This window comes from Anguilla rostrata, chromosome 4 (genome assembly GCF_018555375.3).
Source record: "Anguilla rostrata isolate EN2019 chromosome 4, ASM1855537v3, whole genome shotgun sequence".
Lineage (NCBI taxonomy): Eukaryota > Metazoa > Chordata > Actinopteri > Anguilliformes > Anguillidae > Anguilla > Anguilla rostrata.
This window is the reverse complement of record NC_057936.1, coordinates 42,800,875-42,856,569: the sequence shown is the minus strand read 5'-3', so window position 1 is coordinate 42,856,569 and position 55,695 is coordinate 42,800,875. Positions and strand designations below refer to the sequence as shown.

At 44.5% G+C, this 55,695-nt stretch overlaps 1 protein-coding gene across 1 annotated transcript; it reads left to right on the top strand.

Annotated features, from left to right (window-relative positions):
- Nucleotides 1-27,084: 27,084 nt before the first annotated feature.
- hhla2b.1 (HERV-H LTR-associating 2b, tandem duplicate 1) lies at nt 27,085-44,212 on the top strand. The gene is made up of 8 exons (XM_064334110.1): nt 27,085-27,205; nt 28,469-28,569; nt 33,497-33,805; nt 33,932-34,225; nt 34,840-35,160; nt 40,585-40,692; nt 40,897-40,959; nt 43,558-44,212. The coding sequence occupies exons 2-8, from the start codon at nt 28,485-28,487 to the stop codon at nt 43,626-43,628; spliced, it is 1,251 nt and encodes a 416-aa protein (XP_064190180.1). The 5' UTR covers nt 27,085-27,205; nt 28,469-28,484; the 3' UTR covers nt 43,629-44,212.
- The last annotated feature ends 11,483 nt before the right edge of the window (nt 44,213-55,695 follow it).

Here is a 55,695-nt window from a genome sequence, read left to right as displayed (position 1 = left end):
AACCCTGGCACAGAGAACTGCTGGAACATCTGCTGTCTGAACCAGGATGCTTCTCAGCAGTCTGTCCTTCTTCTGACAGAAGCTGTGGTGAGAATTTATCTGTAGAAAGGCTGGGCCAACACACGTGAGGTCTGCGTATAACACACAGGCACAAACATGCACACGTAGACAAATGCACGCACACACACATGCACTGCAAACTCACGTGTACAGACACATGTGCAAACACAAACAAATGCGCATCAGCATGCTAGTATGCCACAGAATCCATAAGAGAGAGTCCACAAATATTTTAGCCGACAGCGCTGGGGACCCACAGAGTCAGCGGCGGCTCACAGCTCCAAAACTCCACCACCCCCCCCAGACACAGCAACATTTCACAATGCTGCGTTCAACAACCCAGACCAGAAATACTTTTATGAGCCATGGAAATCCATCTATATTATAATCCCAACCATTCAGCTACCCCTCCCTGCACACAGCCCACTTTGGCCCTGGCCTCTGTTCCCTGGTCCTCATAAAGCTGTTGACTTCCTCAGTGGTAACACTGGCAAATGTAAGTGTTACTCCAGCCAATCCAGGTTGCACATCTGGGAGAGGAATCATGTTTCATCTAAACCTCAGAGGCACCCAGACATCCGTGTGTGGTAAACTTATAATAAGGAATGATTCAGACAACGGGCATTCACTCAGTCAGGGAAAGTTATCCAGTCAGCCACACGTTCACTTAGTCAGGGAAAGCAGGAAATAGCTGGGTGTTTAACCAATTCAGTCAGATAGGCAGTCAGAAATTCAGGGAATTAGAGAATGATAGTTTGATTAATCACCATTAATTATATTAATAAAGAATTCAAAAATTAAATATTTTACTATTTACAATTTTAATAATATTTTCTAACAATTTATTTTTCTAAAAATGCATTGTTTCAGGAAAATCTGCATTTAGGAAGTACATTTTAATGGTGAATTGTGGCTTTATAATTTGAATGTAGAAACATACAAGCCATTTAACACTTTATTTCCTTAACATCTCAAATGTAAAAGCTGAAGGACAATGCACAAATGACTCAAAGGTCAACGTCAGAAATGGTTCTTTATTTAAACATGTAGCATGCATTTGAGCTAAATTATAATATGAACTGAGTGCACAGAAATTCTGTAGAAAAACAGAATTGTAAGCGTAACCTACAGCAGCTGCTGTGTAGCAGAAACAAATCATTTATGGTGATTCACAAATTGGCTCTGCTCACATTAAGTAAAACTTGAATTGTGAAATACACAATATTGAATGTAACAGACAAATTATTTATTTGTTGGGATTTCCCATATGTTCTTTGCTTATTTTTCATCTTCAGGTGCAGCCACTGAATTGCCTAGTTTAATATTGAACTGTCCACAAACATAACCTTTCTGCTTTAGCGGTATAAATGCATTGTTGTCACTCATTTTGTCTGTATCTGTCCCTCCTCGGGAAAGCCTGGAAACAGGAAAGACAGAAAGTGTATTGAAGGACCTTTGCAATGACATCACCAAAAGGACATAAACCCTAGACAGACAGACACTCAGTCAGTCTGTTAGGGAATCAGTAAGTCACAAATCAGCCAGTCTGTCAATCAGTTAGTCAGGGACTTATTTGGTGAGCAAATACAGGATCTCTGCTTACATAAACATTAAGTGACTCTGTTTAAAGGAATCCTCAAACAGCGCACTTTAATCTCAGTACAAGCAGGACATCTGCCATCTTTTAGTCATTTTATTACATTTAATCGGGCAAGAGGGTACAACTCTTTGTTTACACGGGTTCACCAAACACAAAATCAGTATCATCAAACCAGCATGGCAAACACCAAACTGTACCATTCTATCATCCAGCGCAGCGCCATTCAGTATTCACAGAGTGCCTATGATATGGATGTGGGATAACCACATTCACAGTCTCAGTGGTGCTTCTGCAGGCCAGAGATAATTGAGTTTAATATGTACAGAGACAATCACCTGGTGAGAGAAGTAAAATCAATCCTGAAATTGTCGCTGCTATGCCCCCCCATCCCCTTACACCCCCACCCCCCCACTCCCCACACATACACATAATTCAGACCCATGGGCTTGCGCTCATAATCTGTGGGATTACAGCCCCGTCCAGGCCAGAGAGGAAGGGTGATTTATTTGGCACATGCACACTTGCTCCAGAACATGTTTCTCTGTTCTCCCTTCCGCAAAAGTATCTTGGAGGGTGTGTGTGTGTCTGGGTGTGTAGGTATGTTTGGGGGAAACAGCCAGCCAGGGTGGGGATTTGTTGGTGATATTGGACTGAGGAACTGGTGCAAGAACAACAAAATAGAAAAAGCTATTCATGCTCTTTCCCTTTTAGTATTGCTCAATTAAACATTCTGTCAATAAATAAATAAATAAAAACTCAAACCTGAATTTTGGCCCTAATTGACTGCATTGGATATTTATGCCAGCAGTTCATGCTCTGCCAATCAATGCTCATCCAGCTGAATGGAAGAAAATCCCTGCAGCAATGCTTCAACAGTATAATGCCTTTGCTTGTTCTAGCAGCAAAGGGTGGACCAACTCCATATAACTGCCCATAATTTTGGATGAGATGTTGGATGTCAGGTGTCCACATACTCCTGGCCATGTAGTGTAGGCAGTGATGGTGGTAATTACACATTTATATACAATTTACAATATTGTCATTTAACAGATGCCTTTAGGTAAAGTGACTCGGAAATGTTAATTTCATTTGGTCTACAAACAGAAAAAGAACTAGTTACAAAATTATAATTATATGAGTGCCAACATCAAGGTTCTCAAGATACAGGTAGAGGAGGGTTATTTGTTATTTGGGTGGTTCATTTTATTTATTAAATAGAAACAATGGGCCTCATTCATGAAACATGTGTACGATCACATTTGTAAACTGCGTGTAAGAATGTTTCCAAGAACATTTCAGCATTCATCATTTTTTTATTATCTGTATGTGTTTCCTTATGCAAATCTCATGAACAGAATTGCGCATAAAATTTACACAGTCAGCATTCATCATCTCATACACCTGCAATATGCACAAAAACGTACAGATGTCATGAATCTCATTTTTGTAGGAACATTTTTAAGAACGAAAGTAAGAATAATTTAAGAAATGTTTTGTGAATTGAGTAGTCTGATGAGATGAGTTTTTACATGTGTGCAGTTGGCAGCCAGTGAACCTGCTTTCCTGATTGACTGGGGAAGGTCATTCCGAGATTGGGGGATGGGGCAGAGAAGAGTCAGGGCCCTGAGGAATGGTTTCTGGGTGCTGGAAGAGTTAGGACACCCAGGTGATGAGAGGCAGAAGTGAGAAGGCTGGTTGGAGTATGGTGTAACCACTGTCTGATGATAGGTAGAGGCAGTACCATTCACAGCTTGGTATGCCAGGGCGAGAGATTCGGACTGAATGCAGGCAGCTACCAGGAGGCGATGAAGGGTATTAAAAAGTACCATGGCATGCATGCATTTAGGCAGGCTAAAGACTAGGTAGGCAACAGAATTCCAACATATGATTGTCAGGTTTCTGTTCCTGTTTTCTGTTTTTTCCTTTCTGGGCCGCCAGATGGCGGTAGTTCTGTTCCTTTCACTACTTAATTGTTTTATTGGTTTCAATTATTCTATTATTGTTTTTCAGTTGTGTCTAGTTATCCCTTCCCTCTGTGGTCTGATTGTGCATTGTGCCCTCCTGTGTCTCGTTAGTGTTCTGCCTATTTAAGTTCTTTGCTTCCCTGACTCGGGTGCTGGTTCCTTGCGTTTCCATATGTGTTGCTGCGTGTGTTTATGACTCTGTGTATCCGTGTATATTCCGTCACTGTGTTTCTGCCCACGCCTTCCTGCCTGTTTGTCCTGCCTGCCCTTTTGGCTTTCCTGGTTTCTGCCCTGCCTAAGTTTTGTTTTCCACATATTCCACATATCCCTGCGTGGCCTTGCTTTGGGTTTTTGCTTTTTGTTACCTTTGATTAAAGTCTTTCTTTGGATTCACCCCTTTGAAGTTTTGAGTTTTTTCCTCACTCTGCATTTGGGTCCTGGTCCCATGTTCCCTGACAATGATCCTATATAGCTATTTCCAAGCATGAAACTACTGTCAACCTTGCCCACATTAAGTCCTGATGGCCTGACAGGGCAAGTACTTCAGAATTATGCTCTCCTGCTGGACAAGAGCACTGTACCCAGCTCACGGAAATTTCAAACATAGTGCATTTTAATCTGATGGTGTGGACCTCTATTCGATGCGAATGCATGGAAAGGGCTTTAATAAACACTTAACATCCTCCGTATTTAGTGATCTTGACCCCTTCCAATTTGCATGTAAAAAATCTAGAGCTGAGCTGCCAAACTCTGTTCCATCCTGTAGGTTTTCACTCTAACCCTAACAAAGCACACCACATTCAACACCTTGATATCTCATTGAGCTACTAATTAGTAGAATCAGGTGTGCTAAATTAGCGTTGAAATAAAAACCTACAGGGCAGTAGGGGAACAGGGTTGAGCAGCCCTGATCTAGAGGTAGTGGCTTTATTTAATTCAGCATCCAAACATTTCCAGCTGACTACGCACTATTTTCAGATTTTTGCTTATTCATTTAGTTCAGCTTTTAAAACAATGAAGCACATATCCTAATTATAGCCCGTCCGATGCCAGATTTTTGGGTCCGATGCCGATCCCGATTTTGGAGAGTCCTAGCTCACCGATTACCGATATTTTGACCGATATTTTGTCAAAAAGCAACATTTTCAAATCAATTTGAAAAACCTATATTTTATTAAAGTTTCTATATTTAAGAACATTTAACTTATAAGCAAACAAATAAAAATAAACACACAAAGAACTTTTTAGATAAAAAAATGTAAAAGATGATATTAAATTAAATATATATATTAACACCATCTTTAAGTGTGTGAAATCAAAATAACTCCACACCTTGCTTTTACTCCTTTCTTTTCCAGCCACCTATAAAAAATTAATTTAAAAAAATCCGTTTTCCAGTTTCAAACATGTATTTTTATGAATATTATTTTTGTTGTTGTTGTTATTAATTTGTTATCATCATCTATTCTCAGTAAATTAATTATATTTTCTTATTTTATTCCTACTACATGATCTCAAAGAGTAAGACATTATCTAGCGGAGCTAATGAGTGAATCAAGTGTAACGTTAGATGAAATTAAATTGACTGGATGAAATACGTGAAAAAAACTACAATGCGCTTTCGTGCAGGTTACCCGCGCTAACTGTTGGTTGATTCACTTCTCCAACAGCAATCCTTCTCTCATGTTATCACGACAAATCTAGATAACATGGCTTAAAATGATCCACGTTATTAGTGTTTTATCGGCGTTTTTAATGTCTGGTTAGCTTGCTACCATGACGCGTGACTAGATGACACACTCGCTTGCAATAACGTGTTGTCTATTGACACAGCATCATATAGTAGCTAATATCATTATCTCAGATAAAAAAACAAATGTGTGATGCATTCAATCACCATTTTATTGTGGCTGGTTATTTATTTGAGAATACAGCGATGTCCTCTGGAAATATAGATCCTACGCTGCTTATGTGCTCCCTGTCACTTCATAAAGGCTTGCTAGCCAGCTAGCTTGCTAAAGTGAACCAAATATGTTAGCTAGCTCGCTTGCTTGATAATGAGGATTGATAAACATAGTGGTCGTATAAACGCATTTAATTAAAAACTTTCACTAAATATACATACCTTTATTGCGGCAATCGAATATGTGCAGACAAGTCTTGCAGTGGAGAATATTGGATGAGGCACGAGTGACAAACGTCTTATTACAGAAGTAGCGCGTCAGTTACTGAAGTTCACACTTGTATTAGAGCTCCCTCTACTGGATAATTCTAGTAAATAGCAATTACAAAGTTCGAACAGACAAGTACAGATAAATAATCAATGTTTTTTTGTTTGTTATACTTATTTTAAAATCGGGACACATCAGCTGCATGCCGATCCCGATGTCGTCAAAAAAGTCACATAATGGCCGATATATCGGCCAAACCAATATATCGGTCGGGCTCTAATCCTAATGCAAAGGTTTTTAGGGGTGAGTGGTGGTCTCATTTTGTGGATCAGAGACTTTTTGTCTGGATTACACCCCCGAAGTGTTGGAGCAGTGGGCCAAATACAAGGATGTCATGGCGGAGCTCTACAACCTGGGCTTTAAGCCCATTCTTCTGTACCCTGCTAAGCTACTCGTCACGACCCAAGATGGTTCCAAGAGGAGGCTTTTTTCTGTCCAAGAGACCAGTAACTTTGCGGCAACCCATCGTCAGCGAGCAGTGCAACAAGACGAGCCAGGAGACTGATACCATCTTACAGCTTACAGTCGCTCGCACTCCCCCTGCTACCCCTACCCACCACAGGTGCAAGGATCCACCCACCACGAACAACTAAGGCACAGGGATAAGGTAAGCAGAGTTTTTATTGAATTTATAATAAAAACAGCTCATGGACAAGCAGCTGCCCCGCTCTGACCACCCCTCCCTTCTCTAACTCCCCCCCTGCTTGTACGGTGACCCCACCAACAACTGACCCCGTGCCGCATGAGCCGAGCCCCAGGAGAGGGACTCCCCATCACCGCACTGCAAGCCATCACACACAATGGTAAGTTACCCCGTGCCCCACACTCACTCCACACAGTGCTTGTTCTCTGACCCTCTCTCTCGGGTCTGCCCGCACGGCACAGAACGGCCCCCACTTGGCCACCCCAGGGGGGGTCAACTCACACAGGGAGAGGGAGGTCACACACACACACACGCACACACACTAACTGAACAAAAATGGTGGGACGTGACTCGGTCTGCGCCAAGAAATGCTGGGCCTCCTCCATGAACCAAAATAAAAAACAAAACCCAAAGAAAAATAGGCAGGGACTGCTCCTTCAGCTCTCTGGAACCGCTGCGGCCGGACGTCGTCGTTCTCCTGGGTTTCAGAATCTTCTGGACAAAGGAATGGGGCCGTACTGGGGAGAGGAGAAGGCACAGCACCAGTTTCCCCACTGTGGACTAGGCAGGACAGAGCACAGTCACGCTTCACGGTGTTCCTTGGTGCACGTCCCTCACTCAGCCGGGGCTCCGCCCCCGCTCGCCTCCTGCCCTCCCACGGGATTTCTCCCAAAAGGAAATAACAAAGAAAAAGAAAAACGAAAATAAAAACCAAATCCAAAATCCTCACTCACGAGTTGAGCGACGGAGGGAAACCACTTCCGGCTGCTCAGGAGGCTCCACCGCTTCCTCCTGATACTGTTCCTCTAGGGGAACAGCAGGCTCACATACAGGACCCAGCTTACCTCGCTCCCGGCGCATGAAGTTCCGCACCAGCACCCGGTCCCCTTGCAATAACGGCAAGGTTTTCAGCCACCGATCATACCTTGCCTTGTCCCACTGTTGCTGGCGCTGCACAGACTCCAGCACCTTGCAGTACATCCTAGACAAGGTACGATGGTGTGCCCTCACCCACCCTTCCATGTCCCATTTCCTTGGGGCGGGGGGCACATTCATTGCCAGGTCCACCGGGAGCCGGGCATGGCGCCCGGTCAGGACGTAGTGCGAGGCGAAGCCAGTGCTACTATGAATGGCATTGTTGTAAGCCTGGAGCAGAGCAGGCAGGCGCTCTGGCCACGGCCCTGTTCTTCCTCCTGGAGAGAGCCTAGGAGAGACAGCTCGCAGGCCCCATTGCCCTGTGGGTGGTAGGGGGTAGTGTGGATCTTAGTGTACCCATAGAGCTCATAAAATGACGCCACCAGGGAGGACTTGAAGGCCGTCCCTCGGTCGGGGAGGAGCCGCTCGGGGCACCCCCAGTGCTGCACCACTGATCCCCACAAGGTCCTCACCACCGTCTCAGCCGACTGGTCTCGCACTGACACCGCCCAGCCGTACCTGAAGAACAAGTCAGTGAGAACCAGCAGGTACGGGTACTTGTAACCGGGGCGCCCCAGGGCAAGATGGTCCATAGCCACCACCTCCAGCGGGTAGGAGGTGGAGGGGGGAACCACGGGGGCCCGTACCTCTGGCCCGACCTTAGCCACCATGCACTGCCTGCACTTGGCGGTCCACTGCCGGATGTCGTTCCCCAACCCCCGCCAGTAGAACCGCCGATGCAAGACAGCTTCCACCTTATTGGCGCCCTGGTGGCCTAAGGCCTGATGGTACCGCTTCCAGACGCTACGTGCCACCCTCCGAGGCACCAGCACCTGCCACAGTGGTCTATCCTCTAAGGGATCTAACAACCGGCGGCACAAGACCCCCCCCTCTACTCGCAACTGCTCCCACTCCCTCCACCACCTACTTTCCTCTGGTGGTGCTGGCCAGTCCCGAACCGCAGCCGTTTTGTCCAGGTCCGTAGCCAACCCAGCCAAGCTCACCACATGCCCCAGGTACCGCACCTCCTTCCGGAAGAAGCGGCACTTCTGGGGCTGGAGCTTCAGCCCGTACCAGCCCAGCCACTCAAACACTGCCTCCAGGTGACGCGGATAGTCTGAAAAATCTGGGGAAAAGACCATGATATCATCTAAGTATATTAAAATAGAATCATTTACCAGGTCCCTTAGACACCTCTGCATCAACCGCTGGAAGGTGGCAGAAGCGCTGCATAGGCCGAACGGCATCCACTTGAACTGGAAGAGCCCAAGGGGCGTGGCAAAGGCAGTCTTCTCGTGGTCCCGTGGGTCCACTGCCATCTGCTAATACCTGCTCGCTAAATCCAAGGTCGAGAACCACTCAGCACTCTTCATCCTCGTGAGCGATTCCTCGATCCGGGGGAGCGGGTAGGCATCCTTGTGGGTGATCGCATTAAGGTGGCGGTAGTCCACGCAGAACTACCATGCGCTATCCTTTTTCCGGACCAGGATCACAGGCGCGGCCCAGGGACTTGAACTCTTGGCTATCACCCCGCTCTCCAGCATCCCCTGCACCAAGGACCGCAGCTCCGGGTACAGACCTGGGGGAAGAGGATGATACCACTCATGACAAGGAGGAGCATTACCGGTAGGTATCTGGTGGTGTATTACCACGGTCCGGCCAAAGTCCTCCTTGTGCGCCGCGAACACCCCCGCCCACCGCTCAAGCAGGCCTTGAGCTTGATGCTGCTGCTCAGGGGTGAGGCCCTCCAACTCTGGCGGAGGTAGAGGGCTCCCTACTCCTAGGGGTGCCTGCACGGTCCTCACGTCCACCTCCACCTTCCCCGGATGGGGGGTTCACAGCACCAGGTCGTGCTCACCCTGTATCTGCGAGGGGGCAATGCGGGACACCGTGGCCAGGGGGCATCGCCGGGGCAGGGAGAGAGGGTAGTGGGTGTACGTTAATCAAGCAGAGGGGAATCTTACCCCCCCATGCGCAAACCACAGCCCGGCCCACCTGCCATTCACCTCCATCCACCACCCCATCCAACAAACAAACCTCCCCGTCCACCTTTTCCCACCCCTCCACAGGTAGCCACTGCACGACCTCGGAGCACGCCGGGACCTCCGTATCCACCCCCCCGGCCAACCGAACCACACCCTTCAATGGTGTCATTGCCCGGGACCGTACCTGGCGAATCCCACGTGAGTGAGAGGCAGAAAATGTCAGTGAACCGGGCTGCACACCCCTAACCACCTCCTCCCAGCAGTGGGTGATCACGTTCATACCCAGGATCGCATTATCCGACCCTAGGCATTGATCTCGAACAATGATCACCCCTTTGTCCGGAACCCTCACGCCCCTGGCCACAAAATCCAGCCTATAAACGGAAAGTCCAACCCATTGGCCACCTGGAGGGTTAGCTGTAGGTTGTAGGTGCCCCGCACCGGCAGATCACCATACCACCGCCGGAAAAACCCCTCGCTGAACAGGGTGACCTGTGAGCCCGTATCCAGGGTGCACGGGACTTTCACCCCCCCAGCTTCTACCACCACCTCAGGGTAAACCCCCAAGATCTCTGCATAAGGTGGGCAACCGCCATCTCCCTGCTGTTGTACCCCGCCCGCACGCCCTACTGCGGACGGGGTCGGGAGTTTAACGGTGCCCGCTGGGGGCAGTCATGCTGCATGTGGCCGGCCTGCCCGCACTCCGCGCAGACTAGCGCACCCACAGCATCCAATTGAAACCGGTCCGACCTCCGCCAAGCCTGGCCCCAACAGGGCCCTGCCCCCGCGACGCTGCCTCGCCCACCGTCTGGGGGAGTGGGGCCCGCGACAACTGCTGCTGAATCTCAGTGACCAGGGTCTTCCCCAGGGTTGCAATCTGGTCCTGGAGCTCCCACCGCAGCTCTACTCGCACCTCCTTCCACCGCTCCACATCCACAGCTGGCGCTGGAACCACAGGCGCCCTAGATGGTTGAGAACGAGACACAAAGCAAGCTGTTCCCTCATCCCCCCGCTGCTCCAGCTCCAGTTCCCGGGCCTTCCGGCTCACCCCCAACAAGGTGAAAGCCGGGTGGTGCCTTACCTGTCGCTGGAGCTGTTTCACTGGGCCCCCTCGCAGGCCCAGGAGGAACTGATCCTGAAGGACCTCATCGTCCGCCCTCTCATCCCCCGGCTCCCGGGCCCGCCACCTCGCATGCACCTCCCGCAGCGGCAGGATGTAGGGGACTCCTCCGAGCCCTGGTGGCACTGGAAGAAGCGGGAGCAGGCCACAGCCAAGGGAACAGGACGAACAAATATTTTCTCCAACAGGGCCCACACCAGGGCCACCGCGTTCCGCCGCTCAGCCGGCACCAGCAGCCGGGTGTGCCCATCTAGAGCCCCCACTACAAAGTCCACCTGTTGTATTTCTGTGAGGCCCTGCGCCCGGAGCACAGCCTGCACTTGAGCCCGCTATTCCCCAAACTTGGCAGAGCCCTCCTCCCCGGTAAACTTAGGTACCCACGGGGCGCACATGAACCAGGGCACGGTCATACCCCCCCACACCGCTCAGCGGGAGCCCATGCCCAGCCCCTTCTTGCCCCTCTATGGTGTTCGTGGGCTAGAAAAGGGTGGATCCTGCCGATTACGCCAAAAATGAGGGGTGTCAGGAGTCGCTCAGACTCCCCCTGCTACCCCTACCCACCACAGGTGCAAGGATCCACCCACCACGAACAACCAAGACACAGGGATAAGGTAAGCAGAGTCTTTATTGAATTTATAATAAAAACAGTTCATGGATAGGCAGCCGCCCCACTCTGACCCCCCTTCCCTTCTCTAACTCCCCCCCTGCTTGTATGGTGACCCCACCGCCGACTGACCCCGTGCTGTGCGAGCCGAGCCCCAGGAGAGGGACTCCGTCACCGCACCGCAAGCCATCACCCACAATGGTAAGTTACCCCGTGCCTCACACTCACTCCACACAGTGCTTGTTCTCTGACCCTCTCTCTCGGGTCTGCCCGCGCACCACAGACCGGCCCCCACGTGGCCACCACAGGGGGGGCAACACACACAGGGAGAGGGAGGTCACACACACACGCACACACACCAACTGAACAAAAAGGGTGAGACGTGACTCGGTCCGCGCCAAGAAATGCTGGGCCTCCTCCACGTCCCAAAATAAAAAACAAACCCAAAGAAAAATAGGTAGGGGCTGCTCCTTCAGCTCCCTGGAACCGCTGCGGCTGGACGTCGTCATTCTCCCGGGTTTCAGAATCCTCTGGACAGGGGAACGGGGCCGTACTGGGGAGAGAAGGCACAGCACCAGTTTCCCCACTGTGGACTAGGCAGGACAGAGCACAGTCACGCTTCACGGTGTTCCTTGGTGCACGTCCCTCACTCAGCCGGGGCTCCGCCCCCGCTCGCCTCCTGCCCTCCCACGGGATTTCTCCCAAAAGGAAATAACAAAGATAAAGAAAAACGAAAGTAAAAACCAAATCCAAAATCCTCAACAAAAAACCCGGCCGCAATAACTAAAGGAAAAAGAAAAAGAAAATCCAAACAACAAAAACAAAGAAAACAAATCCAAATAAAACCCCCAAGTTAAAAAGTCTACAGAGCCTATTCCTTCCTGGCTGCCCGAACACAAACTGCCGCAATTCCCGCTCTCTTATCCCCTTCCCTGCGTCCGAGGACACAAGCGGAAGCTGTGTGAGCTCGTTACCTGGCAAAGTGGAGGAAACCAATTAGCCCTAGTCCACATACCCACACATGCTCCCAATTACCAATTATGTGCTCTTACCAAGCCAGCGGCTTGTCAGGCTCACCTCCTGACACTAACATGCTACCTGATAGAATGCTATCAAAATTAACGTTGATGGTCAGCTAGCTATCCTGCTAATAATCCGTAACGTTAGGCTATGTGGCAGTGAAGGTAAGCCCAGCTGGGTTTTTGACATGTTCATCATTACTAAGTTTTATTGTTGATACCGGACAGTATTCTGTTCATAACCCGCAGGGGTAATGATAGCTGGGCTAAACTAATGTTACTCTGTGACTGGTGCGCTTAACTTAAAGTTTTTGTTTTCGTGATTGGCCTGTCGTCTGTTTTAATGGATTTGCTGTTCAAGACTGGATGTCACTCCCGAACCAACCCGGAGAATAGCTAATGCTAAGCTACTCCTTGACGTCTCACTCTTTCTTTTTCCATTTTCAGCAGGCATGCGATATTGTGTAGGTGATTTTGTGCAGTTATCAGCACCATTAAAGACAGTTTTGATAAGTAATACTAATATGTAAAATTATATTCTGGTGTGTGGTTACTGGGAGCTTTAGTCGAGTCGAACTGCCAGCGTAATCATTCAACTGGACGTGTTCTTTTTTGCAATGATGATTGGTGGTCTATAATACAAAGTTATTCATAAAACAAAAAATAATAAGAGTAATTATATATACTATTCATAATACATCAGGATATTTTACATTCTATATGTTTTGGTAGTCGGAAGGGATTATTATACAAATTATTAATAAAGAGAAAAATAATGATACATAGCCTACTATACATTATGCATTGGGATATTATACATTCTATAAGTTATATTCACTCCCTTTGAGTCACATTATGTCGAGCTCTCAGTGACCCATTTCAGTACCTGGGCGTTCCATAATATTTTACGTGAAAATTTCCTCCCTCTATTTGAAAAGTGTAAGAATGATTTAAACAAGTGGTCTGCTCTGCCTCTGTCTCTGGTGGGTCGCATCGGTCTGATCAGGATGGCTGGCCTACCTAAATGTTTATATCTTTTTCAACATATTCCAGTGTTTATAAGGAAAAACTTTCTTTTTTATTGGACCAAGTAGTATCCTCATTTATTTGGGGTAACACACCTGTCATGGTCCTGTTTTCCTGTCTGTGTTTCCCCTGTTGGGCCGCCAGATGGCGGCACTTCTGTTTTGTGTCCTGCTCCCCCCCTGTTAATTGTATGATTGTTTCATTGTCTCGTTATCCCATCATTGTTCCCACCTGTGTCTTATCCCCTCCTTCTGGTTTGATTGTTTTTTGAGTTCACCTGTGTCTTGTTACCCCTGTCTATTTAAGTTTCCCCCTCCCTTGACTCAGGTGCTGGTTCCTTGTGGTTATGTCAGATTGTTGTGCTCTGCCTTTCCGTGTTCTACCCTGTCCATGTTCTGCCCTGCCCGTGTTTGTGAGTTCGACTTGTTTTCTGTTCATGTGTTCCTGTTCTTGGCTTTCTAGTGTTTTTTTTGGAGTTTCTGCATTTCCTTTGTTCCTGTGTTGGTTCCCAACTTGCGTATGTTTTAGACCCTTTGTACCTGCCTGTGTTTGTGACCTGTTTGTGTTTGTTCCACTTGTACTCTGTCCTGCCTGTGTTTTTGAGTTCCTGTTGTTTCATTAGATATTGTTTGTGTTTGTTCCCGACATCTGTTTGTTTTCACCATATCTACCTGCCTGTGTTTTGTTTTACCTTTCCTTGTGCTCTGCCTTCCCGTGTTCTGCCCTGTCCGTGTTCTGCCCTGCCCTGCCTGTGTTTGTGAGTTCGACTTGTTTTCTGTTTTATTTCGATATTTTTTGAGTTTGTTTTGGCCTTCGTGCCCTTGTCTGTTCCCTGGTTGTTTGCACTTTTTGTTAGTAAAATCTTTGTTAATTTTCCCTTTTGAGTTCGTGTTTTTTTCCCCTCTGCGTTTGGGTCCCCTCTACCTGTACCGTGACAGAAGGAACCAGCCAGTGTGGGACCCAGCAGAGTTTTTTTTTTTTTTTTTTTTTTTATTATTGTTTAACATGCCCTCGGGGTGGTGGGAGCTTGAGCCTCCCAGTGCCCGGGGCGGGCGGTCGCGGAGGCGCCGTGGTCGGGCTGCCTCCCGGTCGGCCGGACCTCCTGCTGATCAGCAGGCGGATCCTGACCCTTTTGAGGGGTCTCGGCTTGCCATTTTTCCGGGGTCCGGCCCGCGGGGGTCCCGCCGGTCCCGTCCGGCTGCCCAGCCAGGTTCCCTACAGCTGTGGTCTGTGTTCCTGTCGCCTGCTCCACCCCAAGTCCCGGAGGGGCCTTCACGGCCTGCTCTGCCCCGAGTGCCGGAGGGAACCTTCAACGGCCTGCTCTGCCCCGAGTACCGGAGGGACCTTCGCGGCCTGCTCTGCCCGAGTGCCGGAGGGACCTTCGCGGCCTGCTCTGCCCCGAGTGCCGGAGGGACCTTCGCGGCCTGCTCTGCCCCGAGTGCCGGAGGGACCTTCGCGGCCTGCTCTGCCCCGAGTGCCGGAGGGACCTTCGCGGCCTGCTCTGCCCCGAGTGCCGGAGGGACCTTCGCGGCCTGCTCTGCCCCGAGTGCCGGAGGGACCTTCGCGGCCTGCTCTGCCCCGAGTGCCGGAGGGACCTTCACGGCCTGCTCTGCCCCGAGTGCCGGAGCGGCCTTCACGGCCTGCTCTGCCCCGAGTGCCGGAGCGGCCTTCACGGCCTGCTCTGCCTCAAATCCCGGAGCGGCCTTCACGGCCTGCTCTGCCTCAAGTCCCGGAGCGGCCTTCACGGCCTGCTCTGCCTCAAGTCCCGGAGCGGCCTTCGCGGCCTGCTCTGCCCCAAGTCCCGGAGGGGCCCCAGAGCCACCTGGAGCCCCGGAGGGCTCCCAGATCCGCCAGCCCGGAGAGGCTCCCAGATCCGCCTCGGCCCGGAGAGGCTCCCAGAGCCGCCTCGAGCCCGGAGAGGCCCCAGAGCCACCTGGAGCCCGGAGAGGCTCCCAGATCCGCCTCGAGCCCCGGAGAGGCTCCCAGATCCGCCTCGAGCCCCGGAGAGGCTCCCAGATCCGCCTCGAGCCCCGGAGAGGCTCCCAGAGCCGCCTCGAGCCCCGGAGAGGCCCCCAGAGCCGCCTCGAGCCCCGGAGAGGCTCCCAGAGCCACCTCGAGCCCCAGAGAGGCCCCCAGAGCCGCCTCGAGCCCCGGAGAGGCCCCCAGAGCCGCCTCGAGCCCCGGAGAGGCCCCCAGAGCCGCCTCGAGCCCCGGAGAGGCCCCCAGAGCCGCCTCCAGCCCCGGAGAGGCCCCCAGAGCCGCCTCCAGCCCCGGAGAGGCCCCCAGAGCCGCCTCCAGCCCCGGAGAGGCCCCCAGAGCCGCCTCCAGCCCCGGAGGCCCCGCCTGCTCTGACCCTTCCGCGGAGGCCGCCTGCTACACCCAAGTTTCGGGCTTTACTTGTGCCTCGAGCCCCGGGGGGGCCTCCGGAGCCGCCTCAAGCCCCAGGGGGGCCTCCGCAGCCGCCTCGAGTCCCGGGGGGGCCTCCGGAGCCGTCCAGAGCCCCGGAGAGGACAACGGTCCCATCTGTTGTCCCGCAGGGGCCGCCGCAGACTGCTCTGGCCGCCCCGCAGGCTAAGCCACCTGCCTTGCCCCCTGGCGTTTGTGCTCCCCCTGGCGTTCGTTCTCCCCCTAGCGTTCGTGCTCCCCCTAGTGTTCTCGCGCCCCCCAGTGTCCGTTCTTTCCCTAGTGTTCTCGCTCCCCCTAGTGTCCACACCTTGCCCCCTGGCGTTCGTGCTTCCCCTGGCGTTCGTGCTTCCCCTGGCGTTCGTGCTTCCCTAGTGTTCTCGCTCCCCCTAGTGTTCGCCCCTTCCCCCATGATCGTCTCTCCCCGTGTTGTCGCTTCCCCAGTGGTCGCCCCTCCCCGGTGTCGTCGCTTCCCCCAGTGGTCGCCTCTTCCCCGGAGTCTGTCCTCCCCCAGTGGTCGTCCCTCCCCGGTCTCGTCGCTCCCCCAGTGGTCGTCTCTCCCCCGGTGTCGGTCCTTCCCCCAGTGATCGTCTCTTCCCCGAGTCCGTCCTCCCCCAGTGGTCGTCCCTCCCCCGTCTCGTCGCTCCCCCTGGTGTCCATTCTCCCTTTGGTGTTCGTCCTCCCAACCGTGTGTCCGTGTGTTCCCCGGCCCCCTGTCTAATTGTCTGCCCGCCTGTTTGTCTGTTGGTCTACCCGTATGTGTGTCAGCCAGTTTGTTGGCCTGTTTGTCTGCCCCCAAGCCGTCAGCCCATCGGCCAACGTGTTTGCCCGCCTGTCTGCCTGTCTGTCAGTGTGCCAGTCCGCGTGTGTTTTGTCTTGTTTGCCTGTGTGTCAGTCCCTATGTCAGTTGTTGGGCTCCCCCCTCGCCTTCCCTGTCTGCCTGTCCCTTTGTGTGTCCGTCGGTGTCGCCGTGTGCCTCCCCGCCTGCTTGTCCCTGTGTCTGTCCTTGTAGGTCTCCCTATTGTGCCAGTATCTGGCAGTCTGTTTCCCCCTCAGTCTTGTCCAACCCAGTCCAGTGTTGTCGTGCCCCGTCTCAGTCCTGTCCTGTATGTCTGCCTTGCCCCTGTCCAAGTCCCCCCTGGTTTCCTGAGTCCCCCTGGTTTCCTGAGTCCCCGTGTCGCCCGAGTGCAGGCCCTGAATTTCCCCGTGTCGCCCGAAGTGCGGGCCCTGAGTTTCCCCCGTGTCGCCCGATGTGCGGGCCCTGAGTTTCCCCGTGTCGCCCGATGTGCGGGCCCTGAGTTTCCCCCGTGTCGCCCGATGTGCGGGCCCTGAGTTTCCCCCGTGTCGCCCGATGTGCGGGCCCTGAATTTCCCCGTGTCGCCCGAGTGCGAGCCCTGAGTCTTCCCGTGTCGCCCTGTTTTCCTAGTTCCTGAGTTTTGTCCCAAGTTTTCCTGTGTTCTGTTTTCCCCCGTTCTCCTGTTCCCCCGTCCGAGTCCAGTCCCGAGTCCTGCGTCCCGTTCCAGTCCCGAGTCCTGCATCCCGTTCCAGTCCCGAGTCCCGTCCTGTTCCTGTCCAGTCCTGTTTCTGCCCTGAGTCCGGTGTCCAGTCCTGTTTCTGCCCTGAGTCCTGTTTCCAGCCCCGAGTTCCCGTCCAGCCCCGAGTTCCCCTCCAGCCCCGAGTCTTGTTCTTGTTTTGTTCCTGTCCTGTCCAGTCCAGCCCTGAGTCTTGTCCTGTCCAGTCCAGTCCTGTTTCTGCCCTGAGTTCTGTGTCCAGTCCCTGTTCCTGTCTGAGTCCTGTCTTTAGCCCCCACCCTCTGTTGACTCCCTCCCCGGGTCGGCCTCCTGGGACGTCAGGAGCCGTCCCTTGGGGGGGGGGTACTGTCATGGTCCTGTTTTCCTGTCTGTGTTTCCCCTGTTGGGCCGCCAGATGGCGGCACTTCTGTTTTGTGTCCTGCTCCCCCCCTGTTAATTGTATGATTGTTTCATTGTCTCGTTATCCCATCATTGTTCCCACCTGTGTCTTATCCCCTCCTTCTGGTTTGATTGTTTTTTGAGTTCACCTGTGTCTTGTTACCCCTGTCTATTTAAGTTTCCCCCTCCCTTGACTCAGGTGCTGGTTCCTTGTGGTTATGTCAGATTGTTGTGCTCTGCCTTTCCGTGTTCTACCCTGTCCATGTTCTGCCCTGCCCGTGTTTGTGAGTTCGACTTGTTTTCTGTTCATGTGTTCCTGTTCTTGGCTTTCTAGTGTTTTTTTTGGAGTTTCTGCATTTCCTTTGTTCCTGTGTTGGTTCCCAACTTGCGTATGTTTTAGACCCTTTGTACCTGCCTGTGTTTGTGACCTGTTTGTGTTTGTTCCACTTGTACTCTGTCCTGCCTGTGTTTTTGAGTTCCTGTTGTTTCATTAGATATTGTTTGTGTTTGTTCCCGACATCTGTTTGTTTTCACCATATCTACCTGCCTGTGTTTTGTTTTACCTTTCCTTGTGCTCTGCCTTCCCGTGTTCTGCCCTGTCCGTGTTCTGCCCTGCCCTGCCTGTGTTTGTGAGTTCGACTTGTTTTCTGTTTTATTTCGATATTTTTTGAGTTTGTTTTGGCCTTCGTGCCCTTGTCTGTTCCCTGGTTGTTTGCACTTTTTGTTAGTAAAATCTTTAATTTTGTTAATTTTCCCTTTTGAGTTCGTGTTTTTTTCCCCTCTGCGTTTGGGTCCCCTCTACCTGTACCGTGACAACACCAGCCTGCATTAGGAGAGCAGTTCTCCAGCTTCCCAAAGACATGAGTGGTTTAGCCCTACCCAGCTTTATTCAATATTACTGGGCATGTAACAGAAGTTGCTCTATTGGGTCAAAAATGGGGTGGTCGATGCATGCCCACTCTAGGCTCATATCGAGCTGCTATCATCTCGTTTCTCACTGCGCTCTCTACTATGTTCTCAGTTACCTCTGGCTACCACTAGTGTCAGCAAAAACCCTGTAGTCACCCATTCCATTAAAATATGGATCCAATTTCGTAAGCATTTTAGCCAACATAGGTCTTCTACACTATCTCCGGTTCACAATAGTCATCTATTTGAGCCATCTCGGCTTGACCCTACATTTCGCATTTAGTTTGATAAAGGCATTACCTGTATCAGCAAACTTTACAGCAACAAGGTGTCGGACAAGCAAGGATCTGTTGTAGTCTGTATTAGTATCTGTTTGCTGTTAGTGTTTATTTTATGTTTCTGTAAGTTTATTATTTTTCACATCCTCCGTCCCAGTATTTTCATTCTCCCGGTCACTTGTCTCCCCAGTGCCGTCTCTGTGTCTGTGTTCCCTGAGCTGCTTCACTCCCCTGTATTTGCGTGATTTCACTATTTGGGTGGTTCCGGGTTTTCGTGGTTTCCCCCCTTCTTTCCAGTCTCGTTTTACTTACTTCCTGCTTATATCTAGTGTTACTAATTTCTACTAATCCTTACTAATTTATAGATTGTAAAGTACTAACCTCATTAATATACTAACATGTTAATATTGCTAATGGATTAACAAACACTAGTTTTGGGTTTTTGATAGTTTAAATCACTATACTAATACATTAACCATTCTCCCCTTTCCCATGCTGCGCTGTAGCTCCGCCCCTTTTCTTTCTAGTCTGCCCTAACGCTGAGTTCTGCAATTGCCTGCAGCTGTCTCTTGCTCTAACTGCACCTCTCTCTCTCTGCACTTGTTTTACCTGCTAAACCCTGTTATCATTGTTGTCTATGTGATTCCAGCCCGCGTTTTGTCAGTCCCCTGTCATTTAATTAGTTATCCTAATGTTCTTCACCTGGATGCTGTTTGTTACTCTGCCCTCACTCACGTAACCCCTCCTTGATTGTTACCTTCCCCAGTGTATAAATGTCAGTCTTTTCCACCAGCTCCCTGTCAGAATGTTGATTGTATTCACTGTGCCGATGTTTTGTAAGCCTTTGTTTATCGAGATTCCTGAGACGCCTTTTCCGTACGACTTCAAGTTTGCCTGCCCCTTTTGTTTGATTGCTTTCTGGTTTGACCTTCGCTTTGTTTTGACTTCTCTTTTGCCTGTTCCTTTGTACCTTCGCCTATCTGATCTCCTGGTTTTTGATTTTTTGCCCTTTACCACTATTCTTTTGGAAACTCGATTTTGTACCGTCCTATCTCTGATTACCTGGCTTTGAACTTTGGACTGAATAAAGACGTTTTTTGGATTTCCCTGGTCTGCGTTTGGGTCCTTGCACAGAACATTACAGGATCAATTAAAAATATGTTTATTTTCTGAATCCAGCGGTTCCAACAGTCAGTGTCCTTGCTAAAATGTTCAGCACTCTGAATGCTGAACCAAGGTATATTGCATGCTAGAACCCCTCACTTAACCTACATGTAAAATATATTTTATTTGATTTAATTTAATAATTATGTTTAAAATTAGAATTATCAATTGATTCTGATTCTGGTCAGTCTACAGAAAACTGGTGGAATCAACTAACAAGTCAAAACAAGCTGTATATCAGGTTTTCAGTTAAATAATTGAATTCAATAAGAAGCAGTCAATTATATTAATGAATTGAAAACAAATTCTTTATTGAATGCAGGCACACTACTTCTAAATTACACAACAGAAGACATACAGCAAAACATTAAACAACTAATCTAGAAACACCAGAAAATAGAGAGAGAGAGACGGATCGGCCAGACCTCGCCAAAGTATCACCCACTTCCAGTATAAGCGCCACAGGGAAACCAGCTAAAAACACAACCAAGGAACCACCAACAAAATAAAAAGAGGAAAACTCTTCTTCTTCCAGGCTCTGAAACCAAACACCTTACCCAGCATGGCTTGAGGATGTTTGCCCTGATTGGGTGATGCTGGGTTAAGGTTTAGGAGAGAAGGGAAGGGGGGTCAGACTAAAGCTGTGTTTCCACCGCAGGAACTAGGGTCTAAATTTAGTTCCGGGGGCTTTGTTTTACCCCTCAAAAGGTTCCTGCTCGGGGGGTAGTACTTTCCGAAAGTACAGGAACCTTTTGGGTGGAGCTTGCAGCGCTGAACATTTCTGATTGGTCGAGTACTCGCAGCAGTTTTTTGTGTCTATTTTCAGGCGCCATGTTTGAAAATATGCAGGCGCAAACCAATTTATTTTCATAATAACTTCAAATCAAACTTGTATGTTATGCGGCGCAGTAGCCTACTTTTGGTTATAGCCTGCCAACGTCTTGGAATTATAACGTGTGCTCTTCTGTTCTTTTCTTGCTTTAGTATTCGTTTTATAAAATGCTAAGCATTCGTGCTGGGACAGCATATTACGTACTAAAACATTCAAACGGATTAATTCGGTTGCTGAATATTTTCTTCCGGATTTTCTTTGTTAGCCCGTTGTAATTGACTCAAGACGTTTGATACAGTTATGTGAGGTATGCGGTAGTTCTGCGTAATTCACATTGGTGATAAAGTAAAAGCAAACTGGAAATCACCTTCCGCACTTTTTGTCAGGGTAAAATAACAGGTTAATTCTAGTAATCGTACCTTTAGCTTTTTCAGACTGCCGTAATTTTACTCTGCCATTCTTCAATTCCACAAAAAGACCAGGAAGACTATGGACTAATTTATGGTGCATGGTTCGCATCTGGAGGGCACACTTCGCTGCTCGGCTAGCAGTAACTTCGAAGCAAAACAAACGGTGGCTGTACCACTACTAATTTAAATTTTCAGCAAGTCCGAGTTTTCGTTCTATTCTTGTCATTTTGCGATTAGCCTATATAGAATTGACGATGAGAAATTAATCAAACAGCAAATTGTTTACAACGTGTGCATGTTTTCTGCTGTTGTTGCCAGTTATATTGGAAATGTGAATGCATTCTGTCGCTTCGGATGTCAAGACATGAAAGCGAATGTTCACATAAAAACATAATGAATGTGTTTGAGAGGATATATAAAACAGTTACAATCTGACTATTGGTCTGTTATATCCTATTTGTTGCATAACGGTCCAAGTTCAACTACCAACGACAGTTTTGCTTGACAACGGTAAAATATGCCCAAACGGCTGCAGAAGAATATTTCAATTCCATGTGATTAAATCGATAAAAATCAATAAATACAAAAGTAACCATATATAGTCATTGTTGGTAACCCGTTGTATATAAGTGGAATAAACCCCTCCGGGCTGCCCCGGTTATTAGAAAATAATGTAGGCTACTTCGGTGGTAGTATGGGGTTACAGAAGAAATCATATGACAGATGGACCGACGACAACGTCGCTTTTTCATACGTCAGTGGGCTAATTTGCCTAATCTTCGCGGGACTTTAGACCCCTGTGGAAACGCAGACAACCATTGGCTGAAGGAACCTTTTAGTTCCTGGTAAAGTAGTTCCTGGGACTGAAAGTTCCGGGTAATTTTGGTGGAAACGCAGCCTTCAGGCCGATGACCAACCCCCCCCCCCCCTCCTGGGAGCGAGAGAGGAAGTCACCCACAACCATCCGTGCACCCGGTCTATGGACCACCTTGAAGTTAAAATGGTCGACTCCCTCCACCTGCTGGGTCAAAACGGCCCCCAGACCTCTGTCCGACGCATTGATCTGCGAAACAAAAGGGAGAGAGAAGTTAGGTGTGAACAAGAGCGGCTCCCCACAGAGAGCTTCTTTTATCCTCTTAAACGCTTGCTGACACGGCTCCGTCCACTGGACCGGATCTGAGGCACCTTTTCGGGTTAAGTCAGTTAGGGAACTGGTCAGATCCAAAAATTCAGGGATGAACCGCCTGTAATAGCCGGCCAGCCCCAAGAACCTCCTTACCTCTTTTTTCGACTTGGGTCGGGGACAGGTTGCGATCGCGGCGGTTTTGTCCACTAGAGGTCGCACCTGTCCACTTCCCAAGTGGTACCCCAGATAGCGAACCTCCGCTCGGCCAATAGCACACTTCTTTGGGTTAGCCGTGAGCCCCACCTGCCTTAAGGATTCGAGCACCACCCCCACATGCTGCAAATCTGCCCCCAACTGCTGCTATGGATGATCACGTCATCCAGATAGGCGGCAGCATACTCAGCATGCAGACGCAATACCCGATCCATCAGGTGCTGGAAGGTGGCAGGGGCTCCGAATAACCCAAGTTATTCGAAGTGTTCTAAATTGGTACAAACCGTCTGGAGCGGAGAAAGCTGTTTTCTCCTTAGATTTGGCAGATAAGGGAATCTGCCAGTAACCCTTGGTTAAATCCACCGTCGAAAAAAACAAGCCGTGCTAAGCCGATCCAAGAGCTTGTCGACCCGAAGCATTGGATAAGCATCAAACTGTGACACTTCATTTACTTTCCTATAATCCACACTGTCGCTAATTTTTGACTGTCGCTAAAAATTTGACTGTCGCTAATTAAAATCACATTTTCATCTCTCTTAACAGGCAATGTTAATCAGTTTTATTTTGTTTCATTTATTAACACTGTCACTACTTAAATATGCTATAGGCTTATTGTTTCATTTCCTACTTAATATCTAAGAATGTTTAGGCAATTTAATTTGTTTAAATGAATGTTTAGCACTGTACAAATAAATATTTTATTTGTTTCAAAAAGTTTGAAAATGTTAAATAGAAATAAGTGTTAATAAAGTTATGTTGTTAATTATATTCTACTTATGCTGCCTTTTCGTGAACGAAACGCCCCCCCCCACCCCCCCCAAGACGACGCGATTATGCCGATCGATTAAATTACCTGGGTGACAATAATCGGCAGCAAAAATTCCATGACCGTCACAACCCTACACTTCACTACTAATAATTTATCAAAACGAGTACGCTTCTATACCAGAAATATATTTAAGGATACTTGCTAAAAGTAAACTTTTAGTTTACCAATTTTTTGTAAGGATATGCATTGGCAAATCAGTTCATAATGTCACCCACCTCTGGCAAAAATATAGACAGCAGGTAAAACAGACAAACCTATTGATGATTCAGATATGGAATTAGGAGAGTGAAGACAAACTCAAGGACTGCTGCGAGGACAGACTGGCAGGCATTTATTGGCTTGTATGCGGATCCACATGAGTTGACTGATTGTATTCCCTCACATATCCGGTTCTGTGAGCAGACTGTCAAAAACACCAAGACAGTCAAAGTATTCCCCAATAACAAGCCATGGTTTTTGGCAGGACTTGAAAATGTGCCTGAATGGGAAAAACGGTCACATTTTTCACAAGGAACCCCAAACAAATATTGAAAGGGTATATCCCTATGGTGGGGAGGGTTAAGAGACAAAAAGATAGCATCACTTTATTTATATTATATTATTATCTTAATGTGCTATATGAAAGATTCGACTGGTGATTTTAGAAATGAGAGCAAAGCTATTTGTGATAATGTCCTCAGGAGCCCCACAATGCATCTATCCGAGGGGGAAGTGGGTCGCTGCCTGTCATGCAGCAGCCCATGCACGTGTACTGTAGTAGTTCATGCCAGCACAAACGATGTCTCCAAACACCAAGGCTCAGAGAAAAAACCTGAATTTTAAACAGTTTTGAGAATTCTTATTTTTTGCAATCATACTGTAGCCATCCTGTTCTGTACTATATGAAATTGGTGGGCAAGATCTTCCTTTTTGTCCAGTTGACAAAGACAGCACTTGTTCCAATCTGTTTGCCCCTTGGACGAAGAGTCTCCAATGTCAGCCATATTCAAGAATATATGGTAATAAACAATTAAAGGCCGAGGGTTTATCCTTTTACCACATTAATCATGTATGGAATATATGATAATATATGGTAATAAACAATCATATGCACTTTCTTGTATGGAATACAACTAGGTTCATGCATTAAAATGCCCTACACCGAGCCCGATCGTTCATCCAGTGTCATTCAAGTCCCGTGCGATCTGTACACCATCCGGATGACTAAAGCCCAATGCTGGCATATCCTGTCCATTTAGGTGCGGATATCTAACTGACATAGGGGCTAATTAGATATCATTTGAGACACTTAACTGTATTACTTTACAGAAGCTGCTGAGTTTCACAGCAGTGATGTCACCAGTGTGCCCTGGTAGTGCATGACATTCACTCATATAATTGCCATTACAGGTTGATTTTCAAGTGTCTAACGTTATTTTTATATCAACTAACCCTTGATGAGTCCCTGTGCGAAATTTGGTGCTTGTATTACAAAGTGAATGATTCCGCCAAAATTTGCACTTAGCTGCACCACTATAAGGCTCATAACCTAAGGGTAATTTTACGGGGTCCCCTCCTTCACCACAAACGTGGCGGTAGTGTAGTTTTTAGTCACTACTGGACCGCTGGCCGACTGGAGCCACACTAATGATGTGGGCTGTTCGGACAATTACTTTTGATTATTTTTGGCTTTGCGATATCTTTTACCGTCCAGACGGGTTACACCCAAGCCCATTAGGAGGATAGATTCTCTCTGATAACATCGTTAAATGTTTACATTTTTGACAATGACCCATACTTCCAGAGAGTCAGCTCCATCTTAGGGACTCTGTACATTCTTGTATTCTTGTTTTCAGCAACAACAGGTCCATTAAGCAAATGTATTTCTATTACTGTTGGAACTAATATATCTCTTAGTCGGAATATTGTTAATATTACTAATATACCGGCTATTCCTATCACTTATTCCATCACTGTGAAACTTAAGGATTGTGAAAAGATAAGACATATGTGTGCTGGTATTCGCAACCTGATTATGTACTTCATTCTCCTCTGAAGTCTACCACTGTAGGGTACACCTGGCTGCCAGCTACATCAAAATTACTCTGCTTAATGTAAGGTTCCTTAGTAATAACTAAGTAGTAAAGAAGTTTATAAAAATGGTCAGATTAAACAAAAATTGAACTGTTTGGCCATAATGATCAGTGCTATGTATGGAGAAAAAAGGGTGAGGCTTTTAATCCAAAGAACACCATCCCAACTGTGAAGCATCATGCTGTGGGGGTGTTGCTGGAAAAGGGACTGGCGCACATCAGAAAATGGATGGCATCATGAGGAAGGAGGATTATCTAGAAATACTGAAGCAATACCCCAAGACATCCGCTAGAAAGTTCAAACTTGGTCGCAACTGGGTCTCCCAGCAGGACAATGATCCTAAGCATACTTCCAAAGTTGTAACAAAATGGCTTAAAGACAGCAAAGTGAAAGTATTGGAGTGGCCATCACAAAGCCCTGACCTAAATCCCATAGAAATTGTGTGGACTGAACTGACAAAGCACGTCCGAGCAAGGAGGCCCACAAACCTGATTGAGTTACTCCAGTTCTGTCAGGAGGAATGGGCAAAAATTCCAGCAAAGGGTTGTGAGAAGCTTGTGGAAGGCTATCCTTAGTGTTTTGAGTTAAGAAATTAAAAGACAATTCTACCAAATACTAACAAAATGTAGGTAAATGTTTGACCCACTGAAAATCTGAGTGCATAAAAGCTGAAATAAATCTGTCTCTTTGCTATTATTTTGGAATAACCTCTTATGGAAATGAAGTAGATACCCTAATTGACTTAACACAGGAAATGTATGGTAACATGAGATGTATGGAGTTGTGAAAAATTGAGTTTGAATGTCTTTAGCCTAGGTGTATGTAAACTTTTGACCTCAACTGTAATATATGCTAGTTTATAGCAGTAACCTTCAAGGTCAGTTTACTTGAAGTATGAATTACATATAACCAAAGTTATCTCAGGCAAGAACCTTTTTTTAAAGTAAAAAATACAGCCACAATGTACATAGGCTAAATGTTTTTATTATTATTATCATTTATTATTATTATTATTATTATTAATAACAATAATAATAATAATAATAATTTATTTATGTATTTATTTATTTTGTTTTTGTTGCCCTTGGTTAAATCATTTGAAAAGAGCTTATACTAAAGTCTTTAGTGTATTATGCTGTTAAATATTTTAAATATTTAGCTTGGCATTTCATAAATAACATTGGCATAATTCTGCAGCGTCGGCTGGATTTAAATGGCAATGGAGGCCTCATACATTGGATTAAGGAATAGATAATTTACAAAAACTGAATTCAATCTCCAATCCCACCCAAATTTGGAATGTCTAACTTGCAAACTAGCCATGGGCTCTCCCAAATTGCAAAGCCAATTCTGTGCCACCCCTGGCACAGGTTGGATTCAAAGGAACATATTCTTAACAATAACAATTCTCTTCCATCACTCTATGACCAACCTATGGGTAACTGTAGAATATCTTTGGATATCAGCCCCCCCAACTCCCAGACCCCCTGCCCAACAAGAGACAGTTGAATCAACAAAGGGAAAATGTGTACTGTAAAACCTAAGTACTCACCCCGCCATGAGGAGATTAAATAAAATGGACTGAGACCATTGATAATGGCAGACCAACACAGAGGATACACAGATGTGTGGAGGGGCATACTTGTGCTTGTCTGAGAGTATGTGCACGTGTGAACATGCATGAGTACGCATGTGCATGTATATGTATGTGCTTGTCTGTGCAACTGGCACAAAATCAACTACACACCCTTGAAGTGGGTGGTGAATAATTACCCCCTTAGTCCAGTGTTCTGATCATGGAGGGGCGTGTTCTTAAAATAACCTGTCGGTCCAGTCCCCTTCTGCTCTGACAGGAAAGAACTCCTCAGACCTGACCTGAAACAGGACACACGTGAGTCTCTCTCTTTCTATTCTCCTCATTAGAACCGCAGATGAAACAGCTTTGCCTTTATTTGATAGAAAACCTCTCTAAATAAACACATTTACTTAACCACCAGTGTTGTACCTATTTTAAGGTCATGTAACATTACCATATAAATAGCTTGAATTAATGTGGTTATGCTAACAATTTGTTGGTTGTTGCTTTTTAATTGTTTTTGATTTATATATTTATATAAACTACCATTTTCAGGCTATTTCAGTGGTTTTTCTGAAAGATTTTGTAGATGTTTATTTGTGTTATCAGAGAGATGTGACAGTTAACTTTGCGGACACACTGTAAAACAATCTTTTTTCACTAGAATCATTGATATATTTCAATATCTATGCCATAGTTTTGTGGAGATAAAATGCAGTTCATTTTGAATGACTGAACAGATTTGATATGGAGCAAAACAAATTCAAAACAACAGGTTTTTGTATGACTGAACAGATTTGTAACAGAACAGATTTGTAGCTGAGCAAAGCATATTTGTATCAAAAGAGTTGATGAGTTGATCGGGCTTGTAACAGAACAGATTTGTCACAGAGCAGAACACATTTCTGACTAAATATTTTTAATGGATCGAACAGATTTGTGACAGAGAGAAAAACATTTATAACTAAAGACTTTTGATGTATTGAATAGATTTGCGACAGAACAAAGAAGCTTTGAAAAAGAACACATTTTTGGCAGAATTGAACAGATTTGAAACATAAACAAACCGATCAGTAAAAATACTTTGCTCTCTCTCAGGATTTTTGATATTTTATTATTTTTTTAAATGTATTTATCTTTTGTTTAACCAGGAAGTCTTGCAGAGACCTAGCCAAAGTTTCAGTCACAATCATTTCACCAATTCCATACATAAATACAAAGAGAGAAAAAAAGATTTAGAAAACCGTAAAACATGGCATCTTAACAGTTAAAAAAAAATACATTACTTTTTTTATGTGGGGAATCATGGCCTTCTTGGACAAGGGACAGCTCAGCATGGACTTGGTATTGTTTTGATTTTGGAGCCAAGAGTCTACAAGCAGTCATTCCTGTCAAAGCATCTTCACATGACTAACTGTGACAGTTATGTCAGCCTAACCACAGAGATTATGGCAATGGGGAATGCTCCATACTGTCAGGAACGTAACTTGAAATGGTTTGCTTACTCAGAGATGGTACGGCATGCTGCTTCAGAAAAATGTGTGTCTAATTATCTCTAATGGCATTTCCCCTAATCAGACCCTGGAGCATTGCTATGAGGAAGAAAGCAATGGCAGCTGCTTGTGTTCTTTTCAGCACTTTGGTCTGGTTCGTGGCCATGACAAATGGAAAAATCCCAGGTAAGGACTTCCTTATTTCCCTGTTTTGGCTTTGCTTCAGTGCAGCAGGAGCTGTGCTCAATGTCAAAACAGCTAATACTTTCAAAGTTAAATCAAACCAGCAATGCTGCTTACATTCTGTAACTGGTCCTTCTGACGATGCCATTGCAAAGGTGCAACACAACATGTGATTAGCTCCTTTCATTCAGGGATTATTATATTCTAAAATGTTTTGCAGTGTTTTGTAAGTGTAAAGAGAAAGTGCAGATTCATCCAGCCATTGTTAAATGTAATGCCAGATATGAATACGCCCTGCCAGAGACACAATGATAAGGTGAATGTTTGTTTTCTCATCTCTGCTTTTCATGTATCGTTAGGTTGGGTCAAAATTACACTCTAGCTCAGTGCAGATGACATCTCTGATAAGAGGCCAACGTGAGCTGGATCTGCTTGGATTTTGTCTGATCCTAAATCAATGAGAGATGGTCAAGCTTATGTTTGGAGAGACCCCAGATTAGCGAGGTGTAGTTCTTATGGACCTCACATCAGTGTTTTTGTTTGCACTGAGCTCTGATCAGCAAGATCCAATCATGCTCATGTTTGGACTGACCCCAGGTCAGTAAGATCTGTTTGTATTTGGACAACCCCAATCAGTGAGATCCAGATATGCTTCTTTCTGGACTGATCCTAGATCAGTGAGATCTGCACACACACATACACCTTGACTGACTCCAGATTTCAGGCAGGATGTATTTATAGTTTGTGTGATCCCATCAGACAACAGTTGATTTCCATAAGTCACAACACCACAGGGTGGTACACACCCCTCCAAAAACTATCCACTGTCCAGACAGGCTTTTGACTCAATAACATTTCTTAAACATTAATTACATTACTTTATTTGTAATAGTAACTACACAGCTTGTTTGTTTTAATAATAGTTACATTTATACCTTCAACCTTCTTTTTACACTGCTGGACTTTAAATGGGTAAATGGGGTAGAATGCCTCCCCTGGAGGGTAAAAGCAGCAGAATCCTGCTGCAGTCCCACAGCTCTCTCCCCTACCTCAGGGGACTCCCGGGCGTACCTGCATAGACACCTGCAGCAGAGGAGATATCTCTTATTGATTACTGCAACCTACTCCTGTTATCCATTCCAGTCTTTAGATATGCTGTATAGACTGCTCGACCCAAGAGCAAGCCCAACTGCGCCATCTAGAGCATTCCTCCAGCACTGCCCAGCCATGTCATTTTGTAAGGCGCTTATGCTTTTGCATGTGCTACAGACTCGCAGCTTTGGCTTTGCAAACTGGTCTCATGTCCTTCACATCACAATGTACAAGCATATGCCTACCAATGTGAAGGTAATTGATTGAGGCCAAGGGCTTTTAAAAAAATGTTCGTGAGCATTTTTACTGTCAGGTGGCATATGTTTCCAAAAAATGCTCATAATTCAAAAATAAATTTGCTATTTCAGGGTGGTTGAAAATGAGGTTTTTCCTCACACCTGGCACTCATGTTGCTTGTACAGAGAAGAAGAACGGTTAAATTGTGTGTCAATTTTTGTCTCCAGAGTTCCTCTGGACAAAGCCAGAAAAAGAGAAAAAACTAGAGAAAGCAAGTCAATGTCATGCTTTTAGTATTAAATGGCTGGCATGGCTGATATCTCAACACAGTGGCAAAGGCAGTTGACATGAGACCAGGAAATATGCATACTGCCAAAATATGCATACTGCCAAAGATCCCATAGCAGTTGCTCATTAAAAATAGTGGGAACTCTGGCCCAAATTCCAATCTGCCTGTCCTTGTCTTCAGGGCATTATCCATCTATCTGATTGTACTACCCTGCAATGCAGCTGAATTGGAATAAGTGGTTGGAGGTAAAAATTTAAAAAAACTTGTGTCTACTTAAAGCAGTTTTCTAGATAATACAAATTATTCCATCTCCTGGTACATCCTTGAATGAACAGCTTGGATTCAATGAACATTTGTCTTTAAATTTGAGTTACCAAAAGCGACAAGTGTTTCTTTTTTCTTTACGGTTTGGTGAGTTCATTTTGATGAGTTAAGTACAAAATTAAGTACAAATGTTAAGTGAATCCAGGCCAAGAGTTGATCATCTGAAAAAGTTTCTCAGAGAGATGCTCCCAAAAACGTATAGCACACAAGCCACACTCCACATCTGTACTTACTCGAGAAGACTTATTGTGCATGCTGCTGTGCCACTGGACAGAAGAATAATGTCTTTTATTTATTTATTTATTTATTTATTTGCAATCATTACTATTACCAGTCCAACTCATGACACTGCAAACATTCATTATTCAACACCATCAATTTGAACTCATGTGTGGGCGGTGCCAGTTGGCTGTATTACACTACAATAGCGCTGGTAATGTGTGAGCAAGTTCTATTATCATATGGTATAATATAGTGTCAGCAGCTAATATTAGCATATAGCATAATATTGTGTGAGCAGGTTCTTTTATCATGCAGTATAATATTGTGTGAGAAGCTTCTATTATCATGCAGTATAATTTTGTGTGAGTAGCTTTTATTATAATACAGTATAATATTGTGTGAGCAGATTCTATTATCATACAGTATTATCATACAGTTGTGATGGTTGTGGAATTTTTAAGAGCTCAATTTAGTCCGCCGTACTTTTGTAAGTAGAAAAATAAATGCAGGCACGTCTTCGTTTCAAAATAGGTAGTTTAATGTAGCAAAGGAACTAGTGGGTCTGTTACCCAAGTACAGATAAACAAAGAACCAACAAATGACAGAGACAGTGAATACTTATACCATGTTCCTAAGGAAACAAAGGGCCAAATGGTTATCTTAAATGAATACACATCACAGGGAAGGGGGAGTGGGGAGGTAATCAGACATTGGGGGAAGAAACAAGGTGTGGGGGAGTTGGACTGAAGTAGGGGGTAGAGGATATCACACAATGGTACTGCATATCAGAGGGAGACAATTTGACTGGGCAAGGGGGTAGAGGGTGTAGCACAAAGGGTGTGATTAAAAGGTCAATTTAACTGGGTTTGGTGGTAAACAATCAATGTTATCTGCAACTGGCCCACTACAATGTGAGACACCTCAGAGGGGTAAACTGTGGCTCCCATGTTTTCCAACAATGGTGTTGTGTGAGCAGGTTTTATTATCATACAGTATAATATTATGTGAGCAGGTTCTATTATCACACAGCTGTGATTGTACTGTGTGAGCTGGTCCTATTATCATACGGTTGTAATGGTATTGTGTGAGCAGGTTCTATTGTCATACAGTATAACATTGTGTTAGCAGGTTCTATTATCATACAGCTGTGATTGTACTGTGTGAGCTGGTTCTATTATCATACGGTTGTAATGTTATTGTGTGAGCAGGTTCTATTATCATACAGCTGTGATTGTACTGTGTGAGCAGGTTCTATTATCAAACAGTTGTGATGGTATTGTGTGAGCAGGTTCTATTATCATACAGTATAATATTGTCTGAGCAGGTTCTATTATCATACAGTTGTGATGGTACTGTGTGAGCAGGTTCTATTATCATACAGTTGTCATGTTAATGTGTGAGTAGGTTCTATTATCATATAGTATAACATTGTGTGGCCATGTTCTATTATCATATAGTATAATATTGTGTGAACAGGTTCTATTATCATACAGTATAATATCGTGTGAGCAGGTTCTATTATCATACAGTATAATATTGTGTGAGCAGGTTCATTATCATACAGTTGTGATGGTATTGTGTGAGCAGGTTCTATTATCATAAAGCTGTGATGTTACTGTAGATTCTTTTATCATACAGCTGTGATGGTACTGTGTGAGCAGGTTCTATTATTATACAGTATAATATTGTGTGAGCAGGTTCTATTATCATACAGTTGTGATGGTATTGTGTGAGCAGGTTCTATTATCATACAGTATAATATTGTGTGAGCAGATTCTATTATCATACAGTTGTGATGTTACTGTGTGAGCAGGTTCTCTTATCATACAGTTGTGATGGAAATGTGTGAGCAGGTTCTATTATCATACAGTATAATATTGTGTGAGCAGGTTCTATTATCATATGGTTGTGATGGTACTGTGTGAGCAGGTTCTATTATCATTGAGTTGTGATGGGACTGTGTGAGCAGGTTCTATTATCAAACAGTTGTGATGGTATTGTGTGAGCAGGTTCTATTATCATACATTTGTTATGGGACTGTGTGAGCAGGTTCTATTATCATATGGCTGTGATGGTACTGTGTGAGCAGGTTCTATTATCATACAGTTGTGATGGTACTGTGTGAGCAGGTTCTATTATCATACAGTTGTGATGGTACTGTGTGAGCAGGTTCTATTATCATACAGTTCTGATGGTACTGTGTGAGAAGGTTATATTATCGTAAAGTTGTGGCAGTACTGGGGTCTATCTGTTCTGACAGTTTGTGCTTGATACAGTGGCTGGGGTTTGTGGCAGAAGCTTTTCATATCATGCTATATATCAACAAAAGAAGCTTGTATACTTGGAAGTACATTTCACACTGACATCTTGCTGACTCCCTCAAAAACCAAATGGGACGATGGGATGGGTTCAGGCTAATTGTGCTAATTGTTCTAATAATTTCTCCTCAGAATGGCTGGTCTAATTACAATTTAGATTTTTATTGTAATCTTAATCACCTACTCCTGTCATGCTACATGTATTGTTGTTACATTATTATCTTACTTTATTTTTTATTTATATAACTTTACCACTGTCCCACATTTGTTGGTGTTTTACTGTTAAAAAAAATGCATTTGTATTTGTTTATTTTAAATAAAATAGATACCAGGATATGGCCAGATGAGTTAAATGGCCTGAATTGTCATCTGCAAATGTAGCTGTGTTCATCTGCTAATGTGCTAGTGTTCTATTTTCTTAGTGATGAGGGTGGTTCTCTGTCTCCAGACATGCGTGTTACCTGTCTGTTCGCTGAGGACTGCTTGCTGCCCTGCACATTCAAGCCTGCAGCTGAGGAGGTTATTGGCTGGTCCAGACAGGAAGTCCTGGTGCACAGTTTCGCACAGGGCAGCAGCCAGCTGGACAAGCAGCACATGCACTACAGAGGCAGGACAGCCTTGTTCCCAGAGCAGATCAGACATGGCAATGCCTCCCTCCTACTGAGGCTGTGCAACACCCAGGACCGAGGACGGTACCACTGCCATGTCAACACCACCCTGGGAGGCCAGGAGTCCTTCGTCATCGCCAAGGTGGAGGGTGCGTCCCTCTCTGTGCTCACAGGCAGTACTTCTGTACTCAGAAGTCAAGGCACATTGAAAAAGCACTAAAGGAGCATGTCAGAGTCTGACCTCTGAACCCTGCTGTTCATTTGTGTCCTCCCAGCTCCTGTCCAGTCTCTGAACCTGGAGAAGACCCGGCTGAGCGGCTACGAGGAACTGAAGTGTTCGGCCCGGGATATCTACCCTGCCCCACATGTGTTGTGGTTCACAGTCCCCCCGGAGCCTCTGGATACCCTAAAGCCTGTCACACGAAAGATGGCCAACAAGAACGGCCTGTATTCTGTAGAGAGCAAGTTGAGGAAGCTCCAGGGGAAAGACTCAAATATTTACACATATTTCTGCACCGTCAACTCCTCCTATGATACACAGACCTGGAGGGCCTCGCTGCAGGAAAGAGGTATGAAACAAGACCATACCTGAGAAACAGGCATAAACAAACATTCTGCCACAGCAAGCGGTACAAAAGTGCACATTCTACCACAGTTAGGGATACAAACACACTTTTGAAATACACAACTAGCCATAGCATTGTCTTGGGAGTGAAGGTTTCATTCAGCAGTGTATTTTGTGCCTTGTGTGACTCTCTGGACTCTGCTGGTTTAAACTGCTGTCTGCCTGTTGCATAATTGGATCGGCCCTCTGGCACAAAGGCTATGGTGCTAAGCTGGGGGACAGTAGATTTAAGAGAAGCAGAAGTCCTGGTAGTTCCTGGATTGTAATTAGCAGCGAATGTGCAACCTCTCAAATTGGCAGAGGGAATTTAAGCAATGAGAGAATAACAATATAAATAAATAAATAAATATACATGTTCCACCTGAGTAAAAGATACAGATCTATGCAAAAGTTAACTTAATGAATGTGATTAAACACAGAATTAATTATTCTTGCCAGATTTTAAAAAAGGACTTGCATGTTTCTACAAGTCCTGCATCCAGCATAAATACAGAAAAACACTTGACAATTCAATTTTCCATACAATGTGGCATATAGAAAACCATATATTTTTAACAGAATTGAGCAGTGAGGAAGGGGGTGAGCTGATCATCCCCTGCCTGTCCCCGACGGACCTTCACAACTTTACCCTCACCTGGACCTTCACCAGAGCAGACAAGCCTGAGGACATCCTCACCTTCAACAGCCAGAGTAGTCTGACCTCCAACCAGTGGGCAGGCCAGGCCCAAGTGGACCATGACAGGGTCCTGTCAGGAGACGGATCGCTCCGCCTCCAGAACCTGCAGAATGCAGAACACACAGGGACGTACACCTGCACTTTCTCCGCCGCTCGGAGCCGCCACATGGTGTACACCTCTGTCAACATATCCGCCACGGCAGGTAACAAGGTTTCACAGGGAGATGCCTGGGGCTGACACCTTATATAGAAGCAGGATGTCCAAAGAGACAGACTGAGGACTTTGCATGTGAGGTGTGGCCCTCATTCTTTTCAGTTAAATAAACAAAGAAGTAATTCCCCCCCCCCCCCCAAATACTGTGAATGAGCTTGGATAACGTTCCTTATATGTTGTTATAATGTTCATCATTCTGTATGTAAAAAAAAAAAATTAGGATTTGACAAGAGATGGAAATTAAGGCATAAACCAGGACGGGCTGTCCCGTTATTGGAAAATAATGTACGACGGGGGTGGTGATGTGGCCGAGGCAAAGCCGAGGTTGCCTAACCACCATCGAAGTACATTATTTTCCAATAACGGGACAGCCCGGAGGGGTTTATCCTACTTATACAACAGGTTACCAACAATGACTATATATGGTTACTTTAATATTTTTTGATTTTTATTGACGTAATAACCTGAAATTGAAATATTCTTCCGTGGCCGTTTGGGCATATTATTTTACCGTTGTCAAGCAGAGCTCTGGTTGGTAGTTCTATTTGGACCGTTGTTATGCAAAAACTCTGATTGGTAGTTCTATTTGCACCATTGTTAAGCAAAAACCTCTGGTCGTTAATTCTATGAAAACAACGATTCTATCAAGAATAAAATAGTTAATTCTTGTTTTATACCATACAATTTGCACCAATTTAGGTCATTTTTCTCTTTACATTATTTAAGAAAACTGCATGAAACCATAACTCAATCAAATTAATCTCACTAGCTCTGTCTGGCTTTTTCAAATGGTGCAGTCACGCAGTGTAGACATAGCGTTTTTCCAAGACCCTCTGAAACCAGGTTTAAATGTCAGCTAGCTTTATGATCGCCGTCACTTGTCACCTAGCCAATATTAAAATTCAGCTGGGTTTTAGGTCAAAATGGTCTCACGGCATGCTTTTTATCCCAGATAGCTAGCTAGCTAACTACTGAATTATAAACTCCTCAAAAAAGTTCGGAAATGTGTGTTTGGTCAATCATAGCTCTGTTGTCACTGTATTATTAGCATTGTATGTTATATAATGGAAAGCCTGTTCATTTCCCTTTACAATGATGTCCCATTTGTAAGGATCATGCATTTGTGGGATGAGCAGCACAGCTGATTATGTGGGTGGGGTCCCAAGTGAAATGTGGCAAATTTCCCTGCCAATGTCAAACAGTGTATTCTCCTGTTGGTATTGACTCTATTGTTTTGAGTTGTTTGGGGGTTTGGATGATTGAACTCTCTATCAGTAACAAGGAACAAACAAGACATATTGGTAATTTTACGCTTTATTCATTGAACAAACAGTCAGGAGCCTCAGTAGCGGGTAAAAGAACCATACGCAGCCACAACAGCCTGGCATCTCCTCCTCATGCTGGTCACCAGCCTGGTCACGCGTTGCTGTGGGATGGCCTTGTTACTGATAGGGAGTTCAATTATCCAATCCCCCAAACAACTCAAAACAATAGAGTCAATACCAACAGGAGACTGTTTGACATTGGCAGGGCAATTTGCCACATCAGCTGTGCTGCTTATCCCACAAATGCATGATCCTTACAAATGGGACATCATTTTAAAGGGAAATGAACAGGCTTTCCAATGATATAACATACAATGCTAATAATACAGTGACAACAGAGATATGATCGACCAAACACAAATTTCCAAACTTTTTTTGAGGAGTTTATTCAAAACACTTGTTACTGTAAACGTAGCCTCACGAGCCAGTCTCTTTATTCACTCCGTTCAACAGAGCCTGGCCGATGCCTTGACGTTCTAAGCATAAGCGAAGGAGGCAACCTTCCCGAGATAGTTGTATTTTCCCAACCAATTAGAGTGCAGAGGGGCGGCGCTCCAAATGTGGTGACGATTTTGGCCAGGCGTAGTCTGAAACGTGCACCGGAAAAAACATTACTGGAGGCAAACTTTTCCACAGACCCGCATCAGTTTGCCACTATTTGGGGAAAATTAACATAAAAAACATTAACATTAAAATGTTAACATCAGAGCACTGACCACACCATGCAGAGTCTGCAGTTCGAGGTTCGATAATAAAAGAAACAAACACAATTTATTTATCGGTGATAAATTTATTTATTTAATTTCTTTTTGGTTCAACAATTCCAGTTGCTCCTCCACTATTCATTGTAACAGGCAAACAATCAAAACCATTGCTTCTTCTGGCCATTTTTCTGGGTATTTATTTGATAGCAGACTGCATACTGTAGGCCACGCTTGAAAAATTTAACTTTTGCCAAATCCTGTCGGCAAGCAAGCGAGTACATCTACGTTCGATAACAGCGTATCCAAACACTCGCGCTGAAGCTTCTTCAATGAAGTCACGCCATGTATTTGGCAAGTCTGTGATATAATAGAATTAAAATCTTCTTCGAATTTGTCCATGATTCTGTTTTTAGTAGATAATCTGGGTTAGCTCGATAGCTTTGTCCATTTCGCTGGTTTCAGTCGAGACTTAGATTGCAGCACACACGGAACAGAGGGAGTGTCGGGGGGGGGGGGGGTGAGGCACAATGAGACAGACAGTTAGGGTAGCCACCGCTGACTCCTAGCGGCAGGCGACTCCTCCCTTTTGCCCCGGAAAGTACATACGTTCATCCAGACTACTATAAGTGCAATCGATAACAAAGATACAGAAGAAAATGCGTCCCGTAGCCATGAGTTAAATACGGAATGCCTATTCTACTGTACAAATAAGGGACGATTCAGTATTTTGCAGGATGGTTGGCATAAATGAAGCCAGTAACTAGAACCGTGATTCAACGTTGCCATCAATTGTGAAACTGGACATTGAGAAGGGGAGGGGATGTAACAACAATTCAAAATCGAAAGAATTATGTTGCTGTTTTAACTGTGTTACAATGCTGGATTTTGTAGCGCATTGATTTTAGAACTGTTAAAAGGCTGAGGTGTCCCTTTACTGAGAATTAATGCACACCCTTGGACCGATCAGAATTGAGTATTCAGCCAAGTCGTTGTATAATTGAAAATTAATACCTGAATAATATTACTTTACATGATACCAAGACCTGTCAGGCATGGACTGGGTGTGGTGGTAGGTGTGCCCCCCACTTGGAAAAGTTCAGTAACCAAAATCAACATCACTGTAATCACAGACACCTGTGATTTTCAATCTGCTTAGCTCTGCGTCAACACATAAAATGCATTTAGTTCTCTAACTACTCCTGACTGTGACATTATGTGATGCCACTTAGTGCAAATCCCTAAAATCTGATATCAAGAAAGGACATGTGTGCTGTCTGATAACTTGGTTTCATATGGTCAACTTATGGGCAGATGAGAAATAAGGAAAAACTTAGTTTTGGGTGAAATACTTCTTTAACCCTGTAAGGATCAGATTTGATGGCCAAAATGTCACAATAGCTGAAATTAGTGTTGGCAATGCTTTACAGTCACTGTGCAAAATGCCTATCTTCAATAGAGGATAGTCTGCATTTAATTTGTCATGATTACTGGAACTACATTGCCTGTGTATAATTACCATGCTAATTGCCTGTATTCATGAATTTCTCACCATGAATCAATTCAACAGACAGAAGTAAAGTGCGCTTGCTGCCTATCTGGGAGCATTCTTTAACAGGATGCTCAAATTGACAGTGCTTAATTTTAATCTTTAAAATGCTTTAAATTGCTCCTGAAGTTTTTGTCAAGTACATTTATTTATATAAATAAGGATGCATAGTGTACCCAAGAGCAAACCGGTATTACTTCACTTCCCACAGCACCTTTCTCATATATGATCACTCCAATAGTTCATCTTTGTTCTACTGTACATTGCAGCTAATTTTGAACCCACCCAGAAATAACTCCTGTAATTCCTAGCTGTTTCATTTTAAATCTCATGTCATCATGCTTTGTCAAAACGCTTCATTGCTTCCACAAAGAATTGCAGAGAGGTCTGCGGATGATTATCTTAATCTTAAAAAACATGTTGCTGCATGTTGGTTTAAGATACTGTTCTTTCCAAAAAATAATTGTGACGATTGCCCCTAATCATAGATGTTGCTTCCTGGGTTAGTCTCCTTAATTTATATTATACTTTGAGTATTTGTGTGTGTCATTAGGGCATAATGCCTTATTTTAAGTTTTTTGTATTTTGTTATACTTCTAAACTCTCAAAGATGTATTCACATATTGCAGAGACTGTTTTTCTGCTTATTTGTACTTACATTTGTAATGAATTCAAATTACATGAGTAAGACTAGTACTTTGGGAGGGCTGCTGAGTGTTCCAGTGCATGTGGTCTTGTATCGATTCTAGACCATGCCAATGCTGACTTTGGCCCTGCAGAGAGATAAGTGATTGGTGCTAACCACACCCAGAGTGGGTGACAGTGTCTCTTCAGGCACCAGTAACCCCCAATGGTCAATTGGGCACTCACAATTTGCCTGTTGAGCTGCACTTGAACTGTCTAACTGTGACTCATGTCTGTGCAAGCCAAACTAATCAATTGCTGTGTGAAAGGAAATGGTGGTGACATCACATGCTCCACAGAAGAACACATTCTTGTCTGTGCTGCCAAAATTTGATAACAGGGGTTGCAATGAGTGTTACAATGTGAGCATTATTGGACATTTCAAATTTGATAGAACTAGAAATACCGCCTCGCGGTTGTATTCCTCCACCAAGTCCAAGTTGATGTTTGTGCAGAGTTTGAAGAAATTCCCTCAAGGCGTTCCTGAGATATCACGTTCATGAGAGAATGGGACGGACGTGACGTCACAGTGACCTTGACCTTTGCCCACCAAAATCTAATCAGTTCATCCTTGAGTCTAAGAGGATATTTGTGCTAAATTAGAAGAAATTCCCTCAAGGCGTTTCTGAGATATCGTGTTCACGAGAATGGGACGGACGGACGGGACGGACGGACAGACAACCCGAAAACATAATGCCTCGGGCCACGCATGTGCCGTCACGGAGGCATAAAAAGGGACAATTTGGACTCCACCTATATCACATAAATTTCACATCTTATTCTGTCATAAACTCAGTTAAACAATGGAGTTGGAGGTGGAAGCCTGAACATGCAGAACTACATGAAGCTGACTGAGCTGTAGTCACTTGAACAGATTGGCTAAACTACTTCTGTACTGGACATACTATCACATTTCTTAGACAAACCCGGGTCCACAATTACTTTCTTACTTGTAGACTGAGACCCCTCTTCCCATTTTCCACATCCTTATTCCCAGTTCACAGATGGAGTAATTTAAGTCATTTCTCTTCGTTTATGGTTCCATACTGATGGCTTATTGAATTCCCGCAAAAGGCCACATGGCACCAAAACAAATCAACAAATCCTGCTGGATGCACTGATAATATTTGATCTGATACATGTGTTTCCTGCAGCTGAGAAACTGCAGGGAGAGGGATCCTACTGGCTGTGGGTGATCGCTATTGTACTGGCCACATTGATTGTCCTCATCACTGTGCTGATTCTGTGCCGGAAAAAGAAAGGTAAAATTATGAAGACATTATGCATCTCATAGTCCAAATGTTGTCTTTGTGCTGCAACCAATTCACTTAATGATTGTTACATTTTGTGCAGGATATTTTAAAAAAATGTCCTCTTACCTACATGAAAAATGTTTACTTCACTGACTGACGCTCTTACGCAGAGTGCATATGTTGCATTATTAAACACTTCTCTATATTGCACAGCTGACCGATCACCAGCGAGTAAACCAGCTGAAGTAGCCACAGAGATGCAGGCAGTGCCGACAGGTGCGTGCAAAGTTTGCTTGCAATTGTACCTAAAATATATCATCTGTACATGCTGCACTGCTAATTTTGAGAGGAACTGCTTCTAAAGCATGCCCCAATGCAGTGTGCTGCATGTTCAGTATGTTGTTTTTGTCAGTGCTTCCCCCTTTTCATCCAAATGACATGTCTGAACATATCAGCACTCTTTGCCAAAACCTCCATTATTCAGCAGAGTGCAGACAAGCACGTGCTCTCCACCTAAGAGCACAATGCTCATCTTATCACACGTCAACGATTCTTATCACATCACAGTTCACGAGTTGGGCTCACACAGATATGACAGTCAGAGGAAGACACTTCAGGCACAGCTTCAAGCGATATTTTACTCTCTTTTTTTAATGTTGCTTCAGTTTTGCAGGCAAATGACCAGCAGGGGTTGATAGCACGCAATCAGATGCTGTTTTCAAAGCCAACTGAAACCTTACCCTTGTCTGGGCAATGCTAGAGCCAATTATGTTACACAGCAGGCCACAGTCGGCACTGGCATGATCTGAATGTGATATCTGACTGTGGAGCCTATCCATGCACTAGTGTCACATCTTAACAGGATGAGTCACCCAGCACCCCTGTGTTTGTTGCATGACTAACACCAAAATATTGACTCACTACATGTTTAAGGTGTTTATTTTGTTTATTTATTTAGATCCCCATTAGCTACTGTATTGTAACAGTAGCTACTCTTCCTGGGGACCCCATAAATCTTTTAACAATACTTCAATACAGAAAAATACATCAATACACATCCGTAACATTCATACTCACAATAAGACTCACAATACATAACAATACAATACATAACAATACACAATGCATAACAACACACAATACATAACACAATCACTAAGACACACAACAACCAACAGCAACTCAAAGCCTGTCAATACATATGATAGCTCTATATAATAATTTTATCTTTTAAATAATTGAGAAAATAAATCATTTAGCAACTCATCCATTAAATCACAAATAAAAGTGGGATGGATAGCTCTCTACAACCAATTACATCTTCAAGAACAGAAAAAACAAAAAATCATATAGTGTTCTACACTATTCCTTGTGTGAACAAATACAATCTTAACTTTTTGTTAAAACGTTGTATTATTTTCTAAAATCAAAAAACTTGGTAATGAATTCCATGCCACCATTGTTCGATAATTAACTATTCTCTGTATTAAACTAGTTCTACACGGAGGCAACAGAAAACGACTCTCAGATGACTGCAGAGTAGAATAATGATAACACCAATGCTTGCACTAATCGTTTGGTTAAATAGACAGGCATGAATTTCTACAGTGTTTTATAGCAGCCATGCCACTGCTCATTTTTACCACCATTTGATCAATTTGGCTTTTCTAAGACATTTTACTATCAACAGTGATCCCTAATAACTTTGCATCTGTTACTTGTTTAATATCTATATCTCCTATAGTTAAGTGTAAAATTGGTGTGACTTTTAATGAATATTTTAAACCAAATACCATACATTTTGTGTTTGCTATATTAAGAACCAATTTATTTGCTGTTACCCATTCTTCTATTAACTTTAATTCTTCATTCAAAAGCCTACCAAGTTCTCCAGGTGTGTGTGCTGATATATTGTGGAATCATCTGCATACATCACAATGGTGGCATAATTCAAAATTAGATGTAAATCATTTGTAAAAATGGAGAACAAAAGCGGCCCTAAACAACTTCCTTGAGGCACTCCACAACTCACTGCTCTTACCTCAAAATAACTACCATTAAAATGTACAGTATATTTCCTGTTGGTGAGATAATTTTTGATCCATGCAGCAGCAGATGCTTCAAAACCATAACAGCTCAACTTATTCAATAACAACTTATGATCAAGTATGTCAAATTCTGCACTCAATTCCAACAGCACCAACAACTTTTTTCTCATCAATTTGTTTCATCCAGTCATCAGTCATCTGAGTTAACGCCGTATTTGTAGAGTGCCCCATTTTTATATGCATGCTGATACACCGTATTCAAATCATTTTTAAAGAAATAATTTTGGATTTGCTCATATACTATTCTCTCCATAATTTTACTCAAAGCAGGTAGTAGGCTTATTGGTCGACTATTTGTACCTGAGAATGGTTCTTTACCATTCTTGGCTAGTGGAACAATCTTGGCTATTTTCCATTCTGAAGGACAAACACATTTTTCTAAACTTTAATGATGTAAGAAATAGGCAGAGCAATCCATTCTGCTACAGATTTCAATAGCTTCACATTAAGGTTATCAACACCTGAAGGTTTGTTTTCTAATGAGTGACCAAAACAAAATATATGTGTACTGTATATTTAGAGAGGAATATTGCAGGACCAACACCGAACATATGTGTACTGTGTAGTTAGAGTGTAATTTCTAATGACGTGTGAAGGACACAGCATGCACTCAGCATTTTCAGCACGTTAACTCAGCAATGATCATGGCACCTTGACATCTGTGTCTGTCTGAATGAAAGCAGATTATTTTTGTATAATTCTTCATGCTTCATTCTCTTTTCGTCTCTCTGAATCTAGCTTTCTTTTTCTCCTCTTCTCTCCACAGATGAAAAAGAAAATGTATTCCAGTCAGAAAATAGTAATCTAACTAAAGATCAAACTGATGAAAGCAGTTAACTCATTTGACTTGAGTGGGGCAGTCACGGATATCACTTCCTTTCATTTTGATGAAGTCTTGTGCATTGGACAGGAATAACTGTTTCTGGGGGTGGAAGTGTGAACTGTGAAGAGACAGCTGCGGAAGAAGTCAGAGGAAGCTTCCATACAGCTTATTTACAGGGGAAATCCACTTCAGCGCCCCGCCTGACTCTGTCTCACATTGCCCCACCCCACGCTGACCTGACCCCAAGAATCTGTTTAAGTAGAAACTGGAAAAGGAAATGGCCTACTGGCATCTTGGCCTTCGTTTTTATGTAAACCTCAAAGCTGCAGGTGCATCAGCTTGTCCAAATTGTCCTTGCTCATGTCTAATCGGTATCACACAGCTTAAAAACATCTTAATGAAGATTGTTAGGATTTATATTTTTCTGTTATTTTTCTGCATTTACATGAAATTAAAGCTATTTTACTTTGAGATTGCTTGTGCTGAGGCATGTAATACTGATACTGATACAATAACATTGCTGATTTTTTTAATAAGGTGCTTTCTACAAATAAATTCCACATTAATTTATTTTTTTACCAATAAATGTATTGCAAGATAGGTTTTTCAACATTTGTGTGTCAGAGAGAGAGAGAGAGAGAGAGAGAGACTTTGACTTTTAAAAAACCCTTTATTTAACATAACTTTAAACGAAGGGCATTAGAAATAAAAAATAAAGGAACACCTTATATCCCACCCAACTGAGCTACCCTCAAGCAACACCAACCCCCATACCACCTTCAACATAACCAGAATATTAAAAAAGCAAAAATAAATAAATAAATAAATAACCAAATAAACAAACCAAAGAATATAGAAAAAGTAACAATCTTTGCTGAACACATAGTTACTAATTCTCCTTCCCACACTTCGCAGAGCACTCCATTTATAGTTCATTTGTCTTTAAATCAGATTGTCATTCATTTTGTAAAAGGCAAACTCCAGTTTCAGCCAAGCAATAATCAGTACTCTAAAGATGTTAACACAGTCCTGAGTCACTTGTTGTTGCATCATCCCTTTGTGGCTCTTAAAAATGGCCAGTTTTGCCTGACCATAAATAAAATTAATCAGTGCACATTGTTGTCGGTTTTTCCTGGAGTACCTTACTCCATTACACAAAGACCGCCTTGGAAAAATGAAACCTTAACTGTGTAGTCCAATCCTCCAGAACCTTGAACACAGTGCTTAGCCTGGAACACTCTGTAAACAGATGGAAACAGCTTCCTATTGCCCAGCAGAAAGGGCATCTTTTGTCCACTGTATTGTCAAACCGATTCACAGTGCTGTTGTCTGGAACAATATTGTGGAGCATCCTCCACTGTAAATCACTGATACGCTTGGGAAGCGGACTCTTATACATTAGTTTCCATGATGGCCTACACTCAGTGTCACCAGCTAGGAGGGTCCTCCATCTCACAGCCCTCTCCCTTATTTGCTCCCAGCAAATCAGCTTCATACACTTCATAGGGGTGACATAGCTCAGGAGGTAAGAGCGGTTGTCTGGCAGTTGGAAGGTTGCCGGTTCGATCTCCTGCCCTGGGCATGTCGAAGTGTCCCTGAGCAAGACACCTAACCCCTAATTGCTCCCAACGAGCTGATTGGTTCCTTGCATGGCAGCCTTTCACCGTTGGTGTATGAGTGTGTGTGTGAATGGGTGAATGAGAGGCATCAATTGTAAAGCGCTTTGGATAAAAGCGCTATATAAATGCAGTCCATTTGTACACACCATATACAGTGTCTTCTTTGTTGCCCTCTTGAAAAAAACTCTCCCTCAGCCCTCCCCACTGTAACAAACTGCCATCCCTCCCACTATCCTCAGGTTCTGGAGGATCTATCCTTAACCTTGGGAATCTGTGAACATTTGCAGAAGGAGCCCCAACATCACCTCCCTCTGTAAAAAACCTGGGAAACATCACAGACCTCCAAAAATAATTTCACTCTGCGCACTGAGAAGCACCGAGCTATCCTAGCCAGCCCTTCCTCATCCCTCCATCCTTCCATGCACATACTTATCAGACCTTGCCCTCCCTCAAACAGGGGTAAATGTAATATGCCAGCCTCCAACCAGTGGTGCTCCCCCCCAGAAAAAGTGGTTCATTCCCTTCTGAATCTCCTCTAATAAGCCAGTTGGGCGGTCCAAAACAATAAGGCGGTCCCACAGTATTGAGGCTGTTAGATTATTTGCTACTAGTACCCTTCCTCTGTAGGAGAGCTGCGGCAAAAGCCACTCCCACCTCTGAAGCCTCCCTTTCACTTTTTCCTCTACCCCCTCCCAATTCTTCATTGTATAGTTTTCAGTCCCAAAATGAATACCTAACACCTTAAACCCCTGCTGATTCCATTCTGCATTCTCAGGGAGCTCTGGGGGATTCACCCCCTGCCAGTGCCCCATCAGGAAACTGTCACACTTGTCCCAATTGATCCGAGCTGAAGCTGCCCTCTCATAGAGTTTTAAAACCTCCGACAGTCCCTCAACATCCACAGTGCTTCTCAGCATCACAGTCACATCATCCGCGTATGCTGTCAGTTTCACAGGCGGTGTTCCTGGAACTCCAGGGGCCATTACTCCACTCAACTGGCGCCTCAGGGATCAGAGCATGGGTTCAACTGCCAGGGAATACAACAGTCCAGAGAGGGGACACCCCTGTCTGATCCCCCTGGTCACAGAAAATGGAGCGGTGAGATCTTTGTTGATCTTAATCATGCTCTGTACCCCTGTGTACAGAAGCTGCACATAGGACCTGAAACCCGGGCCAAACCGAAAGCCTCCAATGTCTTGAATAGGAACCAGTGATCCACTCGGTCAAATGCTTTCTCCTGGTCCAGAGAAAACAACCCAATGTCCATGTCCTGCATTTTAGCTGCGCAAAGCAAATCACGCACCAAAATCAGGTTATCGAAGATTGACCTGCCTTTAATGCAATATGTTTGGTCCGCGTGAATTAGTAAGCCTATGACATTCTTAATATGACATTATTGGCCAGTGCTTTTTCCAGGATCTTATAATCCACACATAAAAGTGCAACCGGACACCAGTTCTTCAACATTGAGAGGTCTCTGTTTTTTGGCAGTAAAGACACTACTGCCCTTTTACAGCTGAAAGAGAGCCCTTTTTTCAGCTCTCCTGAACGATCTCTCAAAAATCATCACCAATAATGCTCCAAAAAGCCTTATAAAACTCAGCCAAGAGGCCGTCAAACCCTAGGCCCAGGAGTTCAAAACTTTTTATCTCAATCAGATCCGATCAGATTTTGAAATCCCATATTTTGTTATCCAGGATCAGGAAGCTCAGCCAGATTTTGTCCCAGCATTTCAAAGCAATTCAGGATAGGATCACCCTGATCCAGATTCAGACTGTTCAAGATCCTGATTATCAATGCTTTAACGCACTGGAACATTACTGAGAAACCTAACCTAACCTTCAAATTATATATAATATGCAGGGGGCTTTCAGGGTCCAATATGTAACTTTTTGAGTGTCAATTTTTATGGCCCTACAAATGTAAACAACCTTTTCTTTTTTTTACATATAAAACTATTCTTCTGTCAGGACCACTGTCATCAAAGTAGAACTTTATTGACAATAAAGGCAATACAGTTATGTTTGGCGGTATGGCTCTGTTCTGGAGCTCTCCCGCCAACCACGCAGCCCGCGTGGATAAGGCCGGGAGGCCAGCAGCCAAACCCCAAAACAACCATATGCCGACGTGCTATTAATAAGTGTCTCCGGCTGATGTGATGACTATGTGTACGACCACCTGGAGGAAGCCCTTCGTCCAGTCGAGCCTTTCGGCTTGAGGCCATCTATTTTTTATGTGGATCAGTGGTTATGTGTACCAACAGCATGTTGGACGTTCCCCTGAGGCCAATACTTAGATGTATTATTAATTAATAAACCAGAGGAACATACTATGTGAGATGTTATATTAGGCTATGTGTACCGACAGCTTGTCGGTATTTCCCCTCAAGCACCGAGATTTGAACTAACCGGGGGAAATATACTACTACCTGCGTCAGTGTAAATGAATCCTCACTCATTGCCATCCATACAAGCATGCATGGTGTGGAGGAAAATCCCTTCTTAGGTTCAGTGGGTGAGTCGGTGATGCAAGAATAAAGACTAGAACTTATGATTTCTTCTAATAACCTTTTTATTCTCTTTAATCAATAATCCTTTCCATGTACGTAGGCCTACGGGAGGTCTCTAGTACCATAAAGATACATAGAGAGCTTCTTCGCATTATGTTTTTACATCCTTTTTATACAACCAGATCTCCTCCTACCCTGATGTATCTTCCCTTCAAAATAACCAATCTGTGGCAGATAGGAAGAAACCTCGGAAGGAACCAGGCTCAAGGGGGAAACCCATCCTCCTCTGGTCGGCTCAGGTTGTTGATTGTGACAAGCATGTCAGTCAGTGGCTTAGTTTAAACTAATCGCCAGATATTATTAGGCTATGTGTACCAACAGCTGTTGGTATTTCCCCCCAGCACAGAGATTTAAACCAATTAGAGGGAAATATACTACTCATATTAGTGTAATGATCCTTGTTCGTTAGTAGTAGCAGCAGCAGCAGCAATAAACAGCAGGAGCAGTCGGAGCAGTAGCATCAGCACCAGCAACAGCAGTTAGCAGTAACATGAGCAGTAGTGGCAGCAGTAACGCAGCAGCAGCAGTAGCACCCAGCAGCAGTAACAGCAGCAACAGCAGAAACAGATTATAGAGGAAACATTGGCGGCTGCGACACCGGTACTTGCCAATAGACAGTAGCAGCCGTGCTCCTATACTGCAAAGCTCATAGCTTTTGAACGGAAATTATTTCAATGCCAACGGATGAAAGAAGCACATGTCCAAAGCCCCGTAGCTTCACTGAGAATGCCGGGAACCATCACTGTTGTCGTTGCCGCACTGGAGCAGGAGTGGTGGTGTAGAACTCTGGAATGGGGACCACATTGCCAATGAGACGGAGGCGGACGGCAACCAGATTTCGTCATGGCATTTTCCAATAAAGGCTCCTCAGGGCTCACATGGGGGCGCCACCACAGGTACCGGGTCATGAAGGAGAGGATGGAAAATAGTGCTAGTATGCAATAATGACAGGAGTTCCTTCATTTTCTCAGATTAAAAGCTTGAGGTGTATAAAAAATATAGCTAATTTAAGCATATTTGCCGCAATGGATGACGCACAACGCCATTCGCGTGAGCATGCAATTGTAGAGACAGCGAGGCCAATACCTAGGCTATGCGGAGCATGTCCGTAGCAGGGGGTATAATTTTATTTTTTTATTTATTTATTTTTCTTCTCGACATATGTGCTCAGTCGTGTGGTCACATACCTGATCACATGCACGGTGAAGAGGTCAGAGCAGTGACTTGGAGAAGGCTACATAAAATCCCTTCTCCGCTGTGATAAGCCTAAACGCCCGTTTAAGTGTCATGGAATACAGCGATACACTTGCGAACGTACGCATTCGCGTCTTGCAACAGCTTGATATTGAGAGAACCAGTTGGGCGAGACAACGTTAAGCCTAATTTGTCTCATTAAAATGGACATTAGCATTCCCTAAACATTCAGCATCGTGATCTGACAGCTAAATTAGATAGCCAACCATTTGTATTCTCGCAGATTTAACACCAATATGATTTTAATGTTTTCATTTTTCTGTCGTGATGATTGGGTCCCGATAAGGAACCGGCTTTTTAAGCGCAAATCGTGAATCAGTGGAGAAAACTTTTTCTGTTCTTCAAGCCGAAGCTGGTTTGCATTGGCTGTAGCCTACTTGCCGGTAACAGTCTAACACTCCTTGTAGTGTAGCGATTCAGCGAAGGGTAGAATGCAGCTTTGAACAATTTAGACGACTCTGCATCTCTGCTCTTTGCAACACGCCCTGTCGCCCATGTTCAATCTGCCAAACCTATAACAGCCAGAGCTTAAATTGCCATCTCGCAGCCCAATCCTTCCAGAATAACTATTTACACCAGGAAGTAGGCTACTAGCCTACAAATACACAAACTATAGCCCGTGTGAGACATGGGGGCTATCTAGTAGCTGCGTGGTAGCGACTGCCCTTAATCCATTAGCCGTTCACAATGAACAAAGATTCTTTATCGATACGCCTACTTTTCCATCTCAGCCAAGCGTGAGAACTTTGGCGTTTCCCAATTCAGACATTTCCGCTTAGATTTACGTGCACGAATCCCAAATTTGTGTAAAAACGATTGATTGGAAGACCCCGCTCTGATCAACTAGGGGATGTAGCATACGACCCGATTCTGCTGCGTTCCGGAAGGTAGCCGAAAGCATTCACGCCAGGGATTCTTTAGCAGTGACAGCACCTAGCGTTGACTCTGGTGGTGAGAACTCGACAATAAGCATGCTGTTAACTTGTGCCCGCATATGTTGAAACGTTTCCGCTTTTAGCGAAAGACTTGCGATATTCGTGAAGCCAGCCCCTCTGTGAGACGTCCCCGCAATCAAATGTGTTTATTCGGTGTTGTCAATTTAGCGACTTTTAGAGGAGGCCATAGCTACTTTCTATAGAAATAGTTGGCAACACTGTGTAGCCTATATGAGTTTACCGCTAGACTCAGAGCTCAGCAGAATTTAAATAAGGTTGATGACATTACCCGGCAAGCATCTGCAGCTAGCAGATATGGACGTGGCAGCAGCTCCCAGGCTTGAACATGGAGTCCTCCATGGAGGGGCCGCCGCAAGCAGCGCTACTTGAATGAAGCTCCCTGGCCAGTTAGCAGTGAAGACAGTGCACCGGTATCCTCAATGTCTGGAATATGCCGCTTAAACAACGCTTTGCGTGGCTGGCCCCAAATGGATCGCCTGCCTGCTGCAGCTATAGAGCTTAGAGGTAAGGAGCAATGCAAATAAATAGCAAGACTTCCTCATATTGCCTAGGCTGTGATCTTAGACTAGCAGCTAACATGTAGCAAGCAGACATGGTTTAGACTGGCAGCATGCCGTAGCTAGATTTCAGGAAGAAGCGCCGATTTACGAAGCAACGTGCAGCGCTTGCATGCAGGAGGAGCAGCCGAATGAGTAGAGGGAGGCTGTTTAAGTAGACTGCCCTGTTAGTGAATGTACTGTGATAGGCGAACATCACTCAGCTGAGCCATCAGCTGATTCAGCCGGAGCGTTTGACTCTCGTGGCCTGCCAGAACTACGCGATGCTCCATTTTAGCTCTGACAGCTCTTGATACAAGGAATAGCAGTTTGCAAGTGCTAACATTTTTGTATTTGATTTAAAAGCCATAAAAGGTTTGTTTGTAAACATTAAAGCAAAACAGGCTTGTATTTTGATAAACTTATTATTTGGTTGAATGCACTGTTCTGAGAGGTAGGCTAGAGGCCACTGTAAATGTGACAGAAAAAAGCTAATAAAATTTTTGCAACCATTGAGCCTACAAACAATGTACTATTTTAATTTACAAACTACCTTCTCCATTTTTAAAATTGAAATGTATTTTGAATGAATTGTATACTATATTTTTTTCTCGTAATCCACTCTAAATCCACCCTTCTACTGGGATCAAGGTAATCCTGATTTTCTGGATCAAAATGACCCCAATCCTATGTTAAAGTTTTGAACTACGCATTTTGAAGATTTGATCCAGATTAAAGCTAGGATTCGATTACCTGATCTGATCGGATTCCAAAGTGATCCCAATCCTGTTTTTTGGTTTTGAACTACCCATTTGCAGGATTTAATCCAATCCGATAGTCAAAATCTGATCAGATCACTTTTGAACTCCTGGGCCCTGGTGATTTTCCACAGTTTTGCTGGTTAGCTGCCATGGTTAACTCCTCTCGGGACAGAGGGGTTTCCAGGGCCATACGGTCTGCTTCAGACAGCCTGGGTAATCCCTGATGCAGCTCAGTCATTGTACTCTCCTCACAGTCCTCTGCTCGATAGAGCTCAGGATAAAAGGAGATGGCATGCTGCCTCATCTGCTCCTGGTCCGTCTCTTCTCTCCCACTAGGTAGTTTAAAACTGTGAATAAATGTTGCTTCCCTGTTCGCGCCCGGATCAAGGCCACCTGACCCCGCTTCTCAAGCATTTCACCAAGGAGCTTCTTCTTATCTACGAAACTCTGCCCAGCTTGCACTCCATCTCCATCACACAGGAGTGACTGCAGCTGAATTATCTCTCTCTCAACCTTTGTGGTTTGCTCCTTGACTGTTATTGTGCTGTTCTCTGTATATTGCTGACAGAAAACTTTAATCTGGACTTTCCCTATGTCCCACCATTGACATAGAGACTTAAAAACGGACTTCTCTCTCATCCAGCTCTCCCAGAAAAAAGTGAAAGCCTGAATAAAAGAGTGGTCATAGAGTAGTTTACTATTAAACCGCCAAATGGAGGATTTACGAGAAGAATTTGCAAATGCAACAGAAACAGAACAGAAATGGTGATCAGAGAGATGAGAAGGTATGATTAGCTCTTGAGGAACCTGGCCATACTATGTTTCGACACATAGAATCTGTCAAGTCTTACCCCGGACACCAGGTTTCAATTTATTTTGACCCAAGAGTATGCTTTTTCAAAGGGGTGCAGATTCCCCCACACATCCCCTAAATCAAAATATCTCAGAATCGATTTTAAAAATAGACCTGATTGCGGATGAGGTTCGTCATGATTCCTGTCTTGCATATGATTAACCATGCAATTAAAATCTCCAGCGAGTACCACTACATTATTGTGGTCGCATTGAAAAACTCAACACGATCGCAATTGGGAATAGAGGTTAAATAAACTAAACAAATCCTCTCCAATTTGTACATCCACCCTCAGAAGTCTCCCCTTTATAATTTTTTCACTGTACTTTATAATAAACCCAGAGCCAGGAGGCAGAAGAAAAGCCACTTCAGCGCTAACGCTTAATCCATGGCTCATGATAATATCGCCCCTCCATTCTCTCCTCCAGTGCCCACAGTTAAATTCATCTGTATGCGTTTCTTGTAAAAGAGAGATTTTCGTTCTTTTCTGCTGCAGGAACTCAAAAAGCACAGCACGCTTCCCTATGTCCCTGCATCCATTTACATTAAAATATCCTATTTGGAAGGTCTGCATAATGTTGAAAAAACCTACCAATACTAACAAAATGTTCAGGGTGGGAAAAAAAACTATAAACCCTCTGATCCATTACTGTTACTTTGTTTTCCTCAACATTGCCCGAGCACTTGTAACAAGCTTTTTAAGACGATACCGCTTGGGCTTATCTAACTCCGCAAAGCTAGCTTTCCTGAATTCCAAAGAACATGAGAGCACAAACTATTTTAGGTCAGGAAAATATGTGCTTATGTCTACTTTACGTTGCCCTTTAGTATAATCCAAGAAGTCACTTATACGTTTTACAGAATACATCTTACTTTTGGGCTGCTGGCCAGTTGCCTCCATGGTCGAGCCACTTGCAGGAAACTCCTCCTCCTCATCACCCAGTTCATCAACTTCTAAATCCAGATCATACTCCCCCAACTCAGAAACATCGTCCTGAGATAGGGAGATTGTGAGAGTGGCACCGCCACCGAGTGAAGTGGCCTCCTTAGCGCTGCTGTTTCCCACAGCCTCGGCTTCCACCTAATCAGGGTGAGACTCCATGCTAACAGGCTGGGATCCCCCCTCTCCAAGCTCCCCTCACTCCGTTCCAGCTTCCGCTGGACGGGTGGTAGGGAGCTGCGTATCAGATTTACTGCGGATGAGTCTGGGGGGTCCCCACACTGCCGCAACAAAACTGTCAACTCCTGTCTTTCTCTTTACTTTCCTGGGCTTTTTCGTAACAGTCTGGAACCCTTCAGGATCAAGGGCTGTTTCACCACCAACGGACAGTGCCTCATTTTCCACCGCGTCCATGGGAGCCGACCTCTTTGTAACTGTCCCTGGTTCAGTGTTGCTGGTCTCAGTATCATTCGCTGGGCTCTCGCCCTCCTGCTCACCCCTATCACCTGTAGGTTCTGAACCATTTGTTGACTTTTTCATTGGGCATGTTTGTCTTAGATATCCCGACTCCCTGCAGCTAAAACACCTCATTGTTTCCAAACATATATATATCTTATAGTTCTTTCCCCGCAATTGTCACTGAAACCTCGAGACTATCATCTGGGTTGTTTAGAATCATATAGGTTTGTCTACGGAAAGACATTACATGCTTTTTTGCACCCAAGCGGTATCATCTTAATCGGTCTTACTAATTTCCCACAGCGGGTTAAAATCTGCTCTAAAACCCCATTTTCATTAAATGGGGGAACATTTGACAACAGTATTTTCTTTGCCGGGGTTGACAAAGGTAAAACAGGCACAAATGACTCTCTAACCCACAAACCGCTTGCAACTAACTTATTTACTAGATCGACTTCGCTGAGAAACACCACGATTGCCTTGTTCATCCGCGAAGCCGATTTGATATTCCTTGACCCGGCCTCCTTCCCAATCGCAACCAAAGCCTCCTCCACAGAAATACCAACATCAGGCCCGCATTTTAGCCCATGTCTGACTGTTAGTGTTTTAAACCCTGGGTTTGACCCCATTCTGAGGTCTGCAGGGACAAACAAACCAGCCTAAAAACGCTGATTCTGTCAAGGCACTATTATCCCCTCCCACCACCAAACTCCCAGCATGCAGAGAGAGACAGAGAGATTTGTACCACTCAGTCTTTTCCATTTTGCTGGAGGAAGGAAGGTATTTGTTTGCATGAGTGTGTGTGGATTGTGACTTGTGACCCTACAGAGGAGTACAGAGGAAGTTCAGCCCCAAAGACAGAATTTCATCAGGACTGATACTGACAGACAAGTTGGCATCACCAAGGTCCTGAGTGTGGAGATTAAGGACAAACACTAACATTCCTTTCTATCTGTATCATGTGGGAGACACATGATACCATGTGACCAATCCTGAGCCATGGGCTCATTCTTTATGTGTTTATGAAGAGATCATACTGCACCACAGCCTCGGCAGTAATACGGAACAAGGAGGCGGGTTCAACAAACCCCACACGTTGCCCTTGAGATTTGGCCATCTGTTCACAGAAAAAAAAGATTTCAAAGTCATATTGAAACAGGAGTCAAGCTCTTTTTACTTCATAGATACTATAGCTGTTTTGCCAAGGGCTTGTAAATTGCTTTTAACCAAGGAAAACTGAGCTTTTTTATTCTACATTGCATTTTTCTCTCACAGTAGGATCACAGTTCTTGCAAGCTTGAAATACAGCTCCTGGAGTTACAGCTGCTCACTCATCAAAAAGGGAAAATGAAAATAGCAGGTAGGTGTTGGATTATAAAGCAAATTAGCACCAGGTCTACAGTATGTACACACCATAGGACTAATAGGGCACAATAAAAAATAAGAATAAAATCATGTATTAAAGCTTGGTCTACTTCTCATATCTTGTGTTGATCCCTTAATATAGATATTATAATGTCAACCACAAACTGGATTCACAGTTTTAGAAAGCCTAAATAATCAGTGGTGGACGAAGTACACAAATCCTGTACTTGAGTGAAAGTACAGATAACCTTGCTAAATATTACTCCACTAAAAGTAGAAGTCTTCAATTTAAATTTCTACTTGAGTCAAAGTACAAAAGTACCTGCTTTTAAAAATACTTAAGTATCAAAAGTAAAAAGTACTATTATTTAGTATGGTTATGTTTGTCAGGGGTTGCTGACATGACAAACAATTTTTACATACAGTAGGCAAACTAAATTGTTCACCTCCTAACATAGTGTATGTAAGAGTGAAAACTGTGGTATAAATACAAATTGACAGTTTAATTTAAAAAAATGGAACAAAGGCACCATCAATTCCAATATTTCACTATCAAATATCAAAATACATTGAAGTAAGTTTAACACTCTTAAACTAGGGTACATTTGCTCTTCTGCTGCTGAGGTGACATGAGTGTGTGTCTATGTGTTTCACTATGTGAGTGTGTGTGGATGTGTATGGGCATGTATGCGTGTGTGTCTGCAGGAGTGTTAACAATATTTGACATTTGCATAATTCTTTGAGCAAATCAGGCTACTACTTATTTATT

What these genes read in the sequence shown, in the direction of transcription:
- hhla2b.1 (XM_064334110.1), top strand. Translation starts at nt 28,485, where the DNA reads ATGAGGAAGAAAGCAATGGCAGCTGCTTGTGTTCTTTTCAGCACTTTG. An exon ending in GGCCTCGCTGCAGGAAAGAG is followed by an intron (nt 34,226 to 34,839) that starts GTATGAAACAAG and finishes TATTTTTAACAG; the next exon opens with AATTGAGCAGTGAGGAAGGG. An exon ending in CAACATATCCGCCACGGCAG is followed by an intron (nt 35,161 to 40,584) that starts GTAACAAGGTTT and finishes TGTTTCCTGCAG; the next exon opens with CTGAGAAACTGCAGGGAGAG.